Genomic DNA, 72,089 nt, shown 5'->3' on the forward strand with positions numbered 1-72,089 from the left:
CCCAGAGAAATTTGAATTTTCTCTGGGTTGAATCCAGAGAAAATTCTCAACCCAGAGAAAATTCAGTTCCATTGCCAAAAACTTTTGGAAGCTTGAATCCAGAGAAAATTCAAATTTCTCTGGGTTGAATCCAGAGAAATTTGAGAAATTCTACTACTAAGAAGGTGGAGAATTTTTAAAAACAGAAAAAGAAAAAAAACCTATTTTAACCTCCTTCACTTGTGTATGTGTTTGGTCTCCGACTTCAGAATTTATCAACCATGAACCATTGCCTCCACTCTCACTCTCATTCACTGACATACCCACTAAATTGATTATGACAATACCAGAACAAATTCCATAAAAACAAGCACACAAGTGTGTTTATAAAATTAGAGAGAGGGAGAGAGAACAGAGTAGTAGAGAAATCCAGAGAAGTTCTGAATTTATCTCCAAAGAAATTTTGAATTTCTCTGGAACTGATATTGATGTTTTATGGCAGGATGGGAAAATACAAAGGCTCAAGGCTTGTATGATGATGCTGAATTTTCTCTGTGTTGAACCCAGAGAAATTTGAATTTTCTCTAGGTTGGATGTATATATAAGAATCAGTTTGTGTGCACACTTTTAAAAAAATCAAAATAGAAAGCACACCGGGATTGAAAAACCTGAAAACACACTCAGATTTCTTCTTCCCACAGTAACGAGCAGCCATTGGATTAAACTAACCAAACTCTTTTTCTCTCTCTCTCTGAAACAGTGATAATAACTGATTCTTGGTTGCTCCAATGGGTTGATGATTGAGTACTAAAACAGAAATTCAATGTAACAACAACACCACCAGTGTCCAATATCAACGCCTCTGGATCGCCGCTCCTCAGGCGGCTCGGCGACGCCATTGAAGGTCGGATCCGGTGAAGGTGGAGTTCAATCGGTTGGAGAATGAAGTCAGAGCTGAGGACACAAGAGTTGATCTGGACAGGTATGAGAATGGAGAAGTTTAGAGAGAGAAAGTGAGAGATGAGTTTTGATTTGGTAAGGTCAAATTTCTCTGTGATATGTTTAGGGACCTTAGACATCAAAAAATAATTTTGTGGATCTCTCCCATTATGAAAAGTGGGAGAGGGACCCTAGACCAATTTTCCCTAATATTATTCATCAAAAGTTAATAATTACGACTGCACAATTCTCAATCTTAATTTTTCTTTACAAATTAATTTTTATAATTTTTTAATACACATTTTTTTTATAAAAAGTTAAAAACTTAACCCAAATATTCATATTTTTTTTTTAATTTTTTAGTCTAAAAAGATAAAAAATACACTTATTTAGGACACTTCAAACAATCCCTTAATGTTTTTGTTTGATATGGAAGCATCCCAAATATCAAAAATTCTATTTGGCTACATATAAATGACATTCAGACAAAATTTCATTAAGAACTTAATAATGCCGTGTGAATGACATTTTTTGTAATTATGAATATAATAATAGGTTTTAATTTTCAATAAATAAATATAAATGAAACATATCAGAAGCTTTTATGTATAATCTGTGTTTGTATAATGAAAAATTATTAGGTGTACCTAACTAATCACTAATTGTCAAGCCTCTCGGTTGTTTCTCCATATTTTAACATAAAGTCGTGACTCGCATTACCTCCATTAATCACAACACTTGTAAGTCACCAACTCGCCACGTTCCAGGACCACCGAATAACTTCTCTTGCATAACATTATCATATGCATACTAGAAGTTATTTAGTAGTCTTTAAAAAAAGCTTTTATATCAGTATAATTATCATATACAATGGTTCACTAACCACATTTTAAGGTGCAGTGATTTGGGAGATTAAGGATTCGAGTTGATGGAGTAACGACAAATCCTTAAATTATAATCTAACTATAACATAGCCGCTATCTTTGATACCAAAAAAAAAAAAAAAAAAGAGCAAAACAAAACAAAACAAAACAAAAACAAAGTTTTATATCATTTATTGTGACATTCCTACCATTTTTTTTTTTTAAAATCAACATAAAAGTGATGTATCCTATTATTTATAGATAAATTATAAATATATCCTCTGAGAATTGTTTAAAATACATATTGCGTCCTATGATTTGAAAAATTACAAATACCCTCTTGTCAAATTTTTTTATTTAACAAAATTAATTAAAAAATGAAATTCATAACTGCACTCTTATACAATAATTAAATTACCTGAATTATTAATTGAAATAAATTTCTGACATCATTAAAAATTGTTAAGAGTTGATAATTTATTAATAAAATGGTCATTTATTATGAAATTATAAATTTCTGGGAACGGAATGTAATTCTAAAATCGCATAGGGTAATTTATATTTTTGGCAAACCTTAAGGGGTGTAGTTGTAGTTGTTTAAACTAGGCCAAATTATATTGGTCGTCCTCATATTATTTTTTATTGTTATTTTAGTCAATATATTTTAAATTGACTCAATTTTAACTCTTAATTTTAAATTTTGTGTTAATTAGTTTATTGAGAAAAATACTAACGATTGAAGTGAATTTGGTCAAATGAGCAAAACTAAAAAATTCAAAATCAAAATCCAACTAATTAAAATTATAAATTTCAAAATGACCAAAAAAAATAAAAATATAAAGACAAGTAATATAATTTACTATTTTAAACTAATAAAAATCAAATTAAAACCCATGTGCGAGGATTAGTATATAATTTTGGTAATTCACACAGTACACACCTGACTTGGAAAATTTGTTGGACAGAGAAAGAGAGCATACTTTTTGCATGGAAAATCGTGTGAGATTAACAGAAGTAACGTTGAAGTCACGAGATCTTCCTATGGAAGGAACCGAAACGAAAAAGATGTGGTTTTTTTTGTCTCTCTTTCAAGCCAATCCATTACCATTCTTAATCATAATTTTACTACAAGCAACAACTCTTACAAGCCTTGAAACTTCTTCTTCTTCTTCTTCTTCTATGTTGCCTCACCAGAATAAAGAGAAATGTAAATGGTAATTGCATCAATTTTACTTCTCCAAATCATCACCACCATATGCGTTTTTATTGAGAGATTTTTTTAGCACATAAAAGCATTATATATTAGAGATTTCAGGAAACAGTTTTCCGATTATCGTTTCGCTGAAGAAGTTGCTAGGGATCAGAAGAAGGAGGGCATTGCATCAATGGCTGATGTGCAGTTGCTGATTCAAGATGATCATGTAATTCTCCTTCTATTATCCTTTTTCAAATTTTCTCTTTTGTTTTTATTCATTATTTCTAAGTAGTGTTTGATTTATGTGAAATTGAATAAAATAATCTTCTTAATTTCTTTCTTTATGGAATGATGAATCATTTAATGATAATTTTAAGAGTTGTTAAACAATTTGCATTTCGAAAAATAGAAGGGGACACCCAAAAAAAATAAAAAATTGTAAGTGAAATGATTAGTTGATAATTATAAAAGATATGAGAGATAATATTACTTTTAATATGTTTATTGATTATCACATCATTGGTCTGAAAAATTTGGTCTAATTTTTTGACTTGAATACCAATGTTCTTATTTTTCATTGTATCCTCCATTTTCTTAAATTTATATAAATCTTTAATCCAATCACAACTGGAATTTTATTTTTTCACGAATGTTTATATTTTTGAGAAAAATAAAAGTAAAAATAAAAACTCAAAGCTTGAGTCTTGTAATAAAATAAATTTTTAATTTTAATTTTGTTAATTTAAATTCTAAATTTTTGAGTTATTTTCAATTTAAACTATTTATCTAATTTCGTCAAGTAAAATCGATAGAAAAATAAATATTTTAGTCATTAAACTTAATGAAAAAGTATTTTATATATTTTATGCCTTCGTTTTAGATATTTGATTTTTTGGCTTTTTTGGGTATTTTAGCCTAGAGCTAAAAAGTTTCGTTCGGGATGAATTTTTTGGCTTTTTTTATTTTTGTGAGAAAAAAATGAAATGATTAGGGTTTGGATGTGACATTTTATCTTATTGACTTTTTAACATATTTTGTCTTTTTATAGCTACTTTAGCCCAAAGAGTTTATGCCAAACATAGCCTATGTATGCCTACATTAATGGCTAAAATATTCTTTTTCCGTTGATTTTACTTAATGAAAATAGGCGAATAATTTAAATTGAAAATAAATAAAAAGATTATAATTTAAATTAACAAAATTCAAAATTTAATTTGTTACAAGGCTAAAGCCAGTGACATAACCGGGATTTTAATTTCGTGGTGACATTTAACAAGTATCACTATTATCATTATGTCAATACAAATTATACACAATTTATATCAAAATCAAATTTTACACTATAATATTATTATATATTTCTAATCACATCCACAAAAGTAGTTAAATTTGGTAAATTGCATATAAAACAAAAATTGAGACAGTAATAGCTCAACAAAATCAAGCATAGATCTACGCTTACAATGGTTCACAAGTTTTCAGTTTTTGAAATCCGTATATAATGGGAAAGAAATGAAGGAAAAATAAACACCATGAAGAATTCAAACTCCTCTCCTCTCTAGAGAACTTGAACCCACAATCTTACACCACAAAAATGGTACTATACAATCACCTGGCCGAATGTGTTGGTTACTCTAAATAAATTTAATAAAAAAAAAAATAAAAAAAAAACATCAGTTATTGGGTTTTTAATAAATTACATCAAAATAAAAGATCTTTTGATAATTTTATTTGTGATTAGTAGAATTAATGAGCATGGCAAATGTAGTTATTATTTTCACTACAATTCTGTATAAATTTTTTCCAAAAAATTATATTTTAATGTGCATTAAGAATCATGTATTTATAATTTTAAACATTAAAGGAAAATTTTTAAAATGTATTTATAATAAAATAAAATATCAATAACAATTCTCTTTTCTTTTTAACTAATTTTACTGGTTCAATTTATAAAATCTCAAACATTTTGGGTAAAGTTGACATTTATACTTAAGAAAAATTCGAAGTTAAGTACTATAGCTTTGCCTGACTAAAACTTTTGATTTTTTTTTTTTGAACCGTCCCTATATTTTTTGAATGCTCGCAAATACGTATTTAATATTTGCTAAGATACAATCAAATAGAGATAAATCTTTATAGGTTAATTATATTTTTTTTCCTTTAAGTTAAGCCTTGACAATGGGCTAGCTTGACCTTAAAATTTAAAACCCTGACCCATGATCAATGGGTCAGGTTAAAGCTGACTTATGCCATATTTCTAAAACTTACTCTCTTTCTATGGATAAGGATGTAAATTTGGCCCAACCAACTCATGTCGGGCCTTCAACCAAAATTTAGGCCGAACCAGAAAATTAGGTCCAGACCCAGGGGTATTCGGATCTTGGGCGAGCCAGTGGGCCCAGGCCTGGGCTTGAGCTTGGGCTGGGCTTGGACGGGCCTGAATATTTTTTTTTTCTTCTAAAATTTTGTTAATTTTCACTAAAAAATATACTGGGTCTCGAGCGGGTTAGACGGGCAGGGTCTTGAATAGGCCGTAAAAGAGTCGATGGGCCGGCCACGGGTCGAGCTTCAAAATTATGGCCCAGGCTCTGGGACTCGAGCTAGGCTCGGGTCTGGGCCCAAACGGATCGGGCTCACTTCGGACTGTTGGTGAATTTTGAGCCGCTCATAAATCACAGGTCATTTTTTCACTCCTACCCATGGACTTAAAAGTATGGGCTTATGGGCTTCAAACCTAGCCTAGCCCACATGAGCCTAATATGACCTTTAATTTGAACTTTTTATTGAATTCACAAATAAATTAGAAAGCTTTTAAAAATTATAATACAAAATTTTGAAATACGTTACAATTATTAGAGTTGAATACTGAATCATGAAAATAAAAAAATAAAAATATTTTATTACTCAAAATATATAATTACACTCATTATGATTATATTATTAAATTGTGTACATATTAAAAAAGAAAATCATGAACAGAACTAAATCAGATGTTAGAGTTGTTTTTCAATGATTTCGTGCTTTTACTTGTAAATTGTATGATGAGCTGTTTGAACTTTGCCATGAAAACAACTGAACAAACAAATTTGGCAATCATACAAAAATACTTGACACTCCCAATTTTTGTGACCCCCGTGACCCCTAATTATTTGGGGACCACTCATTACCCTTTTCTTTTTTTTTTCCATCTCTCCCACCTCCCTCTCACTCACAAATATGTGGGATCGTGGGAATCTGTAGCGGGACTGGAAATAATATTAGTTGAATAACATTTTAAAAAAATGAATTTACATCAGTAATGACATTAAGATATATTTGTCAAAAAATATAATTGAGAAATATTAATATATTTTTGGTTGAATGTAGGTGGTGATGGATAATGGAATACTGAAATTGACATTATCAGTACCAGGAGGAGCTATCATTGGAATTCAATATAATGGAATTGACAATTTGCTTGAACTTCATAATCCCCAACTCAATGGGGGGTACCTACATTGCCTTCCAACTCATTCATATTTTTGCCTTTTAAATATTATATGAATAATAATATATAAATAAAAATTTATTTATTGAATGATGTGACAGAATAACATAACTGTTATTTAAAAATAAAAATAAAAACATTAAAAATGTTTTAATATCAAAATTGAACATTGACCCAACATTCTGAAAATTATTATGTATGAAAATTTTGGAAGAATATATCATTTAGTGGTAAAAACTAAAATTTTAACGAGCAAAGAAAAGAGGCAAATAAAGACCCCCTTGGAGGCTTGGAATGATATATTTTTGTGGTGGAATTAATGTGCAGGTTCTGGGACCTTAATTGGGCTGAACCAGGAAACATTGGAACAAGAGGCCAATTTGATGTGTAATGACCCTCTCTCTCTCTCTCTCTCTCTCTCTCTGTGTCTCTCTTTGTGTGAAATTTCTCTATCTGGTTTGCTTTTGAAAATTTATTTTTAGAAAAATAAAAATTAAAAATTAATTTAATGAAACAAATTTTAAAAATATTTATCATTTTTATATAGTTTTATATTTTAGGAGGGAGGAAATAATTTTTGAAAATTTTAAAATATCTTTTTGATGCTTATTTTTGTCAAACTAATTTTTATTTTTTCAAAAACAGATTTCTAAAAATGGTCTTAGAAATTCAAACCAAACATGGTGTTAATTTATTTATATTTTTTTCTATATTGGGTCCAAAATACCATGTAGCATTGCATTCACTCTACACGAGGTCCACACATTCCACTAGGATAGTCCGGCCTTAAGTTTGTTTTATCCTAAGCAACCTCTTAAGATAAGGCTCTATATACATATTTATACAATAAAATAAACACTAAAAAAATGCATATAAAATAAGAAATAATATTAGGAGCATAAAAATAGAGAATATGAAAAGATGTGTAGATGAATTGAAAAATATTAAGAAAGAGAAATATATACACACAAAGTAACAAACACTAAAAAAATACATATAAAATAAGAAATAATATTACACTGACCTTGTAATGATTTTTTCAGATCATCAAACTTGCAAAATGTAACAATGGAGAAAATGAGTTATTCTGAGAAATAAAAGATGGATAGATGAGAAAATGATTGAATTTGATTGGAATAAATTGAATAGAGGTGTGTGTGTGAAAGTTATAGGAGTTCCGGGTTTTTTATTATTATTATTATTAAATTGAGATTGAGAGTGAGATAGATATTATTGTAGGTGATGGATATGGATGAATATTTATTATTGGGGGATAAATATTATTGTTGGTGATGGATATGGATGATGGATATAGATGAATATTTTAATATTTTATATTTTATATAGGGAGAGAGAGAGTGAAAAGGCTTGAAGAGTAAAAAAAGAGGTGAAAGATAGTGCCACGTAATATTTTTTTTCTTTCAAAATTATGAGAATTTAGGATTCAAGTTTTGAAATTTTTTGACTTAACAACTACATTTGGTTATATATATAATATAGATAGATAAACTAAAATTTATAGATAATATGGTAAGAACCCACAATACATATTTGCTAATATCTACATAAAATTTACTTGCATGCATAATTATTATCAGGGTAAATTACATTTACTCCCCGAGGTTTCTGACAAATACAAGGACCTCTCCTGTGGTTTGAATAATTACAGTGACCTCCCCTACCTTACCTGACAATGTCAAGATTCCCCCAATTCGTTAATTTTACACAAACGACGTTACTTGATTATACAAAATGACTATATTGCCCTTTCATTTGAACACAAAAAGACCAAAATACCCTTTAATTCATATAGCTCTCATACATACCTCACTAACATCATGCTCTGTCCCCATCTCTCTTTCATCTTATCTCCTCTCTCCTACCTATAATCTCTCCGACCAATACAATTGCCTCCGGTGATCCCAAAGCCCACCGGCGATTATTCTCCTCAATAGCTTGTGCAAAAATTAGTATGTACTTTCAATTTCTTCCATTCTAGTTCTAGGGTTTTGAAACTCCCATACCAATTAGGGTTTTCAGAGAGAGAGAGAAATGGTTAGCCACCGACAATCTCCTCCTCTGCAACGACTGCGACTAGGACGCCTACGGCAGCTGCTTCACCTCCGTCTCACACGATCGCAACCATGTCGAGGGTCTCTCAGCATCTCCCTCTCTTCTCGAGCTCGCTTCAGCTTGGGGTATCGTCTCCGCCTCCTCCTCCAATATTGAAGTCGCCGCCGCTGCGCTAGGCCGTTTCTCCTCCTCCTCCTCCTCCTCACCTTCCCTCAAAATCGTATATTTAATCTTTAAACGCATCGATTTTCTGGTCTCCGTCGCTCGATTTCCGCTTCCTTTCCGCCGACGACGGTGACTTCTCGAACTCCTCCCTCCAACGCGGCGTTATCAAACCCTATATATATATATATATATATATCAAACATAAAATAGAGAATTGAATCAAACCCTATGTATATATATACATAAATATCTTACATAGATATACCTTTATATATATATATATATTTGATTGAATAAAAAAAAAAAGAGAGAGAATTGAATCAATATATATATCACACGCGCACACATATATGTATACATAAATATCTTACATATATATACCTTTATGTATATTTCTGATTTTGTGGGAGGTGCTACAATGGTGAATGGGTTGGTATTTGGCGATGACAGGAGTAGAAGGTGAATTAGAAGGCAGTGAGGCTGTAGAAGTTGGATGAATTAGAACGCAGTGAGGGTATTTGGGATATTTCATAATATATAATGAGTGACATCAACACTTTCTGTTAGATCTTCTAACGACAATCACAGTTTGGGGGAATCTTGACATTGTCAAGTAAAGTAAGGAAGGTTACTGTAATTATTCAAACTACAAGAGAGGTCCCTGTATTTGTCAAAAACCTCAGGGAAGGTAAATGTAATTTACCCTTATTATTATAATTACATACTAAACATTGCTTATATAGATCAAAAATAAATCATTATATAGAACTCAAAAAGATAAAATTAGGACTATGTTGTTTTATAATTTGGCAAACTCTAAAAAAATAATAATAAATAATTAAAAAAAATCTGAAGGTGTGATACCAAAATAAAATCATTATAACAACTTAAAAAGATAAAATTTAATATTTGTCACAGTATAATTACTCTAGTTTACAACAAGAAAACAATATCGAAGGTAATGTAGAATTTTAATTACCAAAAAAATTAAATCAGTTGCAATAAAATATCATTTGAACATTACTCTTTTACCCTTTTTAGCTGAAAAATTAATAATCAAACTTAACAAAAAAAAATAGTTTTGTTTTTAATAAACGGGTTAGACATAGGTGGGGTGCCATTTTTTCATTAAAATTTGCGCCCAAGTGGTAGCTTAGTTAGGATGGACATTCATCGGCCAGATCAGTTTTGATTCGGCTCAATACAATATAATAAGAGATTTTTTATTTGTTCAAGTTTGGCCCGATTCTAACATTAGGTCTCTATATCAGTCCAAGTCTGGTTAAAAAAATAATTACAAATCCCAAGTCCGCCTATTGGGTTATATGCTAATTTTTTTTTAAAACATTTCATATAAATAAATTTAATTACACGTTATATTTCTTATATAAATTTATTAACATCTTTATAAATTGAAAAATTTTGTGTATAAATTGAAAGATTTCTTAAATAAATTTAATCATACAAAATCATAAATGTGAATTTTAATAAAATCAATAAAAATCAAATTTAGATACTACAAATGTGACTAATGGGAGATGAGTTTTGTTATTCGAAGTGTGAATGTTGTAGCTCACTGTTTGGTGCAACATTCGCAACATTCAGTGAGAGGTGTTGGTGTTTTGACCAAAAAAAATAATATATATATATATATATATATATGTAAGAGGAGCTAATTTAAGCCCACTAAATTATTTAGGCCCAATAGCTCAAGATTAGTGGGCCCGAATTTATCGCAAGTCCAAGATTGGTAGGCTTGGATTTATCGCCGTCAAACGGGCTGAATGGCTCTAAGCCTCGAAAGGGTTCGGATCCACGAACCTAGAGACTTACTCGGGCCCAGACTCGAAAGGGTATTAAGCAAGCCTAGAGATCCGAGGCACTCGGACTCGAAAGGGTTCGGATCCACGAACCTAGAGGTCCTAAACACTTGGCTTCGAACGGATTCAGACGCAATCTAGAAGTCGCTCCGTTAATGAGTCCTAGAACACTTGTGGGCTCGGAGCTTTCCGGGATCTACGCACCAGAACCATGGGCGTAATGGAGTTCGAACAAAGGACCCGATCCCGAGGACGGTGAGTGGAGATAAATTCACTCTTCGGTTAAACTAGCCTATACCCGGGTCGAGGTGGCACGACCACGGGGGGTCCATGAGACTCGGCAATATTTTGCGGCAGGACGTCCTCTGGGACTACCCCTGACCCTTTGGGATGATTGGGGATCATTGGTTAGGTGTGGCTAAGAAGAAGGGTTCGCCGAGGGATTGATCTCCTCTTCGGGGTTTTCTCATCCTCGGAGAAGTCACATCCTCGGAGAGGTCACCTCCTCGGAGAAGTCACCTCCTCGGAGAGGTCACCTCTTCGGAGAAGTCACCTCCTCGGAGAGGTCACCCCCTCGGACAAGGTGGTTAGAGAGAATATCCCCCATGTGCCTTGCACATGGGCTCCATCCTACATCATGAGGTGCCTATAAATAGCACCCACCCATAGCTTTACAGGGAATGGATTTTGGAGATTTTTAACTCTTGGGAAAGAACTAATTTCCCTTCTCCATTATCAACCTTGAGAGTGAAAGTGGGAGATCCATGGGAGAGCCTTGCCATTATTCTATTCTCTAGCCATTTTGCCTTCTTCTTCACCCAATCTCTTATCTCCATCATCTCCTTTGTTGTTGTGTTCCTAAGTCGAGATTATTAAAGAATCTAAGCCTCTCATCATATTCTAGAGAATTCGAAGTTGTTCTTTAAGGATCTTCGAAGATCTTCGAATTTTCCAACTCCTTTCTTGAACCCTCTCCTACATTTTGGCGACTCTACTGGGGAGGCGGATTGGTTAATGGTCTCAACGAGATCTGGAATCCACACAACTCCAACAAGGATGGCGGGAGAAGATGAAGTTCACCAACAAGGATCCTCTAATGGTGGTGATGACAGAACCATGGCTCCAGATCAACCACTTTTACTTGAAGCCATTCAAGGACTTCAAAATACTCAGCAAGAGATTCTTACCACTCTTCAGAATCTCACTCACACCATGTTGGTGATGAGTTCTAACTTTGCACCGGCGCCAAACGGAAATCAAACTGGTGGTGGAGTTATTCCCGCCGGAGCGCAAAATCAAATCCAAGGAGAAGTAGGCCCCAATCAGCCTATGGCTCATGGCAACACGGCCACAGTAACACATGCTCAAACCACAGTAGGCGGCAGCAGTTTGCCCATGCCCGGGCTCCATGGCGTGCCGAGCCAAGATCCAATGGTGACTAGGGGAGTTTCTGGTGTAATGAATGGCGCTCCGACGACTGTTGGTGTCCAGGAAAACATAAGGAGCATGATGGCACAAAAGGGAGCTCTGCCCGTACCTAATCTTGTTACGCCATCAATAAATGTTACCCAAGCACCAAGCGGGCCTCCTTTGGTGCCGACAACAAATCTGCAAGCACAACCCGGTATAGCGGCGCCGTGCGGTGGACTCTATGGGCCTCAATTCAATATCCCATCACCAACTGGCTTGTCTATAGGCGCTGATGGCCAGTATCGTCAAATGTCCTCACCAATGATGAATTCGCAGCACCAGAATGGCCAAGACGCCCCTAGCTCAGTCTTCGGGTACATAAGCCAAGTCCCGGGAATACCACCATCAAACTCTCTCCCTCAACAGTTTCTCACTCTCGCTGATGTGCAGGCCATGTTCGATCTCGAACGGGGCAAGAGGACCTTACCCTCTTTGCCTGATCCAGACGTCAAGCCGCCTTACCCCATTGAGATGCTGAGCTATCCATACCCTGAGGGGTATACAGTGCCGAAGTTCATCAAGTTCGACGGCAAACAAGGAAATGCCCGAGAACATGTTGTGCGATTCATCGAGACTCTAGGTATTCATGGTTCAAACCATGTCCTCCGACTGAGAGAATTCTCTAAGTCCCTCACCGACCGAGCATATAGTTGGTATGTTAATTTGGCCCCAAACTCTGCCCGAAGTTGGGAGGAAATGGTTAACAAATTTCACTCCAAGTTCTTTCAAGTGGCGGAGAAGGTGACCACACTTACATTGTGTAAAGAGAAGCAACAAGAAAGTGAAGACATCCTTGACTACGTCAAAAGGTTTCAAGACAAGGCCGTGGATTGTCATGAAGCTGTTGAGGAGAGTTATCTGGTTCAAATTTGTCTAGAAGGGGCATTGAGCAGGTACAAAATGTTTCTAGTTAACCACAAGCTACCCACCTTCTCGGCATTAATAGAAGCAGCTCGGAACATTAGCATTCCTCAGGCTCAGGAGTCCGGATTTAAAGCCAGTTACAAGACTAGTTTCAAGTCATCTCGTGGACCTATCGTTGTTGCTGCCTCTGCCCCGGATACCCGAAATTCACAAGGAGGAGGTCATAGAGGCCAGAAAAGAAAGCAATATAATGGTGAAAAGGGGAATGTTTCTTATCCATGTGGAATCGAGGAAGTGAAAGCTCTAGTTAAGGAATGGTTGGCTGACGGAGAGCTAAAATTGCCTTATGTTGAAGAAATGCCATCAAAAAAGGACCGTGAGAGCCCTGAATTTTGTGTCTACCATCGTACATTGAAACATCCGACAGAGAAGTGTTGGACTCTCAGGAAAATCTTCAGAGATAAAGTCGAGGCAGACGAATTGAGGTTTAAAAAGCGAGGGACTCAAGACATCCGAGAACAACCGTATCCTCAACACCGAGACAAGGGCAAGAATGTTGCTATGATAGCTTATGAAGGCCCAATGATTGAGGCTATCGCTAATCTCGATGACGATGACTGTTATCTGGACGACATCCTCGAGCCAGAGGGTGAGCAAGTTTACTATGGAAGTGCTCTCGATCCAGAGGGCAGAACATTTATGACTCATGGCGAAGATCCCTTTGATCCAGAAGGAGGAGAAGAATACTATGGAAGAGGAGGACACCATGTTTATGTGGCATCTTATTTTGAGGAGACCGAGGAGATGGTTAACTACGAGCCTCCAAGAGTGGAAAAAGATCCGGATCACTATGCCAAAACCCTGCAAGACTGTGTAAAGTTCAAGCAGTTCTTTGACCAGCTTGGACTTTCCAGGGAGGCAAGAACGGAAATCACCAAGTCTATCATTAATATAGCCGAGGCACACCATGAGGAATGCATGTCGACTGAGGGGTCTATCCTGAGGAAGGCAAAAGAGCAATCTAGTGCCATTACTTTCTCCGAGGCTGATCAAAAGTATCCTTTTTCTCACAATCGCCCACTTTATGTGACTGTTTTTATTAACGGGGTTGAGTTCAAAAGGGCCTTTCTAGATAGTGGAGCCTCTATCAACATTATGACTCGCGCTACTCTAGAAAAAGCCGGAATCTCTGAAGAACGCATTGTGAAGCAGCCGATAGTCATCACTGGCTTCGGTGGAGAAAGGAGAGTTACTATCGGATGCGTAACAGTTGATTTAGCCGTTGGAGAGATTCGCTCGGCCACCAAGTTCCATATTATCGATTCTGAGGCAAATTATCACATCATTCTAGGGAGGACCTGGATGCATAGATATGGGGCTGTACCATCAAGTTATCATCAGTGTGTTAAGGTTAAATGGGGAAAGAAGACGGTGACAATTCAGGCTACAGAAAGGCCGTTCAAGATCCATGAAGCTCATTATTCTGATGCCATCTACTTCACCGAACTGGCTGTCGAAGAAGTTCCCACCACCTCTAAGCCTCGAGGGGTCAAAATTCCTCGTTGGGAGGATATCAAAGATGACAAGGAGCCGATGACAGAATCAAGTAAGCGGGCGATGTCTAGACCAGAAAGTCCGCCTATTCCTCGGAAGGTGATGAAAGTTCGAGAAGGAGGCAAGATGGTGTATTATTTATGAAGGTGCGGGGAGTCAGTTTCTTCAGTCACCGACTCCGAGTCAAAAGAAGAGCCTCCTAACAATGATATAGTAATAAAGCCTGAAGTGGCTCCAGAATGTATGCAAGATGAGCCGAAGCCTCAGCCTGAACAACTTATCGAAATAGATCTGAGTGATGGACAAGATGCACCGAGGCCGGTATTCGTAAGTTCGAGCCTTAGCCCAGAAAAGTGGGAACAGTTGTTAAAGTTGATAAGCCGATACTCAGATGTGTTTGCTTGGTCATATAAGGAAATGCCCGGACTAGATCCTGACCTAGTCTCCCACTATCTTGATGTGTTCCCAAACTCCAAGCCAATTAAGCAAGCTGCTCGAAAATATCATCCAGATCTCGAAGAGAAAATTAAGGAGGAGATTGAAAAACTTCAACAGGCTGGTTTCATCCGGCCAATACAGTACCCCACGTGGTTAGCAAACATCGTGCCAGTAAAGAAGAAGAATGGCCAAATCAGAGTATGTGTAGACTTTCGAGATTTGAACAAATCTTGCCCGAAGGATGAATTCCCTCTTCCTCACATCGACACCCTCGTGGATACTACCTCGGGACACCAGATGTTCTCATTCATGGATGGATTCAGTGGATACAATCAGATTAAGATGGCTGAAGAGGACGCAGAAAAGACTGCTTTTAGAACACCTCTCGGAAACTTCTTCTATACAGTCATGCCTTTCGGACTCAAGAATGCCGGTGCAACTTACCAAAGGGCTATGACTGCAATCTTTCATGACATGATCCATCATGAGATGGAAGATTATGTTGATGATCTAGTGGTGAAATCCAAGAAAGAAGAAGACCATCTCCGAGACCTTGAGAAGGTATTCAAGAGGTGCCAGAAATTCAAAATGAGGATGAATCCTCTCAAATGTGCTTTCGGGGTGACGGCCGGGAAGTTCCTCGGGTTTCTTGTACATAGGCATGGTATCGAGGCAGATGAAGACAAGGTCAAATCTATCAGAGCAATGCCTCCCCCGCATTCTCAGAAGGAGTTAAAGAAGTTCCTCGGGAAGGTGTCTTATATTCGGAGGTTTATCCCAGCACTGGCAGAGATCTCTGCGCCTTTCGGCTCTTTGTTAAAAGGAGATGCCAAGTTCGAGTGGAACCAAGAGCACCAAAAGGCCTTTGAGAGAATCAAGACGGCCTTGACCTCGCCTCAGACCATGATAGCCCCGCAGCCCGGGGTGCCTCTAATGTTGTACCTAACTTCAACCCCCAAGTCCATAGGGGCATTATTGGTCCAAGATGTAGATGGAGTAGAACGCCCGGTGTATTACATCAGTCGGAAGATTCGAGGAGCAGAAGTCCGATATACTCCAGTAGAGAGACATTGTTTAGCTTTGGTATTCACTGCCCAAAAGCTCAGACATTACTTCCTAGCACATCAGATTCAGATTGTTACTAGAAGTGATCCAATCCGATACCTCCTCAGCAAGCCTGCTCTAACCGGGAAGGTGGCAAGATGGTTGTTAGCATTGGGTGAATTCGAGATCACATGTGTAGCCCCCAAGGCGATCAAAAGCCAAGCCTTAGCTGATCTCCTTGCCCAATTTCCAAGTGGTGACTATGAACCAGTGAATGAAGAATTAAGAGGAGAGGTGCACGCAGCTATGGCTTCCGAGGAAAGCTTCTGGACATTGAGTTTTGACGGAGCAGTAGCCGGAGGGAAGGGAGGAACCGGGATAGTCCTTACAAGCAAAAGTGGGGAAAAGTTATATTTGTCTTATAAACTGGATTTCCATTGTTCGAATAACGAAGCCGAGTATGAGGCTCTTATTTTAGGCTTGATAGTAGCTGAGAAGCACAGTATCAAGAAGATTCGGATCCGGGGGGACTCAAAGCTGATAGTGAAGCAAGTTTCAGGACAGTTCGTCTTAAAGGAGCCTGCCTTGGCCACATATCGAACAACAGTCCAAAGGCTTCTTGACAAATTTCAGAAGGTCGAAATAGAGCATGTGCCTCGCTCCGACAACAAGTTTTCAGATGCCCTCGCAACATTAGGGGCAAGAGTTGACATTCCAGAGGAAGAGGCAACAATTGTTATCAAGAAGAGAACAGAACCTTCAATAATACCCGAAGACAAAGGCCTTCCGGAGGACTGGAGAGGAGAAGTCCTCGAGCAACTCAGAAGCAAAGTTGGAAAACTGACTATGGCCAAACTTGCCCAATTCACAATTATTCAAGGTGAACTTTACTTCCGAGGAGGTACCGGATTCCTAGCCCGGTGTATTGGCCAACAAGAAGCAAGCTTCCGACTACAACAGATCCATGAAAAGTCTTGCGGGGATGGGGATATCAGTCTTTATAGAAGAATCCAAAGACAAGGTTATTATTGGCCCGAGATGGAGAAGGACTCAAATCAATTACAGAGGGAATGCCCCAAGTGTCAGTCATACATCCGGGAGGATGAGAGTTGCTTTGAAATTGATACCCCTGACTGGAGGCAAGTCTACATTGACTATCTCAAAGAGGGAACACTACCTGAGAGCTCGAGGGACATTGCACACCTCAAGAGGAGAGCGAGGCGGTACTTTCTTGATCAGGACAAGCTGTATAGAAGAAGTATTGAGGGCACTCCCCTGAGATGTCTCTCCAAGGAGGAGTCAGATCTAGTCCTCGGAAGAGCCCACGAGATTGAACATCAAGGAGGGGCTCGGCTGTTCGAGCAACTTATACACCTTGGGTATTACTGGCCGACCATGGAGTCAGATGCATCCCATCACGTGAAGAGGTGCCAGACTTGTCAGAAACACGGAAATTTGATCCATGCTCCAGCTGTAGACCTGCATAGTATCCGAACGCCATGGCCGTTCCATACCTGGGCTTTTGATCTGATAGGGCCCATCTCCACATCTTCTAAGGGGTACAAGTGGATTCTCGCAGCCACAGAATTGAGTACAAAGTGGGTCGAAGCAATTCCTCTGAAGAACGCTACGGGGCCTGCAGTTGCGAACTTCATCAAGGAGAATATCATTTGCCGATTTGGAGTACCAAACACCATCCTCTCGGATAACGGCACTCCCTTCATAAACAAATATGTGAAGAGCCTCCTAGAGACTTACCAAGTGAAGCATCACAAATCCACACCCTACTATCCAAAAGGGAACGGGCAAGCGGAAGCCACAAACAAGACACTGATAAGGATTTTGAGCAAGATGATGGATGAGTTTGGGGGGACTTGGTCCGAACAGTTGATAGTAGCCCTGTGGGCGTATCGCACTTCGAAGAGAAAGCCAACTCAAGCAGCTCCTTACTCCCTTGTGTATGGGTCCGAGGCAGTGTTACCTATAGAGTTGGAAACGTCATCTGCTCGAATGGCTCTCGCCTCGGGGATAGTATTGGAGCCTCGAACCACCAGATTGGAAGCATTAGAGGAAAAGCATGACAGAGCTGCAAAAGTCATGGAAAGGTATCATGAGTCCATCGCCCGAGCCTATAACCAGACTGTGATACCAAGGAAGTTTGAAGAAGGTGATCTAGTATGGAAGATTGTAGACCCAATCATGCGAGGACAGCCTTTGCCCAAGTTTTCTCCAAAATGGGAAGGGCCCTACAAGGTGGTTCGGGCGAGCTCAAGCGGGTACTACAAACTTGTAAGGGTTGAAGACGGCTTCCGAACTGGCCCGCTCAATGCAAAGTTTATCAAGCATTACTACCCATAGTTGGACTCATCTATGTTGAAATTCATTTTCACTTTCTTACTTTGTCTAAAAGTTGTATTTCCCTTACGTTATGAAGAAGCTGGTTTTCTCTATGGTGCATGTTTTATCCCATCACTTACAGTGAATCTATTATACTTTCGTCAAGAAAGTTGAAGAACTAATGAGAATATTTCAGCTTTTATATGTGCATATGATTGTTCTTTCCATTGTATCATTCGAAATAAATATTTTATCAAGTAGAATGAGAAAACAATGCGAAAATATCCAAACAACAAAAATTTTGTCATTTCATTGCATTGTCCTAGATAAAACATTTTTATCGAAAGGGGCAAGAAAGTAATGATAAAAAAAAAAAAAAAAAAAAAACTCAATCTTTCCTAAAGACACCCTCGAAGAAGCTGCCCGTCATATCTACATCTGGAGGACAAACAGTAGAGTGTGCCTCTAAAGTCTCCAAGGCCCGAGCATAACCCGACTCAAGTTCACGAAGAGTTGCCTTTATCTCATCTATAGAGGTGCGATAAGAGGCAAGCACAGACATAAGTTCCAGCTGATGACTGGCGTTCGAAGCTATATCCAGGCGCTTCCGAAGCCATGATAAGTCCACTTGGTGACGCTCCATGTCAGAGATCCCCTGATACGCCGTCTCGACTACTTTCCCATTAAGGTCACACAACCGTTGCCTGTCCAAGCTATATAAGATAGTGGCAAAAGACTCGAGAAGAGCAGTCTGAATGAGTGGACACTGGCAAGCAAATGAAGCAAAGGTCTCCGGGTAACTTGAATGCACAAGCTGTAGAACTGAAGCAAACTCAGGAGCTACCCAATAATGGAGAAATGATACTTTGCCAGAAGCTGAAGGAGGAATTGGGGCCGGAAAGCTGCTAGTCTCAGGAATCTCCCCCATGTCTATCGGGTTAGATGAACCACCCGGAGGGGTAACTCCCGACAGAGGTCCCGAGCCTGAGAATGCCGAATGATAAGGGGAAAGACCAAAAGCATCACTATCAATGTGGAAATCACTAAGATTCAGATCCAAAATATTCGAAGGCACTGGCGATGAAGAACCTCTGGCAGTAGTCTCAAAGGCAGGTGTCCCCCCTTGAGAAGGAGAACCGTGAGGAGTTACAAAGAGAGTCGGAGTAGAGCCCGAGGCAGGTGAAGGCAGGACCCCGGTAGCAGCTAACACTGGAGCAGAGTCCGAGGCAGGTGAAGGCAGGACCCCGGTAGCAGCTAACACTGGAGCAGAGTCCGAGGCAGGTGAAGGCAGGACCCCGGTAGCAGCTAACACTGGAGCAGAGTCCGAGGCAGGTGAAGGCAGGACCCCGGTAGCGGCTAACACTGGAGCAGAGTCTGAGGTAGGTGAAGGCAAGACCCCGTTAGCAGCTAACACTGAAGAAAAGATAAGAAGGCCTTATTAGAGGTAGGGAACAGGAAAGTCATTTAAGTAAAGATTTCTCACAGATATAAGTAAATGACAAACTTCAGAAAGAAAGATTACCAGAGGGAGAATCAATATGCAAAGCAGGGGCAACTGAAGGACTCCTAGCATCAACAAAGTCACTTGGTCGTGTAGAGACCACCTGATCGATCTCAATGTCTGATGAAGCCTGAACAGTAGCAGTCATCCCTGAAGAAGGAAGGAGGGCCGGAGGATGAGAATCACCATAAGTGCCAGAGCGAGTCTCAGAGATCTCTAGCACATCCACCTCCACACCATTCCCAGAGGCGCACCTCATCTCTACATCGCTTCTAGAAGCATGGCCCGCGACATCAATTTCTGTGGCATCAGTCCCTCCAGCAATCTCAACATCAGAACGGTGAGCCCCAATAAACTCGTCACCAAGGTAGTGCTCCTCCTCAGCTACGGTAGGGCGATGACGACGCGTGCGTGGAATAAGGTCACAAAAATGATCGGAGGACTCAGCCTCATCATCATCGTCATCTATAACTGCTATACGAGGGGTGCACATCTTCACAAGTCTTGCATACAAAGGGAGGGTGTCGTCCAAGTCTGAGTCCGGCCTGGGGGAGGCAGCATGGCCAGGAGCCACGGTACCGAGAACGTCAACAACCGCAGGATCCTACACAACATGGGCAAATAAAAGTTTTCATTTTAGAAGGTATAGTCGCAAGAAGGAAAGTAGCTTCAAATCAAGAATTTCGGGTACCTCATGAAGCCTTTTGGAAAGGCGAGGAGCGGAAGGACTGGCATCAGAAGTCCTCTTGTGAGCCATCTTCTTAAGGCGAGTCGTCCGAGGACCAGAGGCCTTATTCAAAGGGACTGGCTCTGGAGAAGTAATTGCCAAGCTAGAAGCAGATGCCCGAGCAGAAGGGTCAGTTGGAGCATATGAAGTGAAGAAACCCTCGTACATGTGGTCAGATTTTCGGCTCTCGGGTAGCCGAAGAGAAGAATCCTTCTTATAAATCGGCGGAGGCAAACATACGGTTGGTCTGCTCTGGACAAATGCAATAAACGCATCGATATTCTTCTGCCAATACCGCCTGAAAGAGGGGGTGAAACCCCCTACTCGGCTCAAGCCTGGCATCGTCAAAGAGCCGGATATGGGAAGCACGGTGTGTACAAGCCGGCGACTGAAGCGCCCGTAGCTCTCTGAAAATGATAATAAATGAGGTGCTGGCCCCGAGGCACATTGATCAAACCCGAATTGACATGCTACACGGTCAGGCCTATAAACGGCACTATCAACGCCTTCCTCATGCCACACCGGTAATGAACTCGGACGGATCATAATCAGCATATCAACAAAGGGTGCAGGGATGTTCTTCGGCAAAGGAAAGGACACCGAGCGGGAGGAACCATGATAGATAAGCGGTGTGGCCACACCTACAGGTGGGCATACATACGGCCGTGCCACAAATGTGTAATCAACGTGTAATCAACGGCTGGCAAGACTTCGCTTTCTCAAATGTCCGAGACCCATCAATATCGAGCACGAGGATGCCATCTTTATCCACTATCTCCCGAAGAACCTCCGCCTCGAATACAGTCGGAGCAGGGGCAAATTTTGGGAACCTCTCGAAGAAAAAACAAAGTAAGAACTGGCTGTGAATGAAGGAGACAGGCTCATATCGACCCACGGAGCGAACCATATCTCGATGTAGTAGATCCAGCCGATAATAGAGATTCCCAAGAAATAGGGGAGCCAAAGGGATCCGATCTCCTCTAAAGAGCCTGACTGCCAAAGGGAAGACGAAAGGATTGAGGGAATCCGGAGGTGTGCTCGGAAGAATGAAGAATGAAAGGAAGCAAGCCAGAAATCCTAAGAAATAGAGCCTGGAGCCATACATCGGACCGGCTTCATACTCCCGAGAGTCAGGGTCAGCATCTCTGGCCAAGGGCTGAAGATCCTTGAAGAAGTGACGGATCCATGCAGTATAGGAGGCACGGTCCGTCCTTACTCGACTAGTCCTCCTCGCTGAACCATCAAAAACAGAACTCCACCGACCACAAGTTTGAAGATTTAGCTTCAGAGATTGGATCAAAGAATCATCTTCGGGGGGTGTCTGCTCAGGGTCGAAGGCATCAGGGCCGGTCACTTCCAGACGCAGCAACATGAACACATCCTCAAGGGTGGGCCCCATCTCGTGCTAGCCAAGTATAAAGGTGTGTGTCTCGGTGCTCCACCGAAGAGCCATGGCTTCCAGGCTAGCATTGTTGCGACGGATGGATAGAGATCTAGATATTTTCACCGGGATCAATAGCCGGGCCTCCTGAAGCCGTTGACAGAGGCTCTTATCCGAGAGGACATCATCGACCCACTCTTGCCAACCGAAAGGAGGGTTTGAGAAGGCCTTGAACTGAGGATAACAGTATGGAAAGTTCCCCCGCTCAATCTGAAAGCGTAGCACCGAGGAAGGAGAAATGAGGGCCTCATGTCCAGAGTCAGTGTCCTCAGTGAGACATAATGGAGCCGCCTTCGGAGATAGAAGAGAAGTGGTGGAGGTAGCCGCCCGCCAGAAGGGGTCCTTCCGACCAAAATAAGGAGATTTCCTCCACTCAGATGCCGGAGGTACATCCCTCTCTTTCATGAGAGCCGGTTCTGATGACCCCGGAGCTACGGGTTTCTTTCGAGAAGACATATGGCTGAAATAACCAGTATAAATATTAAAGAGTTGACCGTATTAAAATTCAGAATATTGTTACATGCAACATGATGGGTTTATCAACAAATTCAACTTCGGACGTCATCAACAATTCATTTTCTCGGATATTCTTCAAGCTCAACAAATTTTAATACCAATGGGTGCATCATCAACATATAGATTTTCGTCTTCTATCATCAATAAGAGGTGCAATGTCATAGGTCGCTTCATGATAAAGTTCAATCGGGTCAATTTCTTAAAGTCACTATGTTCCATATTAAAGGTTCAATTTATACGGGGCTCAAAATTTGGACAGAGTGAAGTTCAATAGCAAATTTCAAGTCCGAGATCCGAAGTATATTACATTACTTATCAGTAGCAAGATTTGATGGATTGACGTGCAAGCTACAAGAATATTCCTCCCAAGTCAATATTATTTTTTGCTCAATTCAAGTGGCAAATATTCTATTACGACGGCAAAAAAAAAAAATTCAGCAACAATAGTTCAAGTTATACAATAGCCCATAATTTCTTTGGCAAATTTCAAGTCAGAAAATCCAGTTAAATAAATCCCACATGGAAGTTCTTGCATGGATTCATTCATTTATTTGTTTATTTTATTTATATATATATATATATATATAAGTAGTGCTGCCACCACACAAAGAATATACATATATAAGAATAAAATAAATAAATAAACAAAACACTTAAAGAGCTTACTCACAGGTTTGGGCCAACGGAGGAAGTGCACGGCTGTGTTAGAGTCAATGTGGGAAGCAGAAAATAGGCCACGAATGGGTGGAACCAGTACCGAAGATAGCCGGAGTAAATCAATAATAGCACCGGTAGTGGACAGGACCACACACGTTGCGTTGAGTGGGCGAACGTGCGTGGTCGGCGTTGGACAAGTTGAAGCCGGAAGCAACGCTGGTACCACAGAAGAGTCAGCAACCACACACGTTGCGTTGAGAGGGCGAACGTGTGTGGTGTGCGTTGGAACCGTCGCAGTCAACAGTGGTCGGAGTTGCAGCAAAGAGAGGTCAGTAGCAGCTTGGGTCACGACATCTGCAGTAGTCGGGGCTGTGACAGGTTGGTGATGCACTCAGAGTTGCAGCAGTCGGTGCCCAGAATTGCAGCAGTCGGTAGTAAGCAAACCGCGAAACAGAGCCCCTTGAAGAAGACGAACTCCGAATCTGTCTCTGTTAGAGAGAGTGGGCTGAGAATGGGTTTGACAAAAAGGGTTTTAAGCTTGTATTTACAAATCTAACAGCAACGGCGATGAACAACCTGCAACCTTAAAAAAAAAAAATATTCAATAGTGAGGAGAGGAAGACGAAGTTACAGCAGTGTTCTTTAAAGGCCAGCACTCAGTTCCATATAAAGTGAATACGAGACTTAAACAAGGCTGTGGGGGTGATTGGTAGCACAGAAAACGTTGCAAAAATGCTGTCACTGAGATTCCCAGTTTCACCCCCTTCACTGAGATTCCCAGTTTCACCTCCTTCACAACACAAACACAAACCCATTACTCCAATTCTACACCTTCACGCTTCATCCAAAACCATTCAAACAAACACAAAAAAAAACTTCTTCATTTCCAGTTGTCTTCCCAAATTTCGCAAGCAAGTGGTAGTTGCGAGGAGTGTCGCTTCTAATTCATCAAATGCCGAAACCGTGGTTTCCAACGGACATTTATCAAATGAAGACGATGAGGAGGAGCTGCCAAAGGGTCTCCGACGAGACCTGATGCCGAAACACGTGGCGGTGATTTTGGACGGTAACCGGAGATGCGGGCGGGAGAGAGGTTTGTCGGTGGACGAAATTCACAGAGCCGGTGGAAAGAAACTGGCAGAGATCGCTACCCTCTGTCGTAAATGGGGAGTGAAAGTTCTCACTGTGTTCGCGTTTTCTACAGAGAACTGGACTCGCCCCAAGCTGGGTCTGTGCTGGAATGAAGCCTTCTTGGCGTTGCTGGAAGCTGGTGCTGGTGCTGGCCTGCCGTGACAGTGGCTGGGTCTTCTACGGCGTTGATGGAAGCTGTGATGGAGGTCTGTGTGAATGGCAGCAGTGTAGTTTGTTGAAGAAGATGAGCACGTCGGAGGCCTCTAGCAATCCAGAATGAAGCCTTCTTGGAGAGGAGGAAAGGAGCTGGGTCTGTGCCTGTTGAAGAAGATGAGTTGGGTCTGTGCCTGTGGCGGCTGTGCAACAAAAAGAAGGTGTATAGAATAGGGTTTTCGGGCCTTTCTTTAAATAGAAAAAAAGGGGAGCATTATTCTTGAATATTCTAAATATGTGTATGCCATGTTTGCCAAACAACCGAAAAAAAATGTCCATGAATCTTGTACAAAAAATGTTTTATAATCCTTTGGTTAGAATAAAAATTTATATATATACTTTTTTCAGAAAAAAAAAAAAAATACAAAAAAATACAAAAAAATACAAAAAAATAAATTTTTTGCTTGTCAATTTTTTTTGTAAATTGAAGTGCGTCATCAACTTTATCCATAGGCTCTGTCGTGACAACATGTTTTTTTTTTTTTTTTGGAAAACGTGACGCGAAGCAGGGTCGAAGAAATGACAGTATGCATGTCCGAGAAAATTACAATTTCTCGCACACGCAAGGGGCAAATGTAAGAGGAGCTAATTTAAGCCCACTAAATTATTTAGGCCCAATAGCCCAAGATTAGTGGGCCCGAATTTATCGCAAGTCCAAGATTGGTAGGCTTGGATTTATCGCCGTCAAACGGGCTGAATGGCTCTAAGCCTCGAAAGGGTTCGGATCCACGAACCTAGAGACTTACTCGGGCCCAGACTCGAAAGGGTATTAAGCAAGCCTAGAGATCCGAGGCACTCGGACTCGAAAGGGTTCGGATCCACGAACCTAGAGGTCCTAAACACTTGGCTTCGAACGGATTCAGACGCAATCTAGAAGTCGCTCCGTTAATGAGTCCCAGAACACTTGTGGGCTCGGAGCTTTCCGGGATCTACGCACCAGAACCATGGGCGTAATGGAGTTCGAACAAAGGACCCGATCCCGAGGACGGTGAGTGGAGATAAATTCACTCTTCGGTTAAACTAGCCTATACCCGGGTCGAGGTGGCACGACCACGGGGGGTCCATGAGACTCGGCAATATTTTGCGGCAGGACGTCCTCTGGGACTACCCCTGACCCTTTGGGATGATTGGGGATCATTGGTTAGGTGTGGCTAAGAAGAAGGGTTCGCCGAGGGATTGATCTCCTCTTCGGGGTTTTCTCATCCTCAGAGAAGTCACCTCCTCGGAGAGGTCACCTCCTCGGAGAAGTCACCTCCTCGGAGAGGTCACCCCCTCGGACAAGGTGGTTAGAGAGAATATCCCCCATGTGCCTTGCACATGGGCTCCATCCTACATCATAAGGTGCCTATAAATAGCACCCACCCATAGCTTTACAGGGAATGGATTTTGGAGATTTTTAACTCTTGGGAAAGAACTAATTTCCCTTCTCCATTATCAACCTTGAGAGTGAAAGTGGGAGATCCATGGGAGAGCCTTGCCATTATTCTATTCTCTAGCCATTTTGCCTTCTTCTTCACCCAATCTCTTATCTCCATCATCTCCTTTGTTGTTGTGTTCCTAAGTCGAGATTATTAAAGAATCTAAGCCTCTCATCATATTCTAGAGAATTCGAAATTGTTCTTCAAGGATCTTCGAAGATCTTCGAATTTTCCAACTCCTTTCTTGAACCCTCTCCTACATTTTGGGAGATCCATGGGAGAGCCTTGCCATTATTCTATTCTCTAGCCATTTTGCCTTCTTCTTCACCCAATCTCTTATCTCCATCATCTCCTTTGTTGTTGTGTTCCTAAGTCGAGATTATTAAAGAATCTAAGCCTCTCATCATATTCTAGAGAATTCGAAGTTGTTCTTCAAGGATCTTCGAAGATCTTCGAATTTTCCAACTCCTTTCTTGAACCCTCTCCTACAATATATATATATGTAGTAATTAATTAATTAATTAAATAACGTATTAGATTGGGATAAAAGTATAAATTATAAATTCAAGCTATTAATATATCGAATTGAAAATATTTTCCTAACTTTATCCTATAAGTTAAAATAATTTTCTCAAATCCTTAAAAACATAAGACCGACCTAGCCGGCCAATGCCAACTCCTACTAGATTGGGCCAGCTAGCCTCGCTCTAAGATGAATGCAATGTTTTTTTTTATATATTATTTACAGATTTGATTCATATAAAATATTATAATAAAATTCAATGAATTATAATTATAATAATAAAAATTAATTAATATATAAAAAATAAGACCTACAAGTAGGTGGGGAGACCAATCGGATTAACCCCATTTGGTTGAATGCAATGTTAATATAATGCATTATGAACATTTTTTTTTTACCTATTTTTTTTTTTTTTTATAAAAAAAACAGATATAATTAAATTATAGAGTTAATATGATATTTTCCATTAATAATCCAACACAAAGACCAACGAATCTGCAGACTTAATGGAACAAGCTTCGAGGTGATAATGGAAAATAAAGAACAAGTGGAGCTCTCATTCAAAAGGCCATGGGACACCTCTCTTCAGGGCAACCACTCACCCTTAAACATTGACAAAGGGTTCTCTCTCTCTCTCTCTCTCTCTCTCTCTCTCTCTCTCTCTCTCTCTCTCACATTAATCCTCTTTTTCTAATATTATTTACTTACTACTTTATAATATTAATTGAGTATGATGTGATTTTTGAATATATTTTAGACTTTTGATATCATTGTTTATTGATAGATTTTGATGATACTATTTATCTTTGAATAACGGGTCAGGCTGATCTAGGCCTTCTACACAGTTGTTCGATCACTAGTCCGCTGAGAAACTTGCACAAGAGTTCAACGAAGAACAGAAGTCCCCCAGCGAATCTTCCGACGAACAAGTTAGAGAGGAGAGACCAACAGAGTATAGAGATAGGATAGCGATAAAGAACTTAACCTTCTCCTTGTCTTAGAAGCCTACTTATATCCTTTACTCATCATTTCCTTGTCCACTCTGACCTATCATGTTTGCCGAAAGTCTATGTTCTAGCTTGCCTTGTTCATGGTGACACTGTCATGTTTCGTCGTGAAAGGGTTATCGTAATAAATACTGTAGGAAACCTCATTAATGGCTGATGTGTGGTGCAATAATTCTGCAGGATCTTTGTCTGTTTATGTGGCTGGTTCTTCTCTTGACAAGTGTCTGGATGTCATTGGTCCTTGGTGCAACGCTGGGTTTCAAAAACGTTGGGCTTTAGTATTTGAATCATAGATTGGGCCTTAAGTGGTGTGTCAAAGACCCGTATGGGCCCACCTATGTCAGTAGTCCCTCAATCCCAAGTGCAACTTCAGTCTAACGAAGGGAATAAGGAAGAAGACGGGGGTGGGAGGTGGTTGTATGAGAGAAAATCGGGTTAGCAGGGCCGACTGCGAAGGGTGACCGAGTGAAAGGATCGAACGCGAGGAGGGCCAACTGCGAATGGTGGCCGAGTGGGAGGGCCGACTGCGAAGGGTGACCGAGTGAAAAGACCGACCGCGAGGAGGGCCGATTGCGAAGGGTGACCGAGTGGAAGGAGAAAGGGCGGTGCGCGGGGCTCGAGGAGCGGTGGGGCACGTGATGATGTGAAGTGGAATAGACAGGGAAGGGGAAGAGAGTGGTGGATCGTGGTCGTACATGTGGCATAATCCTTTAATGAGGGAGGTGACGCGTTAGTAAGAAGTGAAGGGACATGTTGATATAGGGCAATGAAAAGGCAGGGGTGGGAGTTTTCAAAATTTTTCAAACTGGCGAAATTTAATCTTAACCCTTGGAATATAGGCAAACCATGGGCATTTGGAGTTATTCACTTTACCTACCTCATCGCAAAAAACCAACACATCCCTGAAGTGAACTCATTTGCCTCGTATGACACGCCTCTGCAACACTTTGCGAATTTTCTTGTGCTAGCATCCAAAGCAATACGTAGACACGTAGGAGAAATGGCCCGAGATAAAGTGCCAGCCTTAAGGCTTGACTCGTTAGGAGATGACGACGCAGTGGAGTTGGCGAAATAAAATCGAGTGGAGCAAAGGGAGGAGAGGAGAGCTGGCCAAGCAATGCGGGCTCATCCGACGACAATGATCGTAGCTGCTAAGCCCTTAGCCAAGTGGAGCCGAACCACTGGCATACCAAGGCCGACAAGTCCACGTTTATGGTGAAGGAGTTGGAAGAGGTACGAAGGAACTACCAAATCCCCGCGGAGATAGAGCTGATGTTGCCCACATTGAAGGAGAGGGCGTCGGATGCCCGGCCGACGGGGTTCACGCTATACGATGAGGCACTGCGGGGTGGTGTGAGGCTACTGCTCCCCTAAGTAGTGGTGGAGGTTCTTAACAAACTGGAGGTGGCGCTAGGGTGGTTGATGTCGAACGCTTGGAAAATACTAATAGCCTATGCGAGCGCTTGGCCGCAGGCTACCGGGGGGGTGCAAATGACAGTGGAGGAATTCTTCTCCTACTACAAAGCCTCGGGCCAACAGGAGACGTAGGTGACCTTGTAGACAGTGGCGGGATGGGGTCTAGTGACAGGTTTGCTATTTCGATGAAGGGGTGGAGACCGAGGTGGTTTTTCGTATTAGCGAATGGTGGGAGGGGAGTTCACACAACATGGAAAGTCCTCACAAAATCGGTGGAGCCAAAGTTGGATGTGGCGGCCAAAGACAGGGTGGAGAAGGTGAAGGAGTGGAGGGAGAGGAAGGGGGCTGAAGTGGGATGAGTTAATCCTGCCTTTAACCTTGTTTGCCCTGAGGTTGGGTCTGCAGCCGACAGAGAAAGATTCGGCGAGGAAGGACTTTGAGGCGCGGAGGAAAGCGGAGGAGGCGGAGGACAGGAGATGGTTCGCCAAGGCGGACAAATATAAGGAGGCACAATTGGGGCCTGCCCCTAAGTTAGTGATGAGGGAGCGGGTCCGACCGCGTCCCAAACCGCTAGGCGACAAAGACTTAACTAGCTTTACCCCACTGCCGCCCCCAGTAGACTTGCTGAAGGAGAGGGGTAAGAAGGAGGTGGAGGCAATGTTAAAGAAGCCAAGGAAGAAGAGGGCTAATGCAGTTGTACGGTTAATGGCACGGTTGACAGAGGCCGACCTCTTGAGGGGGTTCTGTTCAGCCCAGATGGAGGCAGCGATCCTGGCAACTGCCCTGATGAACAAAGCAATGCGCTCGAAGATGGAGGTAGAGCCGCTAAGGGCCCAGCTGGAAGAGGCAAAGTTACAGTTACAGAACCTAAGGGTTAAGACGGCGGAATGGAGGAAGGCCGCTCGGAGTGCATGCGCCAAGGGGTTAGAGTATGCGCAAAGGGCGAAGAACATGGAGGTGTTGGCACTAGTGCAGAGCTACTCGGCGAAGCAAGCTAGTGCCGAGCTCCTCGCCACCAAATCAGAGCTGGAAGCGGAGCACCACAAAGCGATATCGCTAGAGTTCGAGTTGGCGGGCGAGAAGAGGAGACTAAAGGAGGCCCAGCAAGCTTGCACCACTGCCAACAAGAGGTAGGAGGAGGCCATGACCAGCAACGAAGATCTGCGGGACCAGGCGGTCAAGGATAAGGAAAAGGCCGATGGTCGGATCACGGCATTGGAGAAGGCCTTGGCGGAAAAGGGGGCGAAATTGGCATCTAAGAGGGCGGCATACCCCGACCTATGCATGGCGGCCATAGAGCAATTGAAGGGGTCCGTCGATTTCCAGATGGCCATAGATGTCGCCCGTCACCAGCAGCCTGGCGAAAGAGGGGAATAGGGGGGCTGGGCCTTCGGGAGCAGCCGCTGGAGATAGGAGTGAAGAGAAAGTGATCTAGAGCTTCCAGCGGTCTGACTTCTACAAGCATGAAATGAGCAAGTTCTGGGACAACGGCTGGATGACCTTCAAGCACAAGGCACAGGAGCTGTTCCCAGACATTGACTTCAGCCTCGTGAAGCTAAGCAAAGATGATGTTGCTGCAGACCCCCCTGGACGAGGGCATTGAAGAGGAAGATCTTGTCTCTAGCGAGGAAAAATGACTTATGCAAAAAATTTCTGTTTATGTGTTTTGTTGTTTTTGTTTTGTTTTGTTTTTTTTTTATATATATGTAACTTCTGCAACAAATTTTATGAAAGTGTAAGTTGGTTAATAAAACAAAGAGTTGTCTTATGTAATGTTGTTGTTTTTGTGTTTCTGATTTGTAAATTTGTGCATAAATTGTGATGTGTAATGATCAAAATGGGCAGTTAGTGAGAAATGAAAATGTGAAATCGTGGTAAACATGAAAATGTTAAAAATGGGTGAACCATGATGAGGAAAATGTAAAAAATGAATAATCAGTGAAATTTTGACTGGGGAAAATGGATATGAAACTTTGATATGAAAATGGATATGAAATGTTAAAAATGTGCGAACCATGAAAGATTGATATAAAATTTCGTAAGTAAGCCATGACTGGAAAAATGTTAAAAATGGGTAGACATGCTAACTTGTATGATTCGTGAAAATGGATAGTCATGAACTTGGATTTTAACTAAGCATGGCAACTATGCCGTGATATAAGTTGTGAAAATGGATCGGCCGAATTTTTCGTTCGAGTTCTGACTAAGACTTAGAGGGCTCTGCCACACTGAGTCGGTCTGGCTAGGCTCTACGTGCTCAGTCTGACTGAGACTTAACTAACTTAGCATGGCTGAGGTTTTAACTAACTTAGTCTCGCTGAGCTCTTCACGCTTAGTCTGGCTGAGGCTTTAAGTAACTCAGTCTGGCTAAGCTCTTCGTACTCAGTCTAGCTGAGGCTTTAGCTAACTCAATCTGGCTGAGCTCTTCGTACTCAGTCTGGCTGAGGCTTAAACTAACTCAGTCTAGCTGAGCCTTTAATTAACTCAGTCTATCTGAGCTCTTCGTGCTCAGTCTGGCTGAGGCTTTAATTAACTCAGTTTGGTTGAGCTCTTCGTGCTCAGTCTGGCTGAGGCTTTAGCTAACTCAGCCTGGCTGAGCTCTTCGTGCTCAGTCTGGCTGAGGCTTAAACTAACTCAGTCTGGCTGAGCCTTTAATTAACTCAGTCTGGCTGAGCTCTTCGTGCTCAGTCTGGCTAAGTCTTAAACTAACTCAGTCTGGCTAACGCTTTACTTAACTCAGTTTGGTTGAGCTCTTCGTGCTCAGTCTGGCTGAGGCTTTAGCTAACTCAGTCTGGCTGAGCTCTTTGTGCTCAGTTTGGCTGAGACAGTATGCAAGTAATGGAGATATAAAGTCATTGTCATTGAAGGCACAGCCTGCAGATCATAAGTTTACACTAATGGAGTAGTACAAAAAGGAAAATGCAATAACGGAATAGTACAAAAACATGAAACACCATTTTACTGGAAATAACACTTCAAGTGCTTAGCATTCCACGGATGGGGGAGGTCTCTGTCTTCCATGTCTTTGAATCGGTAAGTGCCTGGGCGAGGTTTGGCCTTAACAACGTAAGGTCCTTCCTATTTGGCTGCTAGCTTTCCCTCGGCGGGATTTTTAGTGGCAAGAGGTGCTTCGCGTAAGACAAGGTCCCCCACAGCGAACTCCCTTAGTCGAATTTTACAGTTACAGTGTGTTCTCATTTTCTGTTGATATGAGGCCCGTCTGCCAGTAGTGGTCTCCCGGAGCTCTTCAATTAGGTCTAAGTCAGCCCGATGCAATTCTTCGGTTATTTTTGGATCTGGATGTAAAACCCTCGGGGTCGGCAGACCGATTTCCACTGGGATGACCGCCTTAACGCCGTATGTTAAACGAAAGGGGGTCTCTCCAGTAGGGGTTCGGGCAGTAGTGCGATAGGCCTAGAGTTCATTTGGTAATTCCTTAGCCCATAGTCCCTTAGCGGCTTCCAACTTAGTTTTGATAATCTTCAAGAGAGAGCGGTTGGTGACCTCTACTTGTCCATTAGCTTGGGGATGACCTGGGGAAGAAAAGCATGGTTGAATGTGAGCTCCGCACAAAATTTCCTGACTTTGGCATTGTCGAATTGCTTGCCGTTGTCTGAAACGATGGCTTGAGGGATTCCAAATCGGCATACGATTGACTGCCAGATAAATCTGGTTGTGTTCCGTTCAGTAATTATGGCTAGGGGTTCCGCTTCTTCCCATTTGGTGAAGTAATCAAGGGCGACTACAACGAACTTGGTTTGGCCCCTACCGGTGGGTAATGGACTAACTAAGTCGATGCCCCACTTGGCGACTGGGTAGGGACTGCTGAGTGTAATCAGTTCTATAGGGGGAGCATGGGGGATGTTGATAAAGCACTGGTACTTATCACACTTAAGCACGAATTCAGTGGCATCTTGGTTGAGAGTAGGCTAGAAGTAGCCGGTGTGAGGTATTTTATGGACCAGCGATCTGGCACCCGAATGATTACCACATACAACCTCGTGGACTTCCCTCATCACATAGGTCGCTTGAGCTGGACTGAGGCACCTAAGGTATGGGCATGAAAATCCACATTTGTACAGTAGGCCGCTAATGAGGATGTAATTGGACGACCGGGCTCTGACTTTGGCAACCTACTATTTGTTGGCTAGCAACTCCCCACTTGTCAAAAATAGAAGGATGTCCACCGCCCATGGGATAGGTTCATTTTGGAGGAAGTGGACCTCCTGCTGGCTTGGCGAAGTAGCCGGTTGGGCCAGGTATTCAAGACGGGCGCCATAACTGAGGTTTGACTGGTCGGCAGAGGCTAATTGGGCCATTTCATCTGCCTTGGAGTTTTCTGACCGAGAGATATGTTTGATGTGGAAAGTGTTGAAAAGGCGAACAAAAGGGAGTGCAATATCCCTATAGGCGCGCACGGTGTCTTCCTTTGCGTCGAATTCCCCCGTAATCTATCCGACGATCAGTTGAGAATCACTGAACACTTGGATGTGGCTCACACCAATGTCTCTGGTTAGGTGAAGACTTGCTATCAAGGCCTCATACTCGGCCTCATTATTGCTCGCGTCGAATAGAAAACGGAGAGCACACTTGAAATAACCACCCTCGGGGGTGGTGAGGATGAGACCAGCCCCACTGCCTTCTTTACGAGATGATCCATCGACATTGAGGGTCCAGGAGTGGGGATCTTCTATCTCAGTGTTGAGTTGTCAGGGCTGAGGGGTATGGTTGGAGTGGGATTGGTGAATTCCAAGATAAAATCGGCAACAACCTGTCCTTTGATAGCCATTCGAGGTCGGTAAGAGATTTCAAATTGGCTTAGCTCAATAGACCATTGCATAAGTCTGCCGGATGACTCTGGTTGTTGTATTACCTTCTTCAAAGGTTGGTCAGTGAGGACCACTATGGAGTGAGCTTGGAAATAAGGTCGGAGTCGTCTTGAGGCTATGACCAAGGCAAGGGCCATTTTTTTTAGCAGAGGGTAGTTCTGTTCAGCCCCCTTGAGAGCTCAGCTAATGTAATAAACCAGACGCTGTACTGAGCCGTCCTTCTTGAGGAGGGCCGCACTGACTGCGGTGTTCGATACGGCTAAGTAGAGAAAGAGGGTCTCGCCAGAGAGCGCCTGAGAGAGTAAGGGGGGTTGGCCATGCACTGCTTCAATTGTTGAAAGGCCTCTTCGGATTCGGCGGTCCACTCAAAGGCCTGTCGAATGACTTTGAAAAAGGGGAGACACTTGTCTGTTGCGCGGGAAATAAAATAGTTGAGGGCGGCGACTCTACCGGTAAGCCTTTGGGCCTCTTTAACTGTTCGAGGTGACTACATTTCTATCAAGGCCCTGATCTTTTCGGGATTGGCCTCGATACCCCGTTGACTGACCATAAAACCCAAGAATTTCCCAGATCCTACGCCGAAGGCGCAATTCTCCAGATTCAGCTTCATTTGATACTTGCGTAAGGTGTCGAAAGTCTTCCGCAGGTCTATCAGATGATCAGAGGAGAGTTTGCTCTTGACAAGCATGTCGTCGACGTACACTTCCATGTCCCGACCAATCTGGTGATGAAATACGACATTGACTAACCGTTGGTAAGTTACCCCGGCAATTTTCAACTCGAATGGCATAACACGATAGTGGTAAGTTCCCCGGTCAGTGATGAAGGAGGTGTGTTCCTGGTCAGCTGGGTGCATCAGAATTTGATTGTAGCCGGAGAAAGCATCCATGAAACTGAGCATCTGATGGCCGGCAGTGGCGTCGACAAGCAGATCAATGCGGGGGAGAGGGTAACTATCTTTGGGGCAAGCTCTGTTAAGGTCGAAGTAGTCAACGCAAAGTCGTCATTTTTCATTGTTTTTATGGACCAGGACCACATTCGACAACCATCTGGGATAGTCCACGTTCTTGACAAACCGTGCCTCTAGTAGTTTGTCTACCTTGGAAGCAATAAGAGCATTGTGTTCCGGGTGAAAGATACGCTGCTTCTGGCAAAAAGGTCGGAAATGGGGCTCGATGCTAAGACGATGAGTGATGAAGGAGGGATCAATACCATACATATCGGAATGTGTCTAGGCAAACACGTCGTTGTGTTCGATTAGGAGAGCTGTAAGGTCGGCCTTGGCTTGAGAGGATAGTTGGCTGCCAATCTTGGCTGTTTTTGTTGGGTTAGAGGGGTTGATGGGGACCTCAACAAGTTCTTTCACTAGTTCCCCTCTGACTAACTCGTCTTCGTCTCTAACGTCGAGGCCTTCGATAATCATAGCCTCTTTCAGCTTGACCTCTTTGGGAAAAGTGACATAGCATTCTCTGGCCATAGTCTGCTCTCTCCTCGCGGTGCCAACCCCGAGGTCGGTAGAGAATTTCATGGCCAGATGGTATGTAGATGTGACAGCTTGAAAGGCGTTAAGGGCGGTGCGACCGAGGATGATGTTATAAGCAGAGGGACAGTCGACGACAAGGAAAGTGAGCAACTTGGTGGTCTGCCATGGATACTCTCCGATGGTGATGGGAAGATCGATGGAGCCTATGGAGGTCACCCGATCCCCAGTGAAGCGACCAGTGGAGTTTGGAGAGGCGACCAACTTTCTTCCCCAACCTTGAGCTGGAGATAGGCATTCAAGAAGATAATGTTTGAAGAACTGCTATTGTCAACAAGCATCCATCTGACTTTGTAATTGGACAGGAGAGCAGAGATGACGAGGGGGTCGTCGTGAGGGTAACTGATGCCTGTATAATCGGCCTCCGTAAAGGTGATGGGCTTCATCCACTATTTGGGGTGTTTGAGGGGGTGCTCCAAAGTCGCGACTTCTTTGTCGAAGCCCTGTCTGATTTTTCTGAGTTCGACTCACTGGGCCGAACGGGACGGTCCTCCGCACGCAAGTCCGCCAGCAATGACTCTGATCTCTCCAACCGGGGGAGCAGGGTTGCCTTGTGTTCAGGGTTGCGGCGGGGGCCGATCATTGCCTTGGTTAGGGTGTGCGGGTTGTCGGGGAGGAGTGTGTCGGCGATTGCCCCTAGCAGGTTCGGTCCTCGGCCGTTGTTGGGGACAGGTTGTCGTGAACCGACTGAGGCGCCCCTAGCGTATTTAGCTTTCTACTTAGTCATTAAGGTTAACATATTCCTCGGTGTTGTGGCTGTGGTTTTGATGGAAACGGCAGTATTTGGATTGGTCTCGCCGGTTGGAAGGAGACCGTAAGGGTTGTGGCCATTTCAAGTTGTAAGCTCGCTGGATCTGGTTTAAGACTTGTTTTATGGAGGAATTGAGGGGTGTGTACCGTTCGAACCGACCGGGCGGTCGGGTAGGTGTCGATCGGTCTACGCAAGCGGTTCGGTCGGTATACTGGGGTGTTTGCTGTGTGTACTGGGTGGTTCTGGTTTCAGATTCCTTTCTTTTCTCTTTAAGGGTTGGGTTTTTGTTTATGGAATCTTGTTGAGCAGCTAGTGAATCTTCGGCATTCATGTACTTTTGGGCTTTGGAAAGAAGGGTTGCCATGGAGGATGAAGGGTTTTTGGAGAGGGAAAAAAGGAAACCGGATAATCGTAAATCGGCCATGAAAATCGTGAGAATGACCTTGTCATCGTTTTCTGCCACCTGTAAGGCTTCAGTGTTGAAGCGGGTGACGAAGCTGCGCAGTGACTCCCCCTCCGACTGACGGATGTTAGAGGAGTTGGGTTGTCGGACGCCACTGGCTCTGGGCACCAATGAAATGGCTGAGAAATGAGTCACCTAAGTGCTGGAAAGTAGAGATAAAGTTGGTCGGCAGCTGACTAAACCACAGTCAGGCTGACCCTTCTGTATGTTCTGCATGACTCCTTGAAGCTGGAGTTTCATGGCTCGGAGTTCTGCATCCCAAACAGGAACGTTGTCAACACCAGAATGGAATGGAGGCTAGACACTACTAGTCTCTCCTTCGGGAGCAGGTGCTTGGACTGGTGGATGTGGAGCCCAGGGTGGCGGGTTCATATCTTGGGGCGGGGGTCGCAAACCCTCCAAGTTGAAGGGGTGGGAGTGTTGGAAGGGATGGCTCGGGGTTTGTTCTCGATTTGGTGGGATATCTTGAGGTGGTGGAGGAGGCACAGGGAGGTCTCGTTGAAGTAAAGCATTAATCAGGGCTTGGTTTTGCTTAGCTAGGCGGTTAATGCTGTTGGTGAGTTTTGTGAAATACTGTAGTGGGTTGTTTGGGTTAGGAGGATCGGCTTGGGGGTCGGCAACATTGTGTTGAGAAGTCATGGATCTAGTTGTGACCATTCACCTTGGTGGGTGGCAGGTGGGGATTATCGGGAATGGGTCTCCAGCGACAATGAGCACAGTTACCACACGGAGCGAAAGCTTTCACACAGACGGCGCCAACTGATGAAACTATATATCTTTGAATAACGGGTCAGGTTGATCCAGGCCTCCCATACAGTTGTCCGATCACTAGTCCGCTAAGAAACCTGCACAAGAGTTCAACGGGGAATGGGAGTCCCCCAGCGAACACTCCGACGAACAAGTTAGAGAGGAGAGACCAACGGAGTATAGAGATAGGATGGCGATAAAGAACTTAACCTTCTCCTTGTCTTAGAAGCCTGTTTATATCCTTTACTCATCGTTTCCTTGTCCACTCTGACCTGTCATGTTTGCCGAAAGTCTATGTTCTAGCTTGCCTTGTTCATGGTGATGTTGTCCTATTCCGTCGTGAAGGGGTTATCGTAATAAATGCTGCAGGGAACCTCATTAATGGCTGATATGTGGTGCAATAACTCTGCAGGATCTTTGTCTGCTTATGTGGCTGGTTCTTTTCTTGACAAGTGTCTGGATGTCATTGGTCCTTGGTGCAACGCTGGGTTCCAAGAACGTTGGGGTTTAGTATTTGAATTATGAATTGGACCTTAAGTGGTGGGTCAAAGACCCGTATGGGCCCACCTATGTCAGATTTAATTAACACTATTTTATATTTGACTATATTATTGATATTAATATGTATTTTGACACTATTAAATAAAATTATATGATGATAACGATGATGATAACGATAATGATAATGTTATAATGTTTGTTGATAGGTTTATAATGCTTCGTGGTTGTTCTGGTTTCTATTCATATGCCATTTATGAACACTCGGAGGACATGCCTGCTTTCATCCTCTACGAAACCAGGATTGCTTTTATGCTCAAAATAGACAAGTATTTATTTTCATAACCTTCATTTTCTTCATCTTTTTCCTTCTCATTATTTGTGAGATTAATTACATTGTCCATGTTTGATAACAGAGATTTATCTTTTTTTTATTAAAAAACGTAGAAATATTACATATTTAAAAATAGTAACGGAGTCATGAAATTAAGTTAGAGGAAACACTTATTAATTATAATTTTTTTTAAAAAAAATTATGATCAACATTAGTATAACAATAATTTTATGAGTTAAATTTAAGCGTAAAAAATCAAACATTCATTATTAATTGCAACAAATCAAAATTTTATAATAGTGTGAAATAGTTCGGTGCAGAATGATGTAAGTTTGCAATTTTAGCATAAAAAATTATGGATCAAAATTTCTTATTTTAGAAAATAAAAATACATCATTTATAGTACAAATCATTATAAAATCTTTTTAATTTTTATTCACCGGAAAAAATATTAGATAAATGATATTACTTATAAATGATGTATTTTGAATGAAAATTATTAAACATTCTTAGAATACCATATGACGTTGCTTACATGATACTCACAGCATGAGAAACCACAACTCATTGTCTCATAACTACTTGAAAATGATAAGTTTATTATATTAAATTCATAAGATTTCCCGCTACATTATTGGTTTAGACTATTGCATAGACAATACCACATAGTCAGTGGCGAAATCAAGAAATTAAATCAGATTAAACACTTATTAATTACAACATTGAAAATTTTTACAAAAATATTTCACTTAAATTTTTATGATTAACTTCAAGAAAGATAATAATAATAATAATAATATTTGTAACTATTGTATCATGAACAATGTAAAAAATAAAAAAGTCATAGATATAAGTTTTAAAATAAATTATAATTTTTTATACAAAATTTGAGTAAAAATTCAATATAATAGTAATACCACGTCATTATTGACACGTGATATCACTAACCAATAGTAAAGAAACACATAGAGGATAAATCCCACATGTCAAATGTTACTAACAATCTAATAAATTTCATATCTTCATTGAGATTAATTATGTATGATAAACATCACCATTATGTTAAAATTTTCATATGGCTTATCGTAGTCTATTTATTTTCAATCAAAACAACTAAAACTATTATTGTTCTCATAATTTTAAAAATATCATTGCATTTCATTCTAACTAATATTTTTATAAATTTTTTATTTAAAATATTTTGTTTATGTTTGTAAAAAAGAAAAAAAAAAAAAAAAAAAAAGAACCAAAAACCCGGAGGACATGTGACCCCCTCAATGCCTCCGCCCGTGCACATAGTACTCCTAAAATATCAAATAACTATGTGTTATGGACAATACAGAAAAATCTGTAATCAAAGAGTGTGTTAGATAAAAACGATAATACAATTTGCATATGGAAACCAAGAAAGAAAAAAAAAAAAAAAATCACAACTCAGGGGATGCGTGACCCTCTTTTGGCCTTTTTTGGCTCCGTCCCTACCTAAAAACGACTTATATATAAATAAAAAAAAAATAATGAATTTGAATAAATAAGATTATATATATATATATATTTTAATTTAATGCAGTGAATATTGTGTAAGACATACTTATTAAAGTAAATTTAATTCATGTATCTCAAATTGTGTGTACTTTTTTTATTATTTTTTTCATTCTGTTTCTAAATACGTATATGTTAGAAAAATAAAACAATTAATAAAATTGATAGGATGGATTTGGCATGAAATTGATTTATCATTCCAAAACCAATCAACAAGTTTTCATCTTGTAAAAATGCCTAGCCAGTGTTTTAGGACATTTGTAATTTTTGACTAATACTTTTATTAACCTGGCTCCTCTCCAATTACTAGAGCGGACTGTTCAACATTGGTGAGTTCTAATTTGGTATCATGTTGATAATTCAAACAGTTTAATATATAAAATCCGTTGAGTATATTATTCTTATCAAAACTTATGTTGATTGGATATCAATAACAACTTGATCAAATCACATTTTCAAATATAATTTTTGAAGTAAATTGCAACAGCAATGCAATCAGATCAAGTAGTTATAGATATTCAAGTGATTTTTTATAGATATGATAAATTCGACGGGTTCTACACATTGAACGTTTTGAATTATTAACATGAGGCCAAATAGGGTCTACCAATGCCAAATAGCCCTCTTTAATAACTGGAGAGGAGCTTGGTCCATATTAAATTAAGGGCAAACTTTTCTTTACCCCCTCTAGTTTGGATCATATGCAGTTTGTCCCTTAACGTTTGAAAATGACTACATAACCCTTTTGTGATTTGTGAATTAAAGTATACCGTTACGCCGTTAACAATTTAATAAAAAATACTAAAATACTCATGTATTTTCGTCATTTGTTTAGAAGGAAAAGTACACTTTAACCAATATGCTTTATTTCATGTGTAATTTATCCCATTGAAATTTAAAAATTAACATATAACCCCCTTATATCTGTCACGTGTTTCACACTGATTGTTAAGTTGGACGAAATTTTAATGATGCACTTTAGCCTACAAACCACGTAGGGATTATGTGGTTATTTCTAAATATTAAGGGGTAAACCACACATGGCTCAAATCACATGGGACAAAATGAAATTTGCCCTTAAATTTAAGTGTGTAAAAATTAATCAAAAATTCTCCAAGTCTTTGATTCAAATTCATATCGAATTAAGTTTTATTATATATATATATATATATATATATACAAAAATTCAATCAAGACAGACTCAAATGTTGTTAACTAAAATTTGCAAAATCATTTTGTAGCTTTCAAATTTACAATTATGTTATTATTAAAGTTTTTATTCAAATTTATATTTAAATTTGTCCATTAAAGTGCTTTCTATCACATAAATTTTTTACTCAAATTTTAAATAAGGGTTGGAGATAATTTGGTATACATCACCTCATTAGGTAGGACTCATTTTTTATCTATACTTCAACTTGACATCAAATAATACTCCAACCAAACATTACCCATAAAATATTTCAAAGACTTGAGTCTTTATTTCAGATTATAAAGCAAGCTATAATTGTTCAGCAAAAAATTTAATACAGAACAATAACTAAGATGATTATATTCTCTTACTTATTATGTTATGTATTAATATCATACTATATTGATAACAAATATGAGTGATGAGACTTATTATATCAATACAGTGTCAACACATGATATGATAAACACAATATAGAAGGGGGAAAAAAAAGAACATGATTATTCTAACATTATTGAATAAATAAGTTGATTAATAAAAAAAAAATCAAACAAAATTTTTTTACCTTTTATTTTTATTTTTATTTTTATTTTTTGGTTGTATATATTATGAGCTTGTAGGTTTAGGTACATGGCTATAGCAGATAACAAACAAAGGTACATGCCCTTGCCGGATGACCGGTTACCTGGCAGAGGTGAAGAACTGGCCTACCCAGAAGCAGTCCTTCTTGTTAATCCTGTGGAGCCTCAATTTAAAGGAGAGGTACTTCCATTCAATTCAATCTCTAATTTTTTTTCATTGATTATATTTTTTAAAAAAAAATTACAAAAATATATCAAATTTAAAATATGCAAAACAAATTCATTTTAGATATATGACTTTCATCGCATCAAATTTAAATCTACACCGTAAATTCAAATATTTTGAGCTCTTTCAATATTTTTTTAGTACATAGCATTTTACCTTCGAGAATGATATGCTATTTGCTTGCAAATCATATATATTTTAGTGGCTAGCTATGTATTCTAGAGACTAGCTTCTCTTGAGTTCAGAAACAAGATTGGAACATTTGGTTTGGGTCATGTGAGCTTGTCACAATGTATATTTTGATGGTTTTATCCGTTCACTTTTTAGGCCTTTGTATAGATTATCGACGAAAAAAATTAGACCAATTTAATAATTATAGTTATATAATTTTATCATATTTATTTTTCAACAATCTATTTTTAAAATCATTAATGTCACCTCCTTTATTTGAAGAGAAAATATGATGAAATTGAATGGCTACAATTATCAAATTTGTCGTGTTTTTATAAATGATGCACAAATAAGGACTAGAAAATGAATACGAAAAGTCTTTCATGAAAATGATCATGAAAGATTTGTGACCTTTGGATTACACTTAGAATAAAGTACCACACACTAATCAAGGTAATCTAAGGATCACAAATCTTTCATAATCATTTTCATGAAAAAAAATTCATGACCCCTAACATTTCTCTTTTACTATTTCATGTCATTGTATCCACGTAACAACTCTCATCATATGATTAATTCTCAAAAAATGTTATTCTTTTAAAATTTTTATACATGGTGATTTTTTTGTAATTAAAAAACATCTTGATGAATTCTTTACTTTGTTAGGTCTTCAAATTCTATGATTCTGTACAAATTTTTTATATGTATTTTTTCTTTTTCATATATACAAACATTACTCTTAATTCTTTCATTGATCTTTCCCATATATATATAGGTGGATGACAAGTATGAATATTCAATTGAGAACAAAGATAATGGGGTTCATGGGTGGATATGCTTTGATCCACCAGTTGGGTTTTGGCAAATCTGTCCCAGCAATGAGTTCAGAACTGGGGGTCCAACCAAGCAGGACCTAACCTCTCATGTCAATCCAACTACTCTTGCTGTATGTGACTTTCCTCACCGATTGATATTTCCCATAGTAAATTTCGGCAATGTCCTTAATGCCCTCTCTTCATTTCAATAATGGGGAATTACAATGCAGTAGGACATAAACAAAAATTAAAAAAAAATTAAAAATTAAAAAAAAAAAGTAAAAAAATATGTGAGGTGCAAGTGAGAAACTGTGGAGATACCAGTGTCACTTGTACCCCTCTATATTTTTGTAAATCTTTGTTTTTTTAATCCCACCGGGATGTAGTTTCCCCCTTCAATAATCTATATATATATATGAACTATTTAATGAAGTGAAATTATATTGATCAAATTATATGCTATTAATAGATGTTTGTAAGTGCCCATTATGGAGGAGAGGAATTGTCGCTCCAGTTTGGATCTGGGGAACCATGGAAGAAAGTTTTCGGACCAGTTTTTGTTTATCTTAATTCTGTCTCTGATGAAAAGAATGCCTTTTCACTTTGGGACAATGCCAAAGAACAGGTATGACATTAAACTAAATAAATAATTAATTAAAAAAATGTAAATGTAGGCTAGGTTAGGAAAAGTTTTAAAAACATGTACTTTGGCTTTATAAAAATAAAAAATAAAAATGCATACAAACAAACTTTGTGAAGAGTTCTAGCTAAAAAAGGTTGATGTGTTTGACAACTATAAGTTAAAACTAAATAAATAAACAAATAAAAAAGAAAATTTTCAATGATTAAGAGTAATTTTAGCTGCTTGTTATAATGGTTTGTTATTATCAAATTATAGCAGTAGCTCTACTCTAATTTTTTTTCTTCCAGGGATTTGCCTAAACAGTTGTCAAAAAAATGATATTGTGAAATTCTATGCCAAATTTGGCTCAAAATTTGGTAATGTCATTTGTGCGAATTTATGAAGTATGGGTACTTTGACAAATATGTCGCATTCATATCGGGTACTTACCGCCGTATAGTATTTTGTATAGTACTTCTACGTACGTATCGGATACACAAAATATGTACCCAAATTGTTTTTTATTAATTTTTGGTATTTCAAGACGTATCTAATATACACCCGAGCCGTATGGTATCTTAATCGTAACAATATTTTTTTTCTACTAGAAGGATAAAATTTCTTTTACTAGTTTCTTTTTTATTCTTAATTTTATATACTTAGTATGATTTTAAAATTAAGCTATAGTTTGCAAATTATTTAATATAATAACATTTAATTTCGGTTTATATCTTTTCTTTTGACATTAAATGCTAATTGTAAGTTGGATCTTAATAAATTAAACCATTTAATCAATTTTTGCATTGCTTTAAACTGAAAATAAATATTTTTTATATACGTATCAAGCCGTACTCGTACTCTACTTTTTTTGAATTTTATTATATTGACGAACCCATATCATATCAGTACCAGTACTCATACCCATACCCATACTTCATAAGTGCAACTCAACTCGTCTAAAAGAGTTTTGATCTGGATAGGAGACATCCAACAACATAAATAAGCAATGGTCTGAAAATATCAAAATGATATTTACTATTTTTTTTTTAACGGAAAGCACTTTCCCACATGTTGATGTTCAGATGAAGGTTGAAATCCAAAGCTGGCCATACAATTTCCCAAATTCAACGGACTTTCCAAAGTCTGATCAAAGGGGTACTGTCACTGGTAGATTTCTTGTCCATGATAGGTATGAACTTATGTCTTTTTCAGTTTCATGTAGCCCAAATTAAACTCGAAGTTGTATTAAAACCAAACCATCAATTGAGACAAATGAATAAATCAATATCGGTTTTGGCGAAATAGTATTAAAAGTATTGAGCAAGGCATAATGGAATTCGCTAATTAACTTGATGGTTAACTTGATCGTGAATGTTTTAAAATTATTACACATATAAAATGAATTTTATAACAGTTGAATCGAGAAATGAATCAATTATTATGAAGCAATACATAAGAGATTTTCATTCTCACTTGCATACAAAAAAAAAAATCATATTCTTATCGACCAATTACATGACATATCAGTTGATATTTAAAACCTTGCTCATGAGTTTCATTTCCAACTTATATTGCTTAGGTGATCAAATTTGAGTAATTGGATTTTGATTAGGTATGCTAGTGAACAACCTCTATCCACCAACGGTGCATTTGTGGGGTTGGCTCTAGAGGGAGAAGCCGGATCATGGCAAAGAGAAACTAAGGTGATATTGGTTAACTTTGCTCCAAAATCAAAATAGGGGGTCCACTATTTCCTTGCTTATTGTATCTCATATAACAAATACGGAATTTTCTCTCTCAAATTTCAGTTCTTCTAGGTCTAAAGACATACAATTATTAGGTTGTGTCACTTTGCACAATTATTAGGTTATGTCACTTTGCATCTTAAGATACTTTGCATCTTAAGATTCTTATATGATCTAATAATCATAAATGTTTTAAGACACAAAAAGATATTTAACAGATAATCCTTCATTCATTATCTTATACAAAATTTGTCAGGGCTATCAATTTTGGACTACAACAGATGAAGAAGGCTATTTTTGCATTAAAAATATACGTGCAGGCAACTATAATCTTTATGGATGGGCACCTGGCTTTATTGGAGATTATCGTCTTGATGCTTCCATCATCATAACCTCAGGTTTTCTATTATACGTTCAAATTTTATGCAGAAATGTTATATTTACGAGAAAAAAATTTAAAAAAAAAATGCATACAGTGTTGACTGCATTGTATTCATCCCAATTTCCTAACTACATTCATCCATCTACTACAAACGCACACAAAATTCACCAAAAAATTGCACAAAACACTGTCTTGGTAACATCCCTACGGTGTATCTGTGCATTTTTCTCAAAATGAGGAGAGAGAGAGAGAGAGAGAGAGGAAAAGAAGAAGAAGAAGAAAGAGAGATTATATTTGTAGTCCTATTGTTTGTCTCTTGTAATTCTAATTACATCAATTTTACAGTTGAATTTTTCACATTGGGTCATTTTAGCGCAATTGATAACACACTATAAAAATTGGACTGAAATCAATGGGCAAAATAGTTCATTCACTCTCTTCAAAGTGATTGAGGTGTGTCAACGTTCAATTTGAAATGGTACGTTCATTTTCAAAAAATACCATTTTACTATTGATTTTTGTTCAATATTTTAACATGTGTTATCAATTTGACTAAATTGACCAAATATAAAAATTAAAGAATAAATCAATACAACTAGAATTACAATAACTAAATTTATACCTAACACAATGACATGAACCACGAGTATAATTCATCCCAAAAATAAGTGTCAGTATTGTTTTTGATTTTTATGAATTTCAAAATTTCAATTATGATACTCTATATAATATTGTTATTTAAATTGCACCTAAAAAACAGGATGTGAAATGGAAATGGGTGATCATGTATATGAGCCTCCAAGAGATGGAGCAACACTATGGGAAATAGGCATTCCTGATCGTTCTGCCGAAGAATTCTATATTCCTGAACCTAATCCTAAATACATAAACAAACTTTATGTTAATCATCCTGAAAGGTTAGCTATGCTCTCTTTATTTGGGGTTGAGTTTCTCTCAAATTTAAATCTGAACTTGAAAGAACTTGAGGGGCCTTATAGATACCACAATGGGTTCCGTTTCGATAATCCGAACTATTCATGATGCAGGATCGCCAGTGTATATCATGCATGAAAAAAATTAATTCGATCTGATAATCGTAACCTTTTTCATTTTATCATGTCTATCTTTGAAAAAAAAAAAAATGGACGATAAGTATGTTTTTGAAAGTAAATCATTTATTTTTTTAGAGATGAAATATATGGAAAGCCTTACAAAATGAACGGTTTAGATCATCGAAACGGAACTTATGATGTAACCCTCAAGCTCTCATGTTCTCTCAAATTCATATTTAAATTTAGGGCAAAATTCACTTTATTCCTTTGTAATTTGGTCTCGGAGCACTTTATCTCCTTATAATTTAAATATAAGTAGAGAACCTCTTTATCATTTTAAACTAAAGTGCAAAGTTAACTCTATTAAAAGCAAGTGAAAAATTACCAAAATTCCCGTGTTATATTCTCTCTTCTCTCTAATGCATACAATTTTCTATCTTAATCAGATATTTAACAAATTAAATCATGAATTAAATTAAACACCTTAATTTATTAACATAAAATTACAACTATTTTTTATTTTTTATTTTTAAACCAATTTTTTATTTAAAAACTTTTTAAATTAAACATAAAATTATTATAAATTAACCTAAACACCTTATATTAACCATAAAATTAAATCATAAAATTACCTTAATCTAAGTTTTAGTTTTTAATTTTTAATCTAATTTATTATTTAATAATATTTTAAAATAAACATATATATAACAAATTAAATCATAAATTAAACTAAACACCCTAATTTGTTATCATAAAATTACATGATTTAATCACATTTTAAATTAAACATATATGTGTATATATATATGTTTATTTATTTAACAAATTAAATCATGCATTAACCTAAATACCTTAATTTATTAACATGAAATTTAATCATAAAATTACCTTAATTTAATTTTTACTTTTTAATCTGTTTTATTATTTAATAACATTTAAATTAAATATTTGCATAGATATACATATATATATAATAATAAATTAAACTAAATACCTTAATTTATTACCACAAAATTATCTTAATCTACTTATGAATTTTTAACCCAATTTCTCATTTAATAACATTTTAAATTAAATTAAATTATTGATGGAAGATGACAATTAGGATTAAGATTTAATTTGGAGAATAAAATGACTAGGAGGATATTTTTGACATTTGATTCAATTTTTGACTTTGACTTAGAACTTTTGGATTGTCTACTCTTATTTTGGGAGAGTATTAACAGAAAAATTAACTATAACACTTTAATCCAAAACCATAAGAAAGTTCTTTACCTATATTTAAACTATAAGAGGGTAAAGTACTCCAAAACTAAATCACAAAGAGGTAACGTGAATTTTACCCTTAAATTTAAGAGAAGTCCAAACCATTTTATTTATTAACCATTTAACAATTGATTTGGGTAACCAAAAACCAAATTCATTACACCAAAAGATTGTACTAATATTTTAGACTTCAAATAAATAAATAACTATTATATCATTTTCCTTAACAAATTACTCAATTTAAAACTTGTTTTGCATGCAGATTTAGGCAGTATGGACTATGGGAAAGATATGCAGATTTATATCCTGATGGTGACTTAGTTTACATAGTTGGTGTTAGTGATTATCGTAAAGATTGGTTCTTTGCTCAGGTTAATAGGTACAAAATTTTCTAAAACTAATCTGGTTTATCTTAATTAAGTGAGCGTTTATGATTGGCTTCTTTCATGGCTTTTTTGTTGCATTTTTTCATTTTTAATTAAAAAATTTAAAAACTTTTGCACTATTGAGTTCCACTCGATCAGACGGATTAGAAAAATTAAGAAATTTTTAAACAATTGAAAAGTAGTCTAGAAAGGACATAAAAAAAAAATTTAAAAAGCTATAAAAAAAACTGATTTTTGAATTTTTTTGTCTGCAGTGAAATTTTTATAAAAAATTTCAATATTTTTTACCTTTTAAATTTGCTTACACAAGATAGACCTGAAAACTAAATTTAATATAATTTTAAAACAAATGAAAAATCCAAGTCCCATGATCTTGTGATTATTGATTTTAGAATTTCAAAACTACCATGATCAAATACTATAGAGATACTGTTAGTGTGCACAGAGGCAAATGCTGAGAAAATACTGGGAGCATGTTTTGATCGCGACCTGAATTGCAGCTTATTCGTGAGCGCCATGGTGAATGATGATTGAGCCTTGTAACCAAAAAAAAAGAATGATGATTGAGCCGTTTCTTCAGACTTGTGCCCTGTTTTCTTTCCATCTTTTTAACCCACGCCCTGCAGTAATAATCACACAACAAACAACCATTTTTCCACCTTTTAGCCATTTTCCATCACATTTAGAACCCATGCTTTTTCCAATCTTTCAAGGACAATCAACCTTCCTTTGTGCATAAGTCATAAATTACAACTCTGAAAAGCAACGTACTTCAGCTCTACAAATCACAATTTTCAACCTACAAAACCATACAATCATCATCTCAAATCAAATCTCAAATTGAGTTTTTCAAGACAACTATTTAATATAACAAATCAATAATCAATAAGTTTTGTCAAGAAAGGAATTTGCCAAAAACAAAAATTTTATTAGGAGTAAAAGTCCTAAAAATCAAAAAAGTAAAAATATGTAATTCTCTGAGTTGGATGCCAAACACCTAAGCGTAGGAAGTATATGGAAGTGAAATGCCTGCGTTACTCATTAAGAGGTTGTTATGTGCACACAATTATGCTACCTACAAAAAATAATTTGATTAAATTCATACGATTATCAATATCATTTTATCATATTTGTCTAACAGGCATGTTACTTGTTAGGAAAACTGGTGACGACACATATGAAACAACCACATGGCAAATCAAGTTTAAACTCGAAATTGTGTATCAAGGTGGAGTCTACAAGTTGCGTTTGGCACTCGCCTCTGCAATGAGTTCTAACTTAGAGGTACAATCGAAATTTTATATATCATTTGATTTGTCACCAATGCAATACGTTAATTGATGATAACTATCAAATTGAATTATTTTTTGTGTTTTTGCGTGTGGGAAAGGTTCGAATCAATGATGGACAAGCAAATCCTCCACAATTTTCAAGTGGATTAATAGGAAAAGACAATGCAATTGCAAGGCACGGCATTCATGGGCTCTATTATTTGTTCAACGTGGACATACCTTGTGATCAACTAAGGCAAGGTGATAATACAATATTTTTGACACAAGCAATGAACACTAGCCCTTTCCATGGTATCATGTATGACTATATTAGGTTAGAAGGTCCCCCTCTTCCTCCATCTAGTACTACTACTACCACTACTACTTCCTCAAACAACCAAAACCACCTTTAGTTTTATTTTCTTAATTTTCATGTAATTAAGTAAACCACATGGTGGACACATATATTGGATGTTCTTTTTCTTAATTTCAATTTGTGGATATTGTGTTATATCAATAAACATAACAAAAATAAGAAATTGCCAAGAAAAACAAAAAGAAAAGGAAAAAAAAAAAAAAGAAGGAAAAAGGCTTGGTGTTATGCTCAAAGTGTGTTCAATTAGTGGAAACAAGTAAAAGTATTTATGACAGCATTTAGTTCCTGGGTCTGGTGCAAATGAAAACTGTGATGTCGCTTGCACTAAAGTATAGACCCCATTTGGTACCCCCCCCCCTTCTTTTTTTTTGCAATTATTTTCATTTGTTCTTATTGAGTATTTGAACATGTTCTTTTTTTTTTCTTTTTTTTCTTTTTTTAATTTTGTTTTGGAAAATTATACATATAGTCCCTATAATTTTCCTATTACTATATCAATTTTGTCCTTTAATTTTATCAATTTTGTTCTTTAATTTTACGCATTGTGTCACTTGATAACATTTGTTTAAAAAAATTAGACAAATTTTAAGGGCAAAATGGTTTATTTAAAATGGATTGGATCATTTTAAATTTAAAAAAAAAAAAAAAATCCCCTCAGTCAGTTTGAGAAGAGAGTGAATGAACTATTTTGCTTTTTGATTTTTGGCTAACTTTTAAAGAATTTTATCAATTGGACTAAATTGACACAATGTAAAAATTTCAAAATCTAATTGATATAATTAAAAATATAAAAAGAAAAAAAAAGACTGGATTATAGGTGTTATTTACTCTTTTTTACAATGATTTTGCCATTTGCACTTAAATTATAAATTGTTTTGGATATGACTTATAAACTGATTTTTTTTTTTACTTATTACAAAAAAACGTACATAAAAGTATATAAGTGATTTGACCCAAATAAGCTAATAAGTCAATAAGCCAATAAGCTGACTTTCTTTTTTTGTTTGTACCTAAAAGAGGACTATGTTGTGCTACAATCAGGGATCCAAATATTCTCTAAAACTTATTTTCTCTAACTATCACCCACTACTTTATCTAAAAGTCACAACTCAATAGTAGTCATTATAATATTTTGTAACATTTGGATCAAATACTAAATGATAACACAAAGAAGAAAGTATTGGGAGAATCCTCTTTCGCAAGATAGCTAGAGGTGATGTTGGTTGGACTATAACGGTTCCGGTTTAGACCCGACCCATTTCATGCTCTTAGATCCAGGATCTCATACATTTAATTGTTGTTTATGAGCTTTTTCATCTTGTTGATAGTTGAGTTGATTTGTTGATCGTGTTTGAAATAGGTTAGGAGTTAGTTTTTCAAAGATTTGTCTAATTTTGTGACGCCCCAAATCTATACTAAGGGTGGTAGTTAAGGGGAAGTCACTAATGAGTCCTATGGCTAATGACCAAGTAAGATCTCAGATCGCCGGATAAGCCAAATTAACCTCCCTTTTAAGTCCAGCTTTCTTAGGTAACGCCCTACCCCTTTGATAGATTTTAAAAGGCATTGACGCAAGATCTCGTAAGCAACGTAGGGTACTATATTGGTTTTTAAAAAGGCAAGCATATAATAATAATAAGAGAATGGATACAAAATATACTTAGTTACAAAAATCAATTTCATCAATATTACATCCCAAAAATAAAATTCTAGATGGACTATACAAAACACAAAAGAAAATTTCTAACTTCTCTAGGACAGTCAAAAGTCTTCGAAGGTTTCTGGCTCGTCGTTCTCTACTGCAAGACCCTCTTCGACATCTGGTATGATACGCCGTGAGTTTTGAATGCCCAATAAACGCATACACACCCTGTCCTTTTTTTTCCAATCTAATATACAATGGTAATTACAACAATATGGGAAAAGAGCATGACATTCAAGTAAATGACAAGGTTACAAGGTCAGTTATTAGTAGTCTAGAAATCCCCCAAAGAGATTTCATCCTCCCAACCACAAGAATCGAACGTGGATTATTAGGTATGCTCCCTCTTTTATTGCTTTGCAGACCTTACCCCAGATGCCTACCAACAGTTACATACCGCATAGCGCCAACCAAGGACCTCAAAAGAGACGATAAAATAGGCCTTGCCCATTCCCTCCTCACACAATCCACCTAGGGTCCAAAAACAATTGCTTCATTCACGGGTTCCGAAAAACCACTTGCACAATATTTTAAGTTCCAAAAGGGAACATGTCCCGCTAACCAATTCAATTTGAACATAACTTTAACTCATAACAATACTCATGTGATCGAAACCCCATTAGTCACCCCCATTAAGTTTTCCACTTAGATTATCGTTTTAAGTTAGTTAGTATAAAAAAGTAACAAAGGAACAAATTTACATAAATGTAAGCATCATCAAAGGACTAAAATAAAAGGTATACACCCATGAAATATGTGATATCATACCAAGACAAAATTATATATTAATAAGTATATTCATGAACACAAGGACATAAAATACCAATGCCAAATAGAATTTTGAGATTCAGTACTACTTAAAGATTATACTCAAAAGGACTATTCCATATTTTTCTCGAACTCGGACTTCCTATGGTTCATATAGAATTTAATCTAGTTTTCACAACATGTTTTGGAAACGTGATAGATTTTCTAGATTTTTAGTTATTTAAGAAATACTCCAGCACTGTCCAGATTCATCGACCATTACGAAAATCGGAGTTTCTTACAAACCGTTCCTCTTTTTCAATGAATCCAATTTTTCTAACTCTTTAAGGAAGATTTTGACATAAAACCGAAGTCCATGAGATTTTTATACATTTTTCTAGAATTTCTGAAAGTTGGTTGTAAAACAAATTTTTTATGCACAATACTCAAAATAAAAAGATTAGTGAGAAAAGAGGCCAACTAAGGGAAATTTTTCACTTATTTTGTGATGAAAACATACTAAATAATATATTAATGACTCATATTTTTAGAGTGATGGTATGCCTTTGGAAAAATGTGAGACATGGGAAGAAAAAATGTAGCTTTGCATCTATTAAAAGAAAATATGAATAGAAAAAGGATTAAAGCCCAATTCATCCGCTTTGAACACATCAAAATCATTACAACGCATCTAAAAATATGATTTCAAGACTCTAATAGCATGTATTTGAAAAGAAAATAGAAGGAGCGATGGTGATGTGGCTTACTCAATTACTTTGCTAAAATGGACAAGTTTTGTCTTTCTTTTCCTCCTCCTCCACCAAGGTTCTCTCCCTTTGCTCTCTTTCTAGCCTAAATATGTAAGTGTGTGTGGGTGTATTTGATGTGCAAAAATGCTAGGGGAGAGGTTCTATTTATGGGGAAAAAAATTATGGTGGAAAGTCTAAAAAGCCCTTGGTTGAAATTAGATGGAAAAATTTGTAATTAGTTGGAATGGAATGAAGTGGAGGTTGATCAAGAAGGTTAATTATAACTTGGAACATGATTTAGTCTTACTTTGGTGAAGATAGAACTAGATTGAAAATTAGTACAAACATATCTCCATGATTTGGGGATTTAGTCAAAATTCTTCATGAAATCAAGCATTCTTGTTCCAAAAGGCACACAACAAGGGATCTCTCTAGGGTGGTTGGCCACATGATGATGATTTGAGGGAATAAATTTATTTTTTCTTGTGTACAAATGTTGGAAATTGTAAAATATGGTGTATAAAATAGATTTAAAGATACAAGTGTATATATACATAATAGTACTTGTTTGGGGTCAATTAGTGATTTAATAATGATGCATCAGTATTAAGGTATTCAAAAATGATTTCTAAGTTACCGAGATCGATAAGGGTTTGCCAGTTTTTAGTTGGTGCATATATTTTGATCCTAGGGTTAAAATTGTAATTAATTAAGAAATTGAGGGGCTTTAAAGAAATAATTTAATAGTAAGGGAATTTCAAGAAAATGAAATTTTCAGGGGCCTCACAAGTGTTTTTCTTGTTCGCTCGAGTAGTATTTTAGTCGCTCAAACGGTCTTTGAGATTTCCCAGTATTTTTGTAGGTTTACAAAACTTCTAGGAGTGGGTATCTTCGCTTGAGCGATCTTTCCTGTACTCAAGCGGTCTTCTACAGTCTGCAAAACTTCTGAGAGGGGGTCATTGTGCCCTTGAGCGGTGTTTGGTCGCTCAAGCGGTGTCACTTATTGTATCTGATGCTCGAGCAATGGTTTGGTCACTCAAATAATCTGTGCGTATATTAGTCAGGGAAAAGGGGTTGTTGTCACTTTTTCACTTCCTCTTTCTCTCTCTCTCTAAAACACCTCTAACCTTAATTTCTTTATCTTCTCTTTCTAGTTCTTGTTTAAAACCTCAAATACACCCTCACTCATTTTAATCGGAGTGGATCTGATTTTTGTTCTTGTCAAACTTCCACCCTTGCTCTCTTCATCTTCTACTTTTGAGATAGGGATTTCTTCAACCTTTTGTATGATTCTTAGCTTAGTTATTTGCTCTTTAAAAAGGTTTTGTGACTTGGGAATTTTGGATTAAATCTAGGGTTTGATTTTGAAATGTAAAAGATGAATTTTTCAAAAAAATTCTTGAGAAGGGTTGTGGAAGTGTATATATTGTTGGGTTGTGTTGGAAACTCCTTCCTTAAATGTGATTTTGAAAATAAAGAAAGTGTCTTTTGAAAAATCATTGATGTTGATTTATGAAAGAAAAGGAAATGATGTTAGATTTTGAAAAGATATGGAGAATATATCTATTGATGATGAGTGTTGGATATTATTATCGCTCCTATTTTGAAATTTATGAGATTTTATCTGTTGTTGAAAATTTATCTGTTGAGTAGAAATATCTGTTTTGGGCTATCAGTGAAGGATAGCTTTAATTTTTGTAAAAATTGCATGAGGATTAGGTTAAATTGAAACTAATTTATTATACATCTTGCTTCGAGCATTGTTTTATACTTGAACATTAAAAATGTATTTTTTTGAGAAAAATGAGTGCATATCTTGGTGAATCTAGCTAGGAGTTGTGGTTGTGATTTATATTATTGGCCTGTGTGTCCATGATGAAAGTTCAGAAACCCGCACAATTAGTTGTCGATCCTTCCAATTAGTACCGATAAAATGACTTTGGTAGTGCTTGTATAGCCTACTGCAGATACGTACCTAGAGATTCCCAATGTTTTGTATCCACTGCCTTGTTTTCTGATATAGAAGTGTATTTTCATAAATTGAAATATATTAATGATGGCATTGCATTGTTTTGAGATGGAAAAGTATAATATTTGGCAAATGACATGCATATGCATTCACCTTATGACTTCATTAAGTTTCATACACAGTGTTATAGTATCTCTACTGGGCTTTAGTTTACCCAATGTAGAAAACAACTTTCAAGTGCTGATAATATGCCTCTACCAAGGACTTAGCTTGGAAGGACCGTGGAGTTGAAGGCTCATTTTTGTTTCTTATTGTAATTATCTTTTGTACAAGCCTCGGACTTTTTAATTATTTTGGACTTGATCCATCTTGTTGTAACCAAGGAATCTCTTGAAAAGACGTAGCCATTAGGGCTTTAACTTATCTGTATTACCTTTTATTTCAATTCATTCATATGTGGCATATGCTATAGATTCAGGATCTAAGGATTATGAATGTATAATCGCATATGTCATCTTTTGTACGGTAAAGGAATATAAATGTAATGTTAATATTTCGCATGTCTATGTCTTTCTTTAGATATCATGAGATTGGTTGTCGTCATTATTTTGGGGCGTTACATAGACTGTTCCTTCATGATTATTTGGGTGATACTATTATGATGGTTAATTCTATTAATCACGTTAGTTGCAATATTAAGTCACAATTTCCATTTGAAGATTAATTGGGAACTAGATCATAATTTTCATTTGAAGAGAAAATGAGAAACTACAAAAACTTAAATGCTTTGGAAATTGATTTCATTGTGTTGATACAAATGTTGGGAATAATTGTCATTTCTATACCATTTTACTTTGATTAGTATAGTTTTAATTTGAATAATTTGATCTCTACATTTTAAGTTCAATTTCAATTTGGTTGTTCTGTCCGAATTTTCATTAATTTCCCCTACGTATACACTTGAGGAGACTAAAACTACAATTGTTAATTTTAACATCCAACTTGAATAGAAAGATCAAACCAAGATTAGATTTAAAGTGTAAGGATTAAATAAATTATCCAATTTAAAACAACAAGGATTAAAGTGAAACTTTTGTCAAACTGTAAGGGTTAAGAACCTAACGCTTATTTGACTTGCAATCCAAAAAATAGGACGGTTATAAAAAGGATCAAGTTGCTAGAAAAATGGTTTGTTAACATATCTAAAACTGTGGATCCCTATTGTTGATTTTGTCCAAAAGATTGTTTGTTATTCAGTTTTCAAAATCAAATTTCGAGTTTTCAATTTGTATTTCTTTATTTTAGTGAAATTTCTTAATATTTTTGTCATTTTTTTTTATTTTTTAGATTCATCTAATCTAGATGCATTCAAAAAGTAAAGTATTTGTGAAGAATTGTTTTTTAAAAATTCAATAAATATAAAAAATATGAAAATGTACTGAATTTTTATTTTATTTTATGGTATTTTGTAGTATTTATTAAAAAATTTAAAGATTTCTTCACAAAATGTTACTTTTGAGTTCATCTATATTGGATGCATCAAACAATTAACTAAAATATTAAAAAAAAAGGACCAAAAATAAAATAAAATAAAATTTTATATTTTTGTTCACACATTTTGATAGTCTATGAATAAAGTTAAGACTCTAGGGGGTGGATGTATTAGAGTCCAGATCGTCTATAGTGGTTTCTTGTCGTGATCCCTATAGTAGCTGCAAAATAGATCGTTAACGATGGATTCAAGCATTAAAGTAGTCAAAAAGACCCAATATAAATAAATAAATTTTCAATCAAAACCCACAATGCCAAGAAAAAACAGTGAGAAGAGGAACTTTGTTCTAACCTAGAGAGAGAAACTCAGGTTCAGATTAAATCAATGAAAACCCGTTCAAACTTGAAATTCAAACATAGAAGCTTTGCAAAATCATGAAGCCGGTTCTCGATGGTGTGAAACATCGCCACTAGAGATTTTCCAAGAGCTGGTCATTCGTCACTGGTCATTTGTCGTTTGTCGCTCCCCACCTTGCTTCATTTTTGGCTAGGTTGTAGGAAAGACTTTGCAAGATGCATAAGGGAAGAAAAAAAAATGGGGAACTATATGCAGGTAGGAGAAAGGGAAAAACATTACTAACACATGATGGGTGCAAGTATGTTTGTGATGAGGTACAAATGAAAAACTGTGGGGGTGCAAGTGTCACTTGCATCCCCTCATGTATCGGTAATTATTTTACCTTCTCCCACCTGCATGTAGTTCCCCAAAGAAAAAAGGAGGAAAAGGCTATAAGGGAAAAATTAAAATAAAATTTAATCCAAAACCACATTGTTTTAGAACTACAACAGGAAACAACTACAAACTATGGGTGGACATTTCGTTGGATTAGACCGACACTATATAATAAGGGCTTTTGTGTCTGCCGAAACCTGGCCCGACCCGGCCCTAACATCGGGCCTCTACATCTGCCTAAACCCGTCCTAAAAAATAATTATAAATCTCAAGTCCACCCATTAGGCTATATGTTAAAAAAATAATTAAAACCCTCATAATTAAATTCAATCACACATTATATTTCTTAAATAAATATACTGATATTATTGTAAATTAGAAGATTTTGTGTATAAATTGAAGGATTTCTTAAATAAATTCAATTACGCATCACTACAAATGTGAGTTTCAATAAAATCAACAAATATAAAGTCTATAACCCAACAAAAAAGATATATTTTAATATATTAATTAATTAATTAATTTAATAGTGTGTTGGGTGCAGATACTCCATTTTTCACTGGCCTTATAACTTGGGCTCTCTTCCTCAATCACCTGATGATAAAAATAGAGACACGCAACTTCGATTATCTTCAGCGATCAAAGCGGATCCCAAGCTCACACCTGTTTTGGCCAAAACTATTTTGTATCCTATAAAATCATTTTCAAAATATTTGTAGTCTTGCAAAATCCAACAGCTTTATGATGCTTAAAGCTTGCATTTTCAAACAAAGCAATATTATCTTCTAGAAAAGGAGCAAAAACAAAGTAGACATGAACGGAGTTGATGAGAATCCTTTGAAAAAACACTACTTGCACCTCATTTTGACCTTGGCTGAATAAAAATTATCTAGCCGTATAAATTTGGTGTGCACCTGTAGCTTATTGCCATGGTCATACATTAAAGGTATAGTCGGATAATATTTGGCCGGCCGAACAACTTATGCGGCAAACAAAGCAATTTCTAGAATATGGTCTCCCATGCAAGTGGGAATGTGCTCTTTCACAATTCACAAGGAATTGTTGAGCAAGTCACCTCCCAAGCTATAAATACACCCCTCTTTCAAGGTTTTAACTGGTTGGAAGGTAGAGAAGAGTTAGAGAGATATAGAATTACACGCGCACACACACACACTCTCTCTCTCTCTACATATATATACATACAAACTCCATTGAAGCTTAGGAGATGAAGCTTTTGTTGGGTTCTTGAAGCTTGGATTCAGAGATTGAAGATTGATTGGAATAAGGAAATTGACAACACAAAGAGCTCTTCCTTATTTTTGAGGTAATCTCCTGAAATTTTCTCATCATTTTTTCTTCTACTTTCTCTTCTTTTCTCTCTTGCCAAACACTTTATTATTGTGAATTTTTTTATTACTTAAGATGTGATTGGGCCTATGGATAGTGGAAGGGATTTTCCACCCCTCCATAGGATTTGTTAATACTTTGGAACTCTTGTTTTCTTACACTTTCTCTCTCATTTTCTCTCCTTCCAAACACTTTATTTTCTGTATTTCTTTGGTTTGTTTGTTTGATTATAGACTTGTATAAGGGTAGTAGTCTTACCCTTAGTTTTGTTTTGGTAATTGTCTTAGTTTTCTTCATTTTATTTTATTTTATTTTATTTTTGGTTTTCTCTCATTTTCTCACCAATTTTCTCATCATCCAAACATGTTTAATTCTCATAATTTGACCCTTGCTTATGTTTTGATGAGCTTTTGTGGTTGTTTTGTGGGATTAATTGGATGATTAAAGAGGGTGACATTCTCATCTTCTTTCACTTTCTCTTGTTTTCTTTCTTAGTTTCTTTGAAGCCAAACATGTAATCTCTTCTTTAAAATGAGAGGAAAGATTCCTTCTCCCACCTCCTTGATCATGGTGATGGATGCTAATATCTATTCTTCATGGAAACGAGGAGTGATGCTTCTAACCTTTGTTAAAAAGCATCATTGCTTGTGTTGGTAATTTTGTGTTTCTTAGTTTAATTCTCTTATTCTGTCGTCATTTTCTCTTTTGTTTACTTGGTAGTCAAACATGATTTCCTCTAGGAAATAAGTGACAATGTATCTCCTCTCTATGCATTGTTACATGGATTAGGGCATTGTTTTGCTCTTTTCCATGAAAGGAGACATAGATTCCATTCCATTTCCTTGATTTTAGCTTTATTGATTTGGATTGCTTCCATGATCATCATGTGATAATTCACATCATTTTATGATCAAGGAAGCTAATCTATCTCTCCTATGATCATTTTTATGATATAAGTGATTGATTGTGCTTCATTTCATTATTTGCTACTCTTTGTCTCATTTTCTGGTGATTGAGGTTGAGGTTCTCTATTGTTATTATTGAAAAGCTTCCATGTCTTGAATGAATCTCATTCTCTCATTATTTATGGTAATTGGGGATGAATTCATCATGTCTAGCTTCTATTGATGCTTGAAGAGAATTAGTGCTTCTCTTCTACATTCCTATGTTAGAGAAGCCATTTGGCCCATTTTCTTATCTTTTTATTTTGGTTTCTTATCTTCTTTTGATTGGTAACTTCTATATCTTCATTTGGTAGCTTTGATAGTACAATTAATTCATTCATGGTAGACTTTATTTTTGTTAGTAGTTTGCTTCTATTGTATTGTTAGATTGCTTCTTTTTAGCTTTGATGCATGCATGTTCATCTCTTTCTTCCTTCTCCTCTCTATCCCTTTTATTTTGAGCTTTTCATATTTTGGCATTATGATTTCTTTATCCATAATATACATGCTTTGCATCCATTTTTCATGCATTAGGGCTCGGCTCATTATATTTAGCGCTTCTATCATTTCTTATGTGATTTTGTGTGCAATCCCATGTCTTGCGATGGTTCATGTGTCATATTCTAGTAGCCGAGTTCTTAGTTTCATTCTTATGTGTGCATTGCATTAGTTTCTTGCATCTAGGATCATGCATATTTTCTAACATTTTTGCACTTGGTAGGTGCAGAGGAGTACTAGGTAAACCTCTGTCATCTTGGCATCTTGCTTGTGTATTTTCCTTATTTTGTTTAGCATTTTACCAGGAGGATACATACTTGTTTGTCATATCTCTATGATTGCTCGTTGGATGGAGGATTTTTCGCTTGAGTTAGAGTGGTTTTAATTTTCGTGCATGTGAACTCTTATTTTCCTTTGAGTAGCATATTTCAAACATTTTCAAAATGTGTGAGATTAAAGTGTTCAAAAGCAAGTGATTTAATCTATTACTTGCCTCATTTAGTAAAGATAGTTTTAATAATTGGAACATGAACACATTTTGGCAATGAATCTCATAATCAAAATTAGTAAAGGCTGATCTTTGATTGGGTAAGTAGAGGTGTTCAATTCATGAGCTTCCCCCATGTGGACGCCGTGCCTTTTTAGGTATAAAGCACGTTTTCACCCAATGTTATACCAACTTGCTTTCAAGAGTCGCCACTTAATTTTTAAAGGAAACTAAGAAACCTTTAACAATAAAAACTAAGTACAGGCACCAATCCGTCACAACCAAATATTCTTGGTTCTAGAACTTAGGTACAAGAGAGGAAAGTCATTAATTGATACACCTCCTCTCACCCAATCAAGTGATTGGCCTCTACTACCCTTTTACTTTATGAGATTAAATAATTAATTATTTCACAAAATTCATTATTAACCCTAATTCTTTAATAAACCTAACAACTAAATGATTTGAATAAATAAATATCACTTGATTTGGATTAAATGAATATAACCATATCTTTTCCATAAAATTACGATTTTCTAACAAAAAGAATGCTTTTAAATAGCTATAAACACAAACCAAATCAAGCAATATCTATAAAAATATCCAAAATAACCAATTTATCACCAAAAGTATATAGACTTGGATTATTATAAAAACAATGCACCAAAGAAGGCAACATGCTATGAAAGAATGAGGAACTTACCTGGATTCCACCGCAAAACATCCAACCAAGCCAAATATGAATTAAATATGATATAATGATCATAAACATGCTACTAAACACACACAATGCAAACCTAAGCCCAGCTTAAGGCTGCTATTATGATTTAATGTACAAAAAGCAACTAACACGAAACAAATCTAAACATGCTAAATATATGATGATTAAACCAAGCATCATGCTTGTAAATAAGAAGATTAAACTAACATAAACATGCAACAAGTGTACAATAAATTAAAACATGCAAAACAAAGCAAAAAACATGCAAAAGTACTAACCTATATGAAGCTTTGTATTAAACCAACACCCTAACCATGATCATCTATGTAAAACATGACTAAAATATTCTGAAATCAGAGAAGAAAAAAAAGAACTTACTTGATGGTTTAAAATAAACCGAACAACACGCAAAAAAAAAAAGGCGAGAAAAGAAGAGATTTCCTTGCTTGCAAGCTTCCCTTAGGCTTGGCTTTGATTAATTCACTTTCTTCAAACCCTAGATCTACTTTTAGTATAGGGTTGCTGTATTTAGGTTGAATTTTCGGATTTGAGGTTGGGGGTAGAGAGAAGACACTCCAAACTTACTTAAAATACTTCAAAATGGTCTAAAAGCTTGGTCCCTCTAATAAGGAGGGTAGGGTCTTATTTAGAGGCATTAAGGGAAGGTTCTGGAACACCCTAGGGTTCCTAGGGTTCATCCATCGCTTTCTCCTTGCGCCTCCCATTCAATTCAGCCAAAATTCACTAAATACTATTGATAGGTTGTGTGGCCATATGACCCATGTGCGGCTGCGCGTACAGCCAAGCCACCATGTGTGGGGCATGTGCCTTCAATGCATGCACAAGTATGTGATTTTAGGCTTTTAGACCCTTTTACTACCTAAGTAGGTCTATTTGGCTCTCAGTGGACGTTTTTACACAAAATAGGTTTGTGGTTTTGAAAATGTTCATCAATTCAAACTCAAACGGACTTTTTTCTATAAGTGGAACCAAAAAGTTAGATTTTAGATAAAAACGGGTTCAAGGGTAAAATGCTCGTTTTCATAAAAATATGATTTTTGGTTTAAATTGGGTGATACAGCAGCTTATAACAATTTCAAATATTTATAAGGATAATGTAATTACCGTTTCACCTTTTGGAGACTTTCAAGCGCCTAAGCCTTAATGGTCGGTCAAAAATAGAGTGTTTATACCACCTCATACCTAAGTTCTCAAGCTGAGACACATTGGTTGTGACGGACAGTGGCCTTTGGCATGAGTCATGGGTTTCCTAGTGTTCCCAAAAGATTAGGTAGCGACTCCAAGTCTTGTGATGTAGTCCTAGTTTGACATTTCTTGTGATTAGTGGTTTTTTATGGATATTCCAGATTTGGACTCTCATTTGTTTCACATTACACACTTGAGAAACCAAATGGGGTTTGAACTATCAAGCATGCTCAGAAACCATCCGGGAGATCCCACATCAGGTTGAAAATTTAAATCCCAAGCCTAACCCACTAATAAAATGTTGACCCGGACTAACCCAGCCCTATGGGTTAAAACAACCTCTCCAAACCCTAACAAAATAGGGCCAGGCTAGCAGGGCCAACAAGCCGATGCCTACCCCTGCTACAGATGATTCAGACTTGAGTGTATCATATCCCATGAATTCTTCATGTTACATGGAGGAGCAATGTGATTTTCTTTTTAAAACACAAAGAAAAAATTCAATGATAAAAAAAAAAAAAAATCAGTTATAATTAATTGGACTAAATTAAGACACTAAAAAATTCAGGGTAAAATTGAGCTAATCTAAATTATATTGGCCAAAATAACACCAAAAAAATATATATATTAAGGCAACAACCCACCTGGGGTAGTTTGCTAAAGCCATACCTCCATCTTATTCGCCATTTCCTTGTCCTCTCTTTTTCTTTTCTTTTCATTTTTTTTTTTTTTTGGTTTTGTTTTTTATGTTTTCTTTGGCTCCAAGACTCTTCAATATAAATTGAGCAAGTGAGGGGTTATCCTCATTCACCCTCTCAACTTTTCTTCTTCTTCTTTCATCTCATCTAATCTTTAACTCTCTCTCTCTCTCTCTCTCTCTCTCTCCATTTGTGATCAAACCTTTGAGTTTAGTTTGTGAGTGTTTTCAATGAAAATTAACAATTTGATCTAAGAGGGAAGTTATAGATTTTATCAAACCTTACACATGCCTTAGAATTTTGATCCGCTATTTTTGGAGATCTACGAAGAAATATCATATCATTAAAATCTTGGTGATGGAGGAGATTGTTATGAAGTCATTTGAGTGATATACAATATGTTTCTCTAAATCTCTTTGCAAAGAATTTATTTTAATTACTTCTAATTTGTAATCTTCTTGATTATTCTAGTCACTTGATAAATTCTATGTTGATACATTTAATTATTCTGGTTTGTTAATAAAATTCCTATATAGTTATTTTGTGTTAATAGTGTTGATTTGTCTAACTATATGACGTGAAATTGCTTCGTACGTGGATCGAGTGGACCATGCCAATAGCTTGCACCAATATGCCCAGATAAGCGGTTGTGCTTGGGTGATGTGGGTGAGGCCGATCATTGGTCATGTACTGAGTATGATCGGGTATTTGGTCTTAGACAGGTTGTCATATGTAAGTTTATTTGTTTATGCAATTTGGTAACTTGCTTAATAACCTCAAATGTAATCATTTGTACAATATCGTAAATTATTGGATCTTTGTTAATTTATTCTCTATCCAAGTATTGTTATTCCTGTCATATTATATACTTCCCGAGTTAATTAATTTTTCTGAGTGTGGAGCAATTTAGTGGTGATTGTAATTGAAACATTTAAAGAGATTATTTGAAATAGATATTTTGGGACCCACTACTATTATTATTTTTGAAGACATGCATAAATTATATTTTAGTGACATTTTTGTAAATTATTTTTGGAGACAATTTGAATATTTGAGATTATTTGATATTTGGAATTGCAATTTGAGGTTTATTTAATTTATTAACAGCTCGAAAGTTGAGGCATTACAATTAAAGTAATTAAAGACTCCTCACTGCCAAATCCCCAAAAAGGATTAATAGATGCAGTCACTGGTTTCCTAGTTGGCGACTTCAGTAGTTGGTACAATTTGATGCACTTTATATCTCACCAAAACGTTCTAAACCTAGCATCCACATCTCTACATCAAATTTCCGATAAATAGGTGTAGCAAATTTCCAATCAGTTATCCAAAGTTGTAAGAAAGTAACACATTTAATCTTCACTTAACTAACTAATCAATTTAATACCAGTGTATAGCAAAGAAATCTAAGGAGGTGTGGCCTATTTATTACATACTTGATGATGACGAAATCCAACGAAGAAGATAATCAAAACCTTCACATGATTGCCATCTACAAGATAGAACTCCCCTAGCCATTGAACAACCGAGATCCTTCGACGCCCAATATTATCAAAAATATTTAATCGACATATTATAAATAACAAAAACATACCTCAACCCATGGGGGTGTGGCTTATTTATAATAGACAGTGTCTTGCCGGTTGTTTAAGACTTCCATATCGATAAGATTTCATCTCTTGATGAGTTTCGCATAACATAAAACACTAATACAGTGTTGTTGGCTTTTTTGGCTTTCAAAGGTTAATTGTGTAAATTTAAGCGTGCTAGCAAGGATCAATCAGTCCTTACAGAATTTTAATTGCCAACCAATTATCAGACGATTGTGTTGAAGTTCTTTCAACCTCAATGAAAAGGAGTTTTACTGGTGGCTTGTTTTAGGAGAAATTTATAAGAAATAACAAGTATTGAACAATTCAAAAACTGAATTTCATTGAGTAAATAGGAACTTACATTGAAAAGACCCAGCCTTGAAAAGGTTTACAGCAACGACTACTTGAAACTACTCCTAGGAAATGAAGTACGGTATAGGAATTGAAGCGCTGAAAATGTAAAGAACTGGAAATGTAAAACTGGAAGGAAATAAGAAATAAATAAACTGGTTTTTTGAATCTGAGTCTGGGTCCCCTGAGCCATAAGTCTACACATTTCTCTAACAATATCAGCAATTTGGTCCCTTGGAACCATATTTTGTGCTGGTTGAACCACTACTAGAGAAACAAACACAGGGTTTAGAGGAACTCCATGTGCCTGAGGGCCTCTTGGTCCATATATAGGTACATTCAAGACTAGTTGTCCTTGTTGTACTGGTTACTATTGGAGATATGGCTGACCTCTTGGAATATGTCCTGGGAAAGGCCCTACGAAAGGTTCTACGGGAGGAGGAACAGGTGTTGTTTATCTTTCAACCGCAGGAAATCCTTCCAACCCCCCGGGTGTAAATTCAAACACAAGATTAGTGGAACCCCGTGTGCCATGTATGGCTTCAAACATAGGATTTGAAAACATCCTCATACCATTCCCTTGTATTGGCTCAGATCCACCAATTTGTATGGTTTTGCTGGTGGGCAATTATAGCGATCTCGGGTTTACCCTTGTTGTACAGTGATCCGGACATGTGTCCGTGGATGTTGGTTGTTGTTTATTATCTTGTTTGCATCCTTTTTACTTTGTATATTGAGTATGGGATGTGTTGGGCAGGTTTGTTACAGGTTGGTTGTGTTTGGGAGCCTAGTGTTGCTGCCCAGATTTTTGGACCTTCGCTCGAGCCAGGAGTTTGTCGCTCGAGCGAGAGTGAGGTTCGTGTCTGGTGGGTCGAGCCAGGGTGGCTTCGCTCGAGCGAGTGTTGCGTCTGGTTCTGGACCTGAGAGTTGCCTTTCTTGGCTCGAGCGAGCTTCCTTCGCTCGAGCGGTCTGGGTTTTTTATTCGCTCGATCGAGAACTTCTTGGCTCGAGCGAGAGTTTCTGTGTCTGGTCGCTCGAGCGACCAAGTCTTCGCTCGAGCGAGCGTGTTTTATATCAGCGGACAGTAGCGATTTTGAACTTCAGTTTTTCACTTTTTTTTTTTTGATCAAACCCTAAATCCGAGACCCTCTCTCTCTAAACTTACACCCTCTCTAAGATTTGATCTCCCTAGAGTGTGAATCTAACCTAGAGCCTTTGTTAAAAAGATAGAGGGCGTTGAGAGTTTTGATTTAATCTGAAAAAGTTTGGATTTGGAGCAAGTTGATCTTCGAGTCTTCATCTCCTTTGTGGCTTAAACTTCGAGGTAGGGATACCCTACTCCTCTCTATGGATTTTGTCTTTAAATTTTGGTATTTTGAGATGTTGGGCTTGGTTTGGTAATTTTGTGAAAGTTTGGGGCTTTTGTGTAATTTTACAAAAGTTGGGGTTTTATTCATAATAAACCTAGATGCATGTTTGGCATAGAGAAATGGAATTGATGTTAAATCATTGATGAAAATGGGACCTAAGGGTTGAAATGGTAATTATGGAAAATGGCCTAATTACATTGTTTGATTAATTGGGATAATTAATGGTGAGAAATGAGGAAATGTAATGTTGATTGAATATCCATTGTGCATTTATTTTCTGTTTAGAAATAACTGCTTTGGGCTATCGGTGGAGGATAGTCGTGATTGTTGTAGACAATGCATGATGATTAGGCAAACGGAAACTAATCAATGAAATGTGTCATGGAACTTGACGGTTGATAGAATACATTAATTGTATGTATTGAGTGATTGTATATAGAACCAATGTGTTTGTATACGTTATGTGTAGAGGAGGAGATGGGGGATGTACTCCGCGGTTTAGGGGAAGATAGGGGATGTACCTCTAAACCGGATAGTGTTGGGAGAAGATAGGGGATGAACTCCGTAGATACAGCTCATATGCTTGTCTAAAGAAGTGAAGATAGAGCTTATATGCTTATCTTTGTGATGTGTGGATATAGCTTATATGCTTATCTATGGATATTGTTGTTGTACATATCTGTTGAGAATATGGTTAGTGCTTATATGCCTATCCGTTGAAAAAGGGAAAATGAAAGGAAACTTGGACTCATAAGTCGTATGACATAAATATGTGATTTATGTGAATGTATCAGTGTTGGCCATCTATCAATTGCTAATATTTTAGTCATTGTTCATGGTTGGTTTAGTGTATTTCTACTGGGCTGTGGCTCACCCTATATGGGAATATCATTTTCAGGTGCAGGTAGCATGCCACCTCCAAGGACATAGCTTGGAAGGCTAGAGGCGGACACACTGTTGTCGTTTTACTTTTTGATGTATTACATGTAAATTCAAGCCAAGGGCTTAATGTGTACGAGTTAGTACTCTTTTGTTGTAACCAAGTGTTAACTTGGAAAGCTGTAAGCCCGTAGGGCATTTTGTTTTGATGTTAACATGTAATACTTATGTAATGGAACTCTAATGAATAAAAGTATGTGGTTAGTTTATATGTAAATGCATGTCTTATCTGATGGGTTTAATGTTGTTATTTTGAGGGCGTTTCAACTTGGTATCAGAGCGTACCGGTTTCGAATACTTTGGGTACGTGGGAAGTGATTAGTATCACAATGGGTTTGTCTCACTTGATAGAGACTTAGATGTAGTATCATATGCTATGTGCTTACTTGATAACATGCTTATGTGACTATGTGGGTATGGGATTTAGTTTCTAGGATGTTGATTGAATCCTTGGGTTCCTGGGAGTCTTGTTGGAAAAGCACTTGATCAATGCTATTTCTAACCGGAACTCTAGTAACGCCTCGAGACTATCATTATCCGGAAATGAAATTCGTAAGTGCTTATGTGTTTATGTGCTTACGTGGAGTGAATTACAGTTGTCCATGCATTAGGACGTGAGTGTTTAGTTTCGGCACAGTTGTAAATGTGCTAATGTTCTGTGTTACCTTTATTAGGATGTCAGGACGAGGAAGAGGTGCTAGGTGTGGTAGACCTGCGAGGCAGGAAGCACCGTTACCGGGTGAGATTCCGGCAGTGCAGGAGGGGGTTGGCCAGACCAATGTGGCTGAGCCAGTGGGTCAGCAGGCCATGGGTGCCTTAGCCAGAGAGATAGCAGGAGCTTTGGGTATTCTTAGAGCTGGGAATCAGGCCGCTGAGGCAGGGCCTTCTTTCTTGAAGAGGGAGTTTTTCCGGTCTAATCCGGATGAGTTTATCGGGGATCCGAAGGAGCCACTGAAGGCTGATGAGTGGCTAGAGCAAATGAGTAAGACGTTCGAGATGCTTGGCATCGAGGACGGAGCACTGAAAGTGACCTTGGCATCCTTCCAACTGAAGGGAGATGCGGGTCAATGGTGGAAGTACGAGAAGGCTCGTGTTGGTGGTACTTGGGAGGCGTTTATAAATGCTTTTCAGGAGAGGTTTTTGTCTGCAGCAGCTAGGGAGAAGCTGAGGGATCAGTTTAGCCGGCTTAATCAGCAGGGCTTGTCAGCGGTCGAGTTTGAGGCTACTTTTACCAGTCTGTCCAGGTTTGCACCGGAACTGGTGGCGTCCGAGGAACGTCGTTGCTATGAGTTTGAGCGGAAGTTGAGGCGGGGCCTCAAGTTGAGAGTTGGTGGGTCTTATATCCGAGAGTATAGACACCTGGTAGATGCTGCAGCTCATATGGAGCTCATGATGCAGGAGGAGGATGAGGGGCAGAGAGGCTCCATGAGGAGCCAGGATAGTCAGGGTGATGGCAAGAGGCAGAGGGGTTCTAACCCTCAGCAGTCGCAGGGTGGTGTTGCTAGATCGACCTTCCCAGTGCCGAGTGCAGGCTCCGGGAGAGGTGGTCAGGGGGATTTCACCTGTTACAAGTGTGGCCAGCTGGGCCACAAGGTTTCTGTTTGCCCGCAGAAGGGTGGGGGTCAGAGAGCTGCTTCTTCTTCAGCTAGACCGTAGAGTCAGAGTTTGGGCAGGGGGCAGCCCTTGTCTTGTTATCAGTGTGGACAGCCTGGGCACCTGAAGAGGTTTTGCCCACAGTTGAGTGCCACTTCGGGAGCGTCTGGTTCTAGGCAGACGCAGGGTGTTCAGCCAGCTCAGTCTGTGCAGGCCTCGAGGGCCAATCCGGGAGCTTCGTCATCCCAGTCTGTGCAGCAGTCTTTTGCTCCGAGAGGTGAGCAGGTAGACCAGGGGCCTACGGGGCGCGTGTACGCTGTTACTGCGCAGGATTTAGTACCGGCTCCATCAGTAGTGAGAGGTACTTTTCTGTTTTGCAACTCGGTTGCTAGTGTGTTGATAGACACGGGTGCATCTCATTCTTTTGTATCTGCTGCATTTGCATCTGTTTTGGAATTGGAGTTAGCACAGTTAGCATCTCCTATTTGTGTGGTATCGCCTTTGGGTGGTGAGTTGATCCTGAAACAGGGTGTTAGAGGATGTGATATAGAGGTCGCCGACTATAGGCTTCCTTTTCCGTTTGTTGTCATGCCTATGAAGGGTTTTGATGTTATTTTGGGTATGGACTGGCTATCGTCATACCGGGCTGTTATCGATTGCTACCGCCAGAGGGTCACGTTATGTACCTTGAGCGGGGAGTGGTTCCATTTCTTGGGAGACCAGGTTGGTAGTGTTTTGCCACCGGGGTATGATTCGCAAGGGCGAAGTGAGCTTAGTGGTCTACTTGCTAGCTTTGAGAGTGGTGAGAGTGGTGAGACCCAGCATGTATTGCCGAGGGTGGTTTGTGAGTATTCGGATGTCTTTCCCGAAGATCTTGTTAGTTTGCCACCTCACCGAGAGATTGAGTTCTCTATTGATTTAGTGCCTGGTACGGCGCCGATTTCTATGGCACCTTACCGTTTTGCTCCAGCAGAATTGGTTGAGTTAAAAGTTCAGCTCCAGGAATTGCTCGATAAGGGTTTTGTTCGCCCTAGTGTTTCGCCGTGGGGAGCACCAGCCCTCTTTGTTAAAAAGAAAGATGGTGCCTTGAGATTGTGTATTGACTACCGGAAGTTGAATCGGGCTACGGTTAAGAATAAGTATCCTATGCCCCGTATAGATGATTTGTTTGACCAGTTGAAGGGTTCCCGTTGTTTCTCTAAGATAGACTTGAGATCGGGTTACCACCAATTGAGGGTCAGGGAAGAGGATATTCCTAAAACGACATTCCGTACGCGGTATGGCCATTATGAGTTTCTGGTGATGCCTTTTGGGCTTACCAATGCACCGGCAGTCTTTATGGACTTGATGAACCGGATTTTCCGGGAGTTCTTAGACCGATTTGTAGTCGTCTTTGTGGACGACATCCTTATCTATTCGACTTCAGAGGAGGAGCACGAGGGACACTTGAGAGCGGTGCTTGAGTTGCTTAGAGCCCATAGGCTGTATGCCAAGTTTGGGAAGTGTGAGTTCTGGCTGAGGGAAGTCAAATTCTTAGGCCACGTGGTATCCGGGGAAGGAGTGTCTGTTGATACATCCAAGGTTGAGGCAGTGCAAGATTGGGCACAGCCTAAGAGTGTGTTTGAGATCCGCAGTTTTCTGGGATTAGCTGGGTATTACCGTCGGTTTGTGAAAGATTTCTCCAGGTTAGCGTCACCATTGACTAGACTGACTCGGAAGGGACTCAAGTTTGTGTGGAGTGAGACTTGTGAAAAGTCGTTCCAAGAGCTGAAAGTTAGATTGACCACCGCTCCGGTGTTGATTATTCCGGAGAGAGGGTTGGGTTATGCGGTTTATTGTGATGCCTCACGAGAGGGTTTGGGTTGTGTGTTAATGCAAGAAGGGAAAGTGTTAGCTTATGGCTCACGTCAGTTGAAAATACACGAGAAGAATTACCCCACACACGACCTAGAGTTAGCAGCAGTGATCTTTGCCTTAAAAATTTGAAGGCACTACCTTTATGGTGAGAGGTTCGAGATATTCTCGGATCATAAGAGTTTGAAGTACCTGTTTACACAGAGAGACTTGAATTTGAGGCAGAGGAGATGGATGGAGTTCATCGAGGACTATGATTTTGAGTTGCATTATCATCCGGGAAAGGCCAATGTTGTGGCCGATGCCCTTAGTAGGAAATCCATTAGTGATGTAGCTAGTATAGCCATCCGGGAATGGCAGATGTTGGGAGCACTTGGTGAGTTTGATTTGCTACTGGGCGACTCTGTTGAGGCTGCGGCCTTGTTTTCTGTTGTTGCGCAGCCTACACTTGTGATTAGAGTGTTAGAGGCACAGAGAGGTGACCTTGAGGTAAAATCCCTCCGAGAGAAGATCTCCAGTGGGAAAGTTGGGAAGGACTTGACGGTGTATCCCGACTTGAGTGTGAGATACCGAGACCGTTTGTTTGTACCGGAGTCTTGCCGAGAGGAAGCACTCCGAGAGTTTCATCATTCGCGCCTTGCGGTGCATCCGGGAGGTACTAAGATGTATCAGGATTTGGGTCGCCAGTTTTGGTGGCGGGGTATGAAGAGAGATGTGGCTGTTTTCGTATCGAAGTGCCTTACTTACCAGCAAGTGAAGGCCGAGCATCAGAGGCCAGCGGGTTTGTTGCAACCCTTGCCTATTGCCGAGTGGAAGTGGGAGCATGTCACTATGGACTTCGTTGTAGGTCTTCCGAGGACTCAGCGGGGTAGTGATGCTATTTGGGCGGTTGTAGACCGGTTGACTAAGTCGGCTCACTTCATTCCTATGCGCGTGAGAGATTCGGTGGATCATCTTGCCGACTTGTATATTCGGGACATAGTGAGGTTGCACAGGGTCCCAGTGACGATCGTCTCAGATAGAGATCCTCGTTTTACTGCTAGGTTGTGGCAGAGTTTGCAGAGTGCCTTGGGCACTAAGTTGACCTTTAGTACGGCCTATCATCCTCAGACTGACGGGCAGTCCGAACGTACTATTCAGATCCTCGAGGATATGCTTCGGGGTTGTGTCTTGGATTTCAGTGGGACGTGGGAGAGGCACTTGCCATTGGTAGAGTTTGCCTACAACAACAGTTTTCAGTTTAGCATCGGTATGGCACCGTTTGAGGCCTTGTATGGCCGACCGTGTAGGTCTCCAGTTTGTTGGGCCGAGGTGGGTGATACACCTTTGTTGGGTCCGGAGTTGGTTAGGGAGACGACGGAGAAAGTTGAGCTTATCCGTAGGAGGCTTGTTACAGCCCAGAGTCGACAAAAGAGTTATGCCGACCGTAGGAGGAGGCCTTTGGCGTTTAAGGTAGGTGATCATGTCTTTCTGAAGATATCACCTAGGCGAGGTCTGATGAGGTTTGGGAAGAGTGGGAAGTTATCCCCTC

At 38.4% G+C, this 72,089-nt stretch overlaps 2 protein-coding genes across 4 annotated transcripts; one reads left to right on the forward strand and one right to left on the reverse strand.

Annotated features, from left to right (window-relative positions):
• The first annotated feature begins 2,721 nt into the window (after positions 1-2,721).
• Positions 2,722-49,678, forward strand: LOC114317624 (uncharacterized). Of its 3 annotated transcripts, XM_082874143.1 has the most exons (16): positions 2,722-2,995; positions 3,097-3,202; positions 6,343-6,464; positions 6,791-6,850; positions 26,857-26,976; positions 37,816-37,935; positions 41,295-41,436; positions 42,428-42,598; positions 42,937-43,092; positions 44,172-44,278; positions 44,702-44,792; positions 45,091-45,232; positions 45,977-46,133; positions 47,797-47,913; positions 49,078-49,204; positions 49,311-49,678. In XM_082874143.1, the coding sequence occupies exons 1-16, from the start codon at positions 2,769-2,771 to the stop codon at positions 49,602-49,604; spliced, it is 2,259 nt and encodes a 752-aa protein (XP_082730269.1). In that variant the 5' UTR covers positions 2,722-2,768; the 3' UTR covers positions 49,605-49,678. The 3 variants fall into 3 exon arrangements, with proteins under 3 accessions (XP_082730269.1, XP_082730271.1, XP_082730270.1); XM_082874145.1 differs by lacking the exon at positions 42,937-43,092 and having other exon boundaries at positions 2,754-2,995; XM_082874144.1 differs by lacking the exon at positions 26,857-26,976 and having other exon boundaries at positions 2,754-2,995.
• On the reverse strand, positions 19,272-20,256 carry LOC145792524 (uncharacterized). The gene is made up of 3 exons (XM_082873198.1): positions 19,751-20,256; positions 19,523-19,641; positions 19,272-19,319 (listed from the first exon to the last, which is right to left on the reverse strand). Exons 1-3 carry the CDS (start codon positions 20,220-20,222, stop codon positions 19,272-19,274), a joined length of 639 nt encoding a protein of 212 aa, XP_082729324.1. The 5' UTR covers positions 20,223-20,256.
• Positions 49,679-72,089: the final 22,411 nt, after the last annotated feature.

This window comes from Camellia sinensis, chromosome 6 (assembly GCF_055761805.1).
Source record: "Camellia sinensis isolate YWXY chromosome 6, ASM5576180v1, whole genome shotgun sequence".
Classification (NCBI taxonomy): domain Eukaryota; kingdom Viridiplantae; phylum Streptophyta; class Magnoliopsida; order Ericales; family Theaceae; genus Camellia; species Camellia sinensis.

What these genes read in the sequence shown, in the direction of transcription:
- LOC114317624 (XM_082874143.1), top strand. Translation starts at nt 2,769, where the DNA reads ATGGAAAATCGTGTGAGATTAACAGAAGTAACGTTGAAGTCACGAGAT. An exon ending in AATCCCCAACTCAATGGGGG is followed by an intron (nt 6,465 to 6,790) that starts GTACCTACATTG and finishes ATTAATGTGCAG; the next exon opens with GTTCTGGGACCTTAATTGGG. An exon ending in CCCTTAAACATTGACAAAGG is followed by an intron (nt 26,977 to 37,815) that starts GTTCTCTCTCTC and finishes GTTTGTTGATAG; the next exon opens with GTTTATAATGCTTCGTGGTT.
- LOC145792524 (XM_082873198.1), bottom strand. Translation starts at nt 20,222, where the DNA reads ATGTGCACCCCTCGTATAGCAGTTATAGATGACGATGATGATGAGGCT. An exon ending in GCATATTGATTCTCCCTCTG is followed by an intron (nt 19,642 to 19,750) that starts GTAATCTTTCTT and finishes TCTTTTCTTCAG; the next exon opens with TGTTAGCTGCTAACGGGGTC. An exon ending in CAGTGTTAGCTGCTACCGGG is followed by an intron (nt 19,320 to 19,522) that starts GTCCTGCCTTCA and finishes GACTACTGCCAG; the next exon opens with AGGTTCTTCATCGCCAGTGC.